Source organism: Sceloporus occidentalis, unplaced genomic scaffold (assembly GCF_023333645.1).
Source record: "Sceloporus occidentalis isolate IW3139 unplaced genomic scaffold, rSceOcc1.0.p SCAF_3, whole genome shotgun sequence".
Lineage (NCBI taxonomy): Eukaryota > Metazoa > Chordata > Lepidosauria > Squamata > Phrynosomatidae > Sceloporus > Sceloporus occidentalis.
In genome coordinates, this window is record NW_028316983.1 from 230,510,839 (window position 1) to 230,582,927 (window position 72,089).

Here is a 72,089-nt window from a genome sequence, read left to right on the forward strand (position 1 = left end):
TAGATTATTGCTCTGTTGCTGATTTGCTGTGTTGTTTAGAGAAGATCACTTAACTTCTTTAAAGACAACAAAATAAGTTGTTTCAAACCATTCAGTTCATTGGTCCCTATAGCAGAGCTGGCCCAAGACATATTTCAGTCTGAGGCAAAGGGCAAGATTGAGTGCATCTACACTGTAGAAATAATGCAGTCTGGCACCACTTTAACTGTACAACCATTTTATATAATCCTGGGATTTAGAGTTTTACAAGGTTTCTAGCCTTCTCTACCAATGAGTGCTTGTGCCTCACAAAACTCATCACCATGCCCACAAGTTTTGCATTTCCATGGCTATTTATTATATTATTATTATTCATACAGTGTGATTATAAAGATCCTTCCTGAGCAATAGTTTACTCCATGCATCTAAGGAAGCTGAACTTGAAGAAAACAAAAATAATAGCCACAGAAGATCTACATGAACTTGTTGGGAGAGACCAAAACATTAGCCTCACCATGGCACCCCAGGTAAGACACGGAGCTAGGATGAGCCCTGAATCTGGTTAGGGAGGTCAGCTATGACAGAGCTAGAAACACACACACAGAGCGTTGGCCAAAACGTTCCAGTCCCAGCCCCTGAGGCTCCTTGTCCAACCAAGAGCTCAGAGTGGTCAAGATGGACAACTTTATTCTGAAAACACTGAGAAGATTTTAGCTTAAGCAAGCATTTGTAAACTAAATGCCAGGCATGAAGCTAATGCTCTCCTTTCTCCTTGCACATCACCCTTCTTAGAAAAGGGTCTGCTTGACTGTTACACATGTAGCATTGGCTTGTTTTGTTCTAATCTCAGGGCCATGAAAGCTATTACCACTCTTAGTTAACTAACTCTTAGTATAAACTTACAGCAGTATTTGAAATACCTGCAACTTAGCAATGACTAACAAATGTAAGACCAAACATTTCTATGTCCTGTAGGAAACTGACTACCATAAAATGAAGCCTGCTTAAAATGTAGGATAAAAGACCTTAAAGACATATTTCATGCTAAGAAACTCATCCAAGGTGGCAAGGAAATTGAAATATTCAGACATTTCCCATATCTTGGATCAAACACAGATCAGAACGGAAACTGCAGTGAAGAAATTAGAAGAAGACTAAAAATGGGGAGGTCAGCTATGACAGAACTAGACAAAATCCTGAAGTGCAAAGTTATAAAACTGAACACTAAAGTCAGAATTGTCCAAACTATTGTATGCCCCATCACCATATATAGATATGAGAGCTGGACAATGAACAACCATACTTGAGACTGAATTTGTCACCTCCTCACCATACTCACAAAGCTCCTTCCAGGGCATCAGTTTGCTTCATTAATCTTAGGAAGTAAATCAAGACTACACAAGCTTATGCTATAACTTCTTTCACACAGTTAGTCTCAAAGGTGCTACAAGATCCCTTTGCATACTGATATTCCAGACTAACACAGATATGTCTTTGAATTAAACCACCTAGATTACTTTGGATTTAAAACAAATAACAAAAATAAATAAACGTACATTTCTCCTCACTCCCTTACTGCCAATAAAACCTTCCCTTTGTCCCTTCCTGTGGTCCCTTGATTCCTGTGATGTAGCAGGATTTTCATTTTTTCTATTCCAACTGCTTGTATTCTCAGCTAACTTTTGGGACTCCTACTCTTGTCTATTGATAGTCAAGTCAGTTCTTCCTCTCGTTGCAAACGCTAGGTCAGACTAGATTATACATTTAGCACATTTATTTAAAGAAATGTTCTCTGAGATACATCTGTTTGTATATAGTACATGACTTCCCTCACCTATGTGTCCTGCACTTAGAGTGCTTTATTTTGTGTTTTGCCAGTGGAGGGTAAACACAGGCTTAATTTGCAAGTCTGATTGCCAAGTCACATATGTCTAAAGAAATCTTCTTGCAGGAAAGAAAAATTAATTAATTTGGGGGAATATGCTTCTCCCTTAATTTCCAGCCTGATCCTTATGTGATAAATGAAAGCTCAACCTCCCCAAACCAGCTTTTTCTAATTTTTCTGTTCTGTCTCCCAATAATTTCCAATTTCCTCCCTTAAGCTTCCTTTCACCAAATCACACTCATTCTTCACCAAATGTAATATGCTTGGCCACTAATAACAATGTCCTTTATTCATCCTGTGCCACAGCAGTAAGAGTTTCACCTGCTTGCTTAGGTCCCACCAATTGGGATGGTGAGGCAGCACACCCAAATCCTTACTGTGGACTTTCATCTCCTTCATTAAATCCTATAGGATATTATACTGCAAACATTAGAACCCCTAATTTCTACTTACCATAGAGATGAGAACAATTTAGAACCATAATTAGGCAGGGAGTGACTATTAAATTGTTATCACATTTGCCTACATTAGAGGTCTCCTCAGTACAATGTTCATTCAGTTCAGGGATGAGTAAGCACAAATATATATTGTCATGATGAGCCTGAACAGCAAATTATCAAGATAATAAGAAAAATAATCACTATAAAAAGACTCCTTTGGTCTACAGCTTCCAGAAATTCACACAGATGCAGACGGATGTCCCTTTAATGCACAATGTCTGAACATGAGTAGTGTGTGACCATGTGCAATGGCTCCACATGTGTAACTGTTTCTTCAACCTTGAGCTGAACATGGCCATTCCACACCAGGCACAAATGTTCACCTGATTCTAGAGGGGAAGTTATGGCTCCATTTTTACCAACACAATGCCAGCTAATTGGAAATGAAGACATAAAAGGATCACGAGATAGAGATATCAAGCAAGCGAGAGAGAAAGAGGGAAGAAGAATTCAAATATGGCCTGATCAAAAGGTAATAGAGTTCACAAAGTCAAAATCTGTATACAGCATTTTTTCCCCAACACTAGCAAGTGTCTCAAAAGTGTCCCAGATCTATTCTGGTCAGAAATAGAGAATGTGTGTGTGTGTGTGTGTGTGTGTAACATTTTAGATAGATAGGTTCAACTTTTAAATTTTTAAAAGGAATGTATTTCTAAATAATAGAAAAACTCCAAAAACTGTTTCAGTTGGCCAATGATTATTATTACATTAACCGGGTAAAGGAGGATATTGGTGCAGTATACTTTCGCATGTAGTTAACTCTTCCTTGGGATTAAAGTCAAAATATAATAGGTCTACTTAAGAAATCAACATGGATGTTAGTGGCTCCTATTATTAATTTCAGCATCAGGTGGTTTGATAAGTACAAATTCATATGGGACTCTTTGTTTCTCTTAGTGCATGATTAGATAATGGTTGTTCATGATCTTTAGCAATAAATGGGTTTAAACTGAAAAAATAATAGGTTTATCTATGTTTTTCCAGATTCTGTTCCTACAACATTGGCCAATGTTCAACGCTTAAAAGAAAAGATGGTGGAGTGAGCCACCAATGTTCATGAGATAGAGATATCAAGCAAGCTACCAATGGTCACTTGGGACTTCAAAAATGAAGGTACCATGGCATGAATAGGAAATAGCTGTAACTAATAATTTTATAGCTTTGTTTTAACCAAATGACTAAAAGCTGCAGGTGAAATATAACTATGGCCATCACCAAATAAGAATGAGCATAAGCAGAGTAATAAGCTCCACATCTAAAATGGAATCATATTTTAAGTTAAGGATTGATCAGACTAGCTGTCTTACTAGATGACTGTTGTCATTCTTGCGCATAACAAATACACATTAGTGCTGTAGATTTATATATGAATGCATGCAGCTGTTTCCTTCTCTACCTAACTCAAAAGACAAGAGGAGAACTAAAATCATGGACTGGACTTTGCACCTTTATTATGGTAATTTTGTTAGTGTACCACTGCCCTACTGACTTAAAGGCCAGCTAACAATTAATCTTAAAAGTAATAAAAGTCCACTTTTCAATAAAAATGTAAAGTGAGTTTTTTTAAAAAACTTTTTAATGTAGCCATAATATATTAGCATTTTTTCAGTAAGTTCCTTATTTTTGCTGATAATGTATTTTCACTAGCTCTCAAATGGATTCCTTGATGATAATACAAGATAACTTCAAATTCAGCTCTTCTTTGTCATATAATAACATCTGCAAAAGAATGGAAACTAAGTTAGACTGAGACTGTTGGAGTTTTCTGGCTTAGTTTCCAGTAGATCTTCTATGGTCAGTTTCTTAATGATTAAGAGACAGCAATTGTCTTAGATCATTATGTTTTCTCAAGTAGTCTCAGGGTGCATCTACACTGTAAAAATAATGCAGTTACTTTAACTGTCACAGCTCCACCCTACCGAATCCTAGATTGGTAGTTTTGTGAGGTATCAGAACTCTTTGGCAGAGAAGTCCAAAGGTCTTATAATGCTACAAATCCCAGAATTCCATAGGATGGAGCTGCCACATTTAAAGTGATGTCAAAGTGTATTATTGCTATAGCGCAGATGCACCATCACTCCAAAAAAGGCTTGATCTTAAATTAAAATCTTATATATGTCAATATAGTGAAATCTTACACACATCTACTCTGAACTGTCTCACTGAATTCCATAGGGGTTGCTACTAGATAAGTATGTGTAGGACTGCATTAATTGCATGAATTTTAGTTAATCTAGTAAGATGGCCGTAGTTGCAGATATTATGAATACCAATAGTTGCTCAATTTCACTTGTATGGTGTTCATTCCTTCAGTGTTGGAACTAGATTTATTCATGCCCTGGAGAAGACCCATTGAAATCAGTGAAGCTGAAGCTAGTCACAACTAATTTGTAAATCTGTAAGCTTATCGCACAGCACTTGGAGGAATGGACACAGAATGGAACGGGGGGAGGGATGTGTGTTACCACATAGGAGAACACCACTGATGCTGCTGGGAGTCCTGAAGCCAGCCATTCTATGACAGCTGATTTTGAAGAACAGTTCCAAATCATCCTTCAAAATCGGCTGCCAGGAACGGCTGGGGAATGGCTTGGGGACTCCTGGTGGCATCGGTGGCATTCCCTTGTGTAGTAACACACGTCCCCCCCGGTTCCATACCACTCTTGTTCCTCCAAGTGCCATGTGATAAGATTATTGGATTGAAGCCAGTGCTACTAATATTAAATTACTGAAACAATGCATATCTGAAAGTAGAAAATTATCAGTTGAAAAATATAGTAGTGGATTTTCAAAATGAAACATTTGTGATTAGTACGTAGCAGAATCTTCTTTTTTTTTAAGATGGCAGTAGTGGTCTGACTAGCAAAATAGCAGTTGGTTGACAATCTAATCTTGGGGGAGTATTGAATAATTGCAACTATCTCACAACCTCCATACCTTCCTTTTAGAAGCACCCTTCGATTCACCTTGCTGCACAGGGAGTACCAACAGAAAGGGATGAAGTTTTGGAATGAGAGTGGGAAATGAGATAAAGCAAAATCGAAAAGGTTGCATGATCCTGTTTTAAAGTTAGATGGGAAGTAGATCTTGGATAAGAATCTGAGAGAGGTATAATTCTTTACGTAGCATCTCTTGTTCCCCCACTCCCACCTCTTTCACTTTGTGAGAGACACAAAGAGGGAGTGAGAGAGGCAGGGAAGGAAATATATTTGCATGTGAAACCCAAGCTTAATAACAAATGATTTAGAATTAGTTCCTTTTCCTAACAGTGAAGATACACCTACATTTCATATGACAGTTCAAGTGAGGGATAGCATCTTTACTCTAGTAGTTCAAGTTAGTGTTATAGCTACAACTATGTGATCTCCTAAGTGGTAGAGGAGGAATCGCATACATTTCATGTGCTGGTTTGTTGCAGGGTGTCAGGTCACTGCATTCAGATGTTTTTGAAAAGTAACTAAAAGTAAATACTTTAGTTAACTTTGCAAACAGGACAGAAAAGGCTAAGCTTTAAACAACTGTAACTGTAATGACAAAGCAGAATGTCAAAAATAATGACCGCAGATGAGTTACATAACTTTAAAGTGAGCAATGAAGATGTTGAAATAGTTAAAGATTTTTCTACCTTGGCTCAGTCATAAATGAAGATGGAGACTGTCAAGAAATCAGTATTATTGTTGTTGTTGTTATTATTATTATTATTATTATTATTATACTTTATTTATATAGCAGCTGTAGATTTGCACAGTGTTGTACATACAATCAATAAAATAGATAAAAATAAACCTGTCTATGGCATACATTCTACAGAATAATAACAAAATACATATAAAATGATACAGAATAATACATAATAGAAGACTACTTCTCTGGGTTTGTCCCACATCTCAAGCTGCAAAAGAAGCCATGGTTGCATACAGGCTGCATACTGTCCAGCATTGGATGAATGCGATAAGATCCACCTTAAGAAAGTTACATCCTGGGTCTATCCAGGCAGTGAAGCTAATGTGATAATCTCCTAAAATTTGCAAGTGTGGCCACTAGGAAAAAAATCCTCAAGTGTAAAGACATATCCTTAAGTACAGTATTAAAGTCAGTATCATCCAGGCAGTGGGCCATCCAATGGAGTTTGGTTTCAGGACTCCCCATGGATACCAAAATCTGGGGGTGCTCAAGTCTCATTAAATATAATGTCATTGTAAAATGTTTTCCCTGATACAAAATGGCAAAATTCTGGTTATTTTTTTAAATTTCTTTTTTAAAAAATATTTTCAAGTTGGGAACGGCTAAATCTGTGGCTGCAGAAACTATGGATACAGAGGGCTGAGTGCATTTCAGATTGCTAGATATGTTGGTGAAAGCTGGAGAGTGAAGAAAGCTGACAGCTCATTTAAAAGTGGTCCTGGAGAAGAGTTTTGCAGATACCATGGACTGCTAAAAAGACAAACGAATGTATATTAAAACAAATCAAGCCTAACATCTTGTGAGAAGCCACTATATCTAAATCGTTGTACTTTGGATGTATCATCAAGTGATGTAAAGTGGAAGGCAAGACTGCACTACCCATGGATTGATTAATTCAAAAAAGCCATGGCCTGGAGTTTACAAGATCTAAGCAGGGAGATGATGACTGGGATTCATGGAGGTCCTCTCATTCATAGGATTACTATTAGAGGAAGTCAGCTTGATGAAGAAGAAGAAGAAGAAGAAGAAGAAGAAGAAGAAGAAGAAGAACTATAATGGCAACTAATTACTTTATTGAGCTTTGAGGTTATAAATGCAATTAATTACTTTTTAAAAAGACTATTCTAAGCTCTGTATATCACATTTGTGCCCCACCTTTTTGCATGTACAAGAGAATTTGCTTCAATTTTTATTGATTCTGTATTGCAAGATGCCTTGGGAATTTATTTGAAGGGCAGGACATAAATTCCTATAATCAATTGGTTAATCAATCAGTCAGTCAATCTACTCTCCTTCTCAATGAACAGACTAGGAAACTGAAGGAAGGCATGGCATTAATCAAGACATATCTATAAATAGCCAAGCCCGAATTATCTAGATCAGAGAGACTGCAGCACTGAAACAACTACTGTGGTTAAAAAAAAAATAGTGCTGACCAAGTCTATTTTTAACTTCTTGATAAGTCATTCAGAATCTGATCCCTGCAAAGAGTGTTTCCATTTATTACCACCCACCCCCTGCCAGAAGCTAATCTAAATTAGAATCTCTTGAGATCAATAGCTCATATTTTTATAGGAGAACATTCTAACTGTACCATATAGATTAGATAAATGATCTTTCGCTGCACTTGAAGGTTTATAAGTTACAATGTAAAAAATGCATCAGAGCTGGCCGTAGGAGAAATAGCTATAAAATACATTTTGTTTCTATACGTGCTGTCTTTAAAACATGGCAGGTCTTTTAATTGTACATCCAATCTAAGACCATAGCTGCTTGTTTTGTTCTTACAGGATAAGCATGGTTGTTTACAATATCTCAGTGACATACGCTAGAGTCCTTGGCATGCCTATGAAATGAATGGACCAAAAGAAACCAGAGGAAACTCAAAGTGGAAACAATGCTTTTAAAATGCATCTATATAGGTCCAACAGACCAGTCTGACATAAGGAATCTTGCATCCAGTTTGGATGTAGGAGAACTTAAGGTGCATCTACACTGTCAAAATAATGCAGTTTGACACCATTTTAAGTACTGTAGCTCCATCCTATGGAATCCTGGGATTCATAGTTTTACAAGGTCTGTAGCCTTTTGTGCCAAGGAGTGCTGGTGCCTCAGGCTTATGCACCTCTGGCCTTGGTTTGTCCCAACTACAGTAGACCTACTGAATGAAATGATGAATGGTAAAGCAGCATACAGAGTCAGCTCTCCATATCCACAGATTCTTTATCCATGGATTCAAATTTTCAACAGTTTGAAAATATTCCAAAAATATATATAAATTCCAAAAAGCAAGCCTTGATTTTGCTCTTTTATTTAAAGGGTACCATTTTACTACCCCAATGTATACAGTGGGACTTGAGCACTCATCGATTTTATTATCCATGGGTTGTGTCCAAACCCCAGCAAATACCAAAGACCCATGGTAGGTCAAACCCATTGATTCAGTGGATCTACTTTAATAGAGACTAACAATACAATGCAAGCCCATGTTTTATTTGAACCAGTATTTATTTTTAAATTTGATATTCTGGAATTAATTTTCTTAAGAAAGGGTTGTTATTTTTTGTAGAACTTCAAAAGGTCACTTTTGGGGACTTAAAGTCCCAAAATTCCCCAAGCCATAGGGCCAATGGCATTTAAGTTTTCCAGCTTTGGCCATTTTCTATATAATGTATGCCAAACTTCCTTCCTTTGAAATTGTTTTCCACACATCCCGGCATCTTTTATACAATTTACATACTCAGCATCTGGAAATTAAATAGTATGTTCGAGAACAACTCCCTTGTGGTTAGGACCCAGTAATGTAAATTTATGCTGCAAATTTTTTTGGGGGGGAAATAATGTTTAAATAGCACTAAATTAAATAAAGGCTTTGAATGCTGATTTCATTATATGAGATTTCCAGATTGCTCCCAAGTCAGCCATAGCTATTCATAATAATTTATTCTAAAATGGTTACGATGACTATAGTCGAGTCCCTAAGCATTCAGATCATATCATGGAGATCAGTCAGTTACAAAAATTCTCAGCCTGGATGAAAGCCTACAATTTCAGAAGCTGGAAGGAAAGACAGCAGAGATATGTTCTTGAACTAACACAACCCTAACCACTTTCTGTTGTTTCTTCTATGGGTGCATCTACACTGTAGATATGATGTTGTTTGACACTATTTAACTGCCATGGCTCCATCCTACAGAATCTTGGGATTTGTAGTTTTCTGAGGCACCAGCACTCTTTGTCTGAGAAGGCTAAAGACCTTGCAAAACTAAAATCCCAGGATCCCATAGGATGGAGTTATAGCATCTAAAGTGGTGTCAAACTGCATTATTTCAAGAGTGTAGCTGTCAGAGCTGGCCTAAATATTAGGCATAGCAAGGCAGTTGCCTTATGAGCAGTGACTGCTGACTCCAATGTCAGTGGGGGAGTAACAAATCTAAACTTTCTAAACTTGAGGTTCATAATGCGCATGGCCAATCAAGTGATTTTGGCATGTGAGGTTTTTTTTAAAAAAAATCCCTTAAGTGCTTCTCTTCATCCTTGCCATTAAAATACAATTTGTTTTTTTAAAAACAACAACTATAATACACTATTATTATAAACACTAAATTACCAATTGACTGTCCTTTCATGATTGTTAAAATCAGCTCATGGCAAATAGTTAATTTTGGAATCTTTTTTTTTTAAGTGTACAATACGAGCAAATTATTTCCTTGAAACTGTAGGTCTAATTAGAATTTTGAATTAAAACACTGAAGTGGGAACTATTAGCGAAGGCTGTCATGTAGAGGATGGAGCAAGCTTGTTTTCTGCTGTGCCAGAGAATAGGACGCAGAGCAATGGATGCAAACTGAGGAAAAGAGATTATACTTTAACATTAGGAAGAACTTTCTGACAGTAAGAGCTGCTTAACAGTGTAAGTCACTCCCTTGGAGTGTGGTGGAGTCTCTTTCTTTGGAGGTTTTCAAGCAGAAGCTGGGTGGCCATCTGACAGGGTTGCTTTGATTGTGACTTCCTGCATGGCAGGAGGCTGGACTGGATGACCCATGAAGTCTCATCCAGCTCTATGATTACAACTGGCAACAGGTTTCCAGTGTATAGACACATGGGCCTTGGCACATGAAAGAATTATAGCTTTACTATTCCACTTTAACTGCCTTGGTTCCATTTTATGGAAACCAGGGACTGGCCATTTAGGGAGGGGATGGAGAATTCTCAACTAGAACACTTTATCGGCTCACCAGACCACAAACCCCAGGACTAGGAAGGAACTATGACAATTAAAATGGAATAACTGTGCCATAATTGTGTAATATGGATAGGCTCAAGGTGAAATGTATATACAGTGGTACCCCGGGATATGAATTCACCGCGTTACGAAATTTCCGGGGTACGAAAAAGTTAGATTTAAAAAAACTGTTCCGGGTTACGAAAGATTTTTCGGGTTACGAAAATCTTTTCGGCGCGTTTCGGCGCGAAATTCAAAGCGCGGCTAGCGGCTAGCGGCTTTCCAGCGGCTTTTCGGGTTGCGAAATGTATCGGGTTACGAACGGCGCCGCGGAACGAATTAAATTCGTAACCCGAGGTAGCACTGTATAGCATAACAGTAACATGGTTATTTCCCACAACCATGGAGGTGGGACAGCATTATTTATCAGACAGTTCTAAACAGGAAACGGAACTAGATAAATTTACTAGTTTTTGTCTGTCCTTTTTCCAATCTAAAGTTCAGTTTGTCTCAAACTTTATGATTCCCTCCCCTTAAATTTGGTTTATCATGAGCTTTGAGGTTTTTTTTTTAAATGCTTCATGAAAATATGTGTACATTTTCCTGTTCATTTCTCTTCGTACACACATTTGCACATACAGCTTTTTTGTCAGTATTCCCTAATGCAATGCCTTTTAGGAGAGCCATTTTTGCAATTATATGCTTTTTGGGGTGGCAAATACAATATCTTTATGGGAGAACTCCATTGCAATGTTTTGGAAGGGCAAATGGTAAAGTATGGCAGTTCTAGTTCCCACACACTGGTTAGAAAGTTTTTTAGAAATGTGTTAAATTTATATTAAAATGTGAATCAAAGACCTTTTGCCCTCATCCCTAATCTTGTCTAAGGGTGCATCTGCACTGTTGAAATAATGCACTTTGACACCACTCTAACTCCATCCTACAGTATCTTGAGATTTGTAGTTTTGAAAATACCCTGGAAGTATCCTGAAATATTCTGATTCTGGAGCTGCCCCAACATCTCCCCTATTACCCGTGGCCCCCCATTGTGATGCCAGGCAGCTGTTCATGCACATGTCCCACTGTGCCACTTGGCATTTCAGTAGCAAGTCACTTGCTCTGAGGTCTCAACAAGGTGCCCAGCATTGATCTCATGGCCCTGTTTTGCCCTCAGAGCGGGCAACTTGATGTTGTGGTGGTGCAGTGGCACCAGGTGGCACAGCAGGACACATTGTAAACAGCCACCCAGCATCACAACAGAGGGCTCCAGATCTTCTGGGAACATCCGGAGCAAATTGTGATTTTTTAAAAATTGTTTTAAGCGGGTATATGGTAGATTGGGTGCTGATGTGGCCAGACATCACCTGGACAGTTCTCAATAGAAGAAGGTATTGGGCCCTGCATCATCAGGACTACTTGCCATGAGAACAGGGAAGCCAAAGAAGGCCATTAGTATGGATGACATGCTACCAAGAAATATGAGGGATCTTGAGGTAGTGTTAGGTAAGACTCCTATCAAAATGAATAATCAGAAAGTGGCTTCATCTTTGAAGAAATACTAGATCTGAAGGTAAAGCAATCAGTTCCTTTAAAGAACTTTCCAAGTTCAACTTTACATATTAAAAAGAAAAATAAACATCAAATTTATTTGTAACATCAGAAAAATAGAAGGATTACTGTAGAAGTTGAGAAGGCATAATTTTGAACAGCAAGAAAAAGTCTTTGGAAACTTAGATGACTTTCCCCCCTGTTTAATGTAGAATTGATGCTTTAAAAATCCCCCATAGAAGAAATATTAGTATGGTGCAGGGACATGTAATTCTTTTAAAGTCTTGCCAGGCAGGCAATGGGAGTGATGAGATGCAATCACTTCTATTTTACTAGAGGCTTGTTGTTTCAAATGAAATTCTGCATCCAGTTGTGCTGGATAAAGATTCATAAAAGAAGAGAAATTACTGAAAGCTGCCATGGAGCATTTGGCCAATAGAGCACACCTTAAGGGGAAAGCTTTAAAAACATATAACATGGAAGAAACAAGAAAAAACACAGCAAGGATTCTAAAATAAGTTAACGGTTTCAGTGGATGATAAGCCAATTGCTCCATCAGAACTAGTAGGTATAACAGAGTCAGTATGGTTAGATCACTGGACTAGAGAGATCCAGGTTCTAGTTCCCACTAGACCATGGTGCTCAGTGACTTTGGTCTTATCCTACACAAGGTTGTTGTGAGAATAATGTGCACTGTCTTGAACTCCTTGGTGAAAGCTGAGATATAAAAGCAATCCCATCCAAATGAACTAACTGGGCACTTGCTAAGGCCAACACCATAACAGGGGACTCACTGCTGACTCCATATTCAGTTGGTGAAACTATTCCCAAAACAGAGAGGAATACATTGCACCTACTAGCCCTTTAGGTATTAAAGATGAGGAGCTTTTCAGGGGAATAAAAAAAGGTGGCAATCCTAATGTTGACATGGCTGAAACCACAGGTATTCAGACCCAGGGCTGTAAAATTTAAGGTGACTTAGCATGGCCAAGAGTCCTACCTTATACAGTCCTACCTTCTGTTTGAAGGCAACCAAAACTTTGAACAGCTCAGAACCAATTTAACGAGAAAGAACTATCAGAAGAAAAATAAGAAGTCCTTAAGTTGGCCATCCACTCTCAACACCTGCAAGGCAGACAGAAAGGACACAGGCCACATTTTCTCACTACTGTGAGGCTGTATATATGGTGAGTTCATTGAATTTCTGTTTAACTTATAGTATACTGTGCCCCTGTCTCCTTTGTTATTGTGTGCCTTTAAGTCATTTCTGACCCTAAGGTGTACATATCATGTGGTTTTCTTGGCAAGATTTGTTCAGAGGTGGTTTGCCATTGTTTGAGAGTATGTGACTGGCCCAAGGTCATCCAGTGGGTTTCAAGGCCGAGCTGAGTATCGAACCTTGATCTCCAGAGTTGTAGTTTAATGTTCAAAGCATTACACCACACAGACTCCATGCCCCTGCCCTCTGCAGCCAGCTAATGGTTGTCTAACAGAGCCATCCCTGATATTTATAATCTCCAATTCAGGCATGAATCAGGCCATACCATAAAGGACGACCCGATGTCATGCTTTTCCATGACATATCCTACACTTCAACTTTCTGTCCAGGAGGAATTTCAAAATGATCTCCATTTTGACAATGACTAAGAGCCTTATTGCATTATTAGGCAAACCTGGCTGGCAAGTGAAAAGACACGTATTTCTGTTTCTTCTTCCACATGACATTCGTTCTCTTCAGGTTGTAAAAGTGTGGGAGAGTATGGTAAAAGCGTAATTTTTGCCAAATAGATTTTTCCAGCTTAGCAAATGCTTTTACAACCTGAAGTGAACAATGTCATGTGGAAGGACAAAACAAAACAAAACAAAACAAAACACATGTCATTTCATCTGCCTGCTGGGTTTGTTTAATAATGCCATAAGGCTCCAAGAAGCATGGATTTATATTTACATTAGTGTTTTTAGATTTTATTTTGTAAAATTTTCCTTCATTATCCTACATTTTGCAGTGCTTTGTCCTCCTTTGCAGTTAAAACATCTGATCACCTTGATCCCATAATGGCCAGGGTTCATTTGGACTGCTGGTGCAGCGTTAAGCTTCATGGGGTGTGTGTGTGAATGCTGCTCCTTCTTCCACTCTGCATGATGGCAACCAAATAGCTCCCAAATACAGGTAGACCTCCGTTGTTGGCCACAGGCTGTGCCTGAGTGCCATCTTTAGTCAATCAATGGCTGGGTATTCCCAAGAGCCATTCAGCTGTCATTGGGCAACTTGGCAAAGGCATTGTGAAAAGGGGTGATAGATATCTCTTTGCACACAATCCTGAAAGTGTTTATGCTGGCATAATAAGTCACCTGCAGAATGCTTGGCCATGTCTTCTCATAGGAATGGCTATATTAACAGTGGCAGTGGTGTAGTGTATTTACTAACTTGACACATTTGTGTTCCTCCAGTGACTATTTAGGAGATGGTGCAAATCTGCAACTCTAATTTAAGGCTGCCTTAGCTCTGGCCATTAAGTTACCCCATAGCTCATGAAAACAACCACTCAGCATTGATTATCTCTTTGTCCTACAACAGTATCTCATTACACAAATTGTGCATGTGTATTTTGAGGGAGGAGGCAATTAAGGAAACATCTTGTTGTTTTCTCATTTTCAGTCATTACTGGGTCTGCTGAGTTTCTTTTTAAATGTTTTGGTCAATATTTTATTAACTATTGAAACTGACTTAGTGAAAAAGAGAAGTGGGGGAAGGAAAGGGATCCTGTGTTCCATTTGTCTGTACGTACTTGGAGACATTATCTAAATTTATATGCACTAGAGGATATTCATTTCAGGCGGAGAGCTTGAAAGCTCATGTATATTCCTACACAATACTGAGCGAAGACCAAACTCAGGGATAGTCTATGGCAAGTAGGAATCTCTAGATATTCACAAGCTCATTACAACTTCATTCACCTTATGTAGCAGGTGCAAACATTGGCACTAGAAGAGGCACAGTGGTACAAATCAGTGGTGTCATTAGGACTAACATCACATGGTGCAGTTACTCATGGTATCTCACCCCCACAACTTCCTCTCATACCACACCATATAGAATCTTTCATTATGTTTTTGTACTAATATTCCTCACAAAGGGTAATTCCTGTATATCACTGAAGATAATGGCAATAATTGTGATTAAAACAACTAGCAAAATTAAACTTATACTTTTAAGTTACAATATCATATGCACAGCCTAAATGTATTTATGGCCTGGAACAGATGGGCCTTTCATGACGCCCTCGTCATGTGCTAGGGTTGCCTTGGGGTGGCGTGCCCACAAGCCCCTCAACCCTAGCACGTGATGAGGGTGTAACAATGGCGGCACCCTGTATACATGGGTGCCGCCATTATTACGTAAGCTCCATGCGGCATCCGCACGGCGTCGTGCAGCGCTTACGTAATGAGTGCACGAGTGGCGTACTTGTTACGCCACTACTGTGGCATAAAAAGAACCCACTTTTCATGGGTTCTTTTTCTGCCAGCGGGAAGCCTCACAATTTGGTGGCTGAGGCTTCCCTCCGGCGGAAAAACAGGCGCCAGTAGGCCACCCTTTTTGGGTGGGTGCTCTGTACTGCGCCTACATGTACATAGTTTCATGTAGTTAAAGTGAACATTTGGTAAGATGTGATATTTTTAAATAAAATTTAAGAACCACACACACACACACACACACAATGAGGCCTCTCATTTCTTCTTCCACTGAGCCTTGCCTTATTCACACCATCTCTTCTGTTGAGCTCCAGCATTTTAAAGGGATGCAGGTGAACACCACAACCAGTTTCTGCCAAAAAGCAGATATTTGGGAAGCACTGGTATCACTCCTCTTGGAGGGAGTCATCTGGTGTGGTCTGAATCACTTAGACCCCCCTAGTAATGCTCTAGTACAGATAAAGTTTAGATCAGCCCTACTCTTGGGTAGACTGAGATAACTACTTCAGGTGACAGAGACTGGAGAGTAATAATGACAAACCCAAAGCTTTCCCCCCTGCCCTTCTTCTCTCTTATGGGATGGAGCAGCATCTCTCCTACACTCCTACACTAGCCTGTTCCCTCTAGTGTGGAAGAAGACCAAGTCCCGTTGCTTGTGCTGAAGTAAGATTCAATTACTGGTGACTGCTGGCTTCCACATCAGGTGTGTGGATATGAGTGTGTGACTCCACCATGAGTTGTAATGTGCACCTTAAAGGAACCATCCAATATTATGAACTTATTTGGGAGATAGAATCCAAGATCTTGGACAGTTCCTTTAAAACTCATACTAAAATTCAATGTAGATTTGCCATCACATTGACAGAGAAGCCATCAGCCACTGCTGCTTTCAGCTGCCAATTCTGTACATGAATTTGGATTGGGTGCCATCTTGTCCTTTGCCCCAGACAGCAAAATGTCTTGAGGCAGTGCCCTCCACCTTTCTGAATTTCCTGATTCTGTTGGTTCAAACAAGCTGTTGAGTGCTTCCGATTTTACCCAGGAGCCAGAAGTTCTAATTGTGGCCCTGCTGGCTTAGATTCCCCCTCAGATGAGAAAGCAAAGGGAAAGTATCTCACCAGAGGTATCCCATATGTGTCATTGTTTGGCTTGGTCCAATGTTATGTCTGGAATGTAAGAGATGAACAGGTTCCATGAAAGATATATTTGTCTTGTTTCTCTCCTTGTTCCTCAACCTTTTATTACCAACCTTTCAGCAAGACCAGTCCATCAAAGCCTATGCATCCAGCACTGGAGAGATAACCTTTCTGTGGTCACCTAAGATCTGACTCTTTCAACTCTAGTACCTAAGATCAATGTTGAAAAGCACTTCTGCATTTTCCCCATTAAAGACTGTATTAATAGAGATTCTGAGAAAATATTATTTTGTCTTTTAATTTAACTCATTTAAAATTGTACCCCCACATTCTAAGACTTTAAGGCAAGGGTGGGCAATAGGGGCCAGGGGCCAATTTCCCGCCATTTCCTCCCCCCCAATAACAAGCTGAAATACATCTGTTTTTCTCTACCGTCATTCTCACAATGGCAATAGGGATGTATTTTTTTTTTTAATGTCAAACAGTACTAGGAAGGCCTGCAATCTATTTAAAGGCTGAATTCGCCTCTTTTTAGGGTGAGGGAGAGGGGGAAAGGACCAGGAAGCAGAAGTATGTTTAGTCTGGAGAGTCAAGAGCTGCAAAAGCAGACTTGGGGGGCTCATATAATACTAAGGCCACACATTGCCCAACCAGATGACAAGCAACCCATGCTGCAATTTCCTCTTCTACACAACCTATAAAGGTAAAGGAGCCATCTTCAGTTTTCACTCTGGCAGCCAAGTAGGGGTGTGTAGGCATTTGATTTCCCTAGATGAACGGATGTGATTACCACCACCCAGAATAATGTGTGGGTTGAATCTTCCATTGGCTTTCATTTTTCTAAATGTTCTGATGCAACTCCTGCCTTCAAAAACATATGGAAAGATATATACTATGCATGTCTTGAGAGAAAATCCTTTTAGGAAAAAGGTGCATTTGATTAAAGATACATTTTAATCTCTAGAAGTACAGTGGACCCTTGTTATACGCTGGGGTTTGGTTCCAAGATCCCCCATGTATAACAAAATCCGTGTATGCTCAAGTCCCATTAAATATAATGACATAGCAAAATGATGTCCCTTCTAAAAAATGGAAAATCAAGGTTTGATATTTGAAAATTATACTTTTTTGAATGTTTTCAAACTGTGTATGCTTGAATCCGTGTATAAAAAATCCATGTATAAGAAGGGCCAACTGTACTGATTGGAAAACTGAAGCATGAGAATCTTCTTTCAGAGGAGAAGCTCAAAATTGTAGGAAACTGTTTCACAACAGTTTTGTGAAATAATGATTTAAATGTGAATTTTCATGTTAGTTGTTCTCATACAATAAACCTCCCAACAGATGAATGAACAAACAGAAAGGAGCATTATGTATTCTAGTTGTTTTCCCTACTGTTTTCCACCATCTGAAATGCAGCAGTTTCCAACAACAACAACAACAACAACAAATACAACTGTACATTCTGCCATATGTATGAAGCTTCCCTGTTTTCAGTTCAGTTTGGTTTGGGCTTAGCAGGCTCTCTTAATTCAGCATGCTTAATGTTAATCAGTGCAGCAAAGAGGCAGTTGATTAATACAAATTCATATAACCTCAGTCACTTGGATCCTGGCAGAAGACACAGTCTGGTTTCTGGTCTGCTTTGGATTCAATTTGAAGGGTGACTGTGTAGAAATTATATGTGTTGACTAGAAGTTCAGTAAGTTCATTCAAAATCTGTTGTTTGTCTGTGGTATCTGCCGTCAGAGATAAAGACAAAAACAAATAACCTATGCAGTGCACATTTGCATTTCTATGACCAATAGATTTGGTCTCTAAGCCCTTTGCAAAAAGTCTGTCTCTCATTTCCACCATAGTCACAGATATATTTGGTGCAAAAACAACAGCGGGCCTTCTTGGTGGCTGCTCCCAGGCATTGGTACTCCTCACAAGGGAGCCTGGGATGGCTCCCACCTTAATTTCCTTTTGCTGACAAGTGAAACCTTTTCTGTTCTGGCAGACTTTTAGGAATTGACTGCAAGGGCTTTTGTGTTGTTCTGCTGGCTTTTATCTTTTAATGTGGTTGTTTTAAATTATTTGAATTCTATGGATACTTTAACCACATTTATACAATAGCTTTTTATATCTGCTTACCTATGTATTTCTATGTGTTTCTAGCTGTATTTGTTTTAATTTTTGTAAGCCAACTTGAGTCCCAATATTGCAAATAAAGGCAGATATAAAATCATCTTCCCCTCTCTTCCCCCCCATCATCATCATCATCATCATCACCACCATCTTTAGCTTGTTGGAAAATAAAGAATTATTTTGTGAAATCCTGGTATTCTAACAATTCCAAGTCTCAGTTTAAAAAGCAAACATGACCAAGTTGGTCACAAGAAAAAAAAATCCAAAATCTGTATTAGATTAATAAACTTATTAGACCAATTAAATAATGTGTGCAAGCTTTTGTGATTTGTCAGAAAGGATACCATGAACAGTAGGTTCTGAGATTGAATAAGAAAACTGATTTGACATTGAAGTCATGATATCTTCATGCTTCCCCAAGATGGAAGGAAGGAGCAAGGGCCTGCAAACATTCAAATGAGGGTCTAGCATGTAATGTTAGTATTAACAGATAGTATTAGCTCTCCTGAAATAACTCCTATAAGTACTGGAAGCAAAAAAGGTTGAATGTTTAATTTAATTAAATTTTAATATTATTCACTACATCTAAAGAAGTAGACCAAGTCTATGAAAGTGTATGCTAAAATGTATTTCACAGTCTCAAAGGTGCTACAAGATCCCTCTGTATAATAATTTTACAGTCCTTATTAATTTTAAGCACTCTATCCCAACCTTTGATCCCCAGATGATATTGTACTCCATATTTCCTAGCCATCACGAACAATGGATAGAAGTGATGGAAGGATGGACAATATTCAGCCTGAGTGCCAGATTATATCCTTGGGACCTCCAATGTAGCCCATTACTACCTTGTGCCCCTTCACTCTTTAGGGACCAAGGAGGCTCTCTTCTCTTTCAGACCCAGGAGGGAGCTCCTCCACCCACCCAAATTGGGTATTCCATATTTCCAGATCTTGGCCTCTGTGGTCCCTGAGCTTCAAGGCATGGAATCCATTTTTGTGTGCCTTCAAAATCACAGGATTTTCTTGATAATGTTTCTTCAGAGAAGATTTGCTATTGCCTTCCTCTAAACCTGAGAGTGGGTTTCAAAGGCTGAGTAGAGATTCATACTCCTACCTCCCAGGGCCTAACTTTCAACCCACTACCTACTTTCAGTAAATAAGCCTGGAGTTGCAACCTGAAAATCTATACTGAAAGATTTTCTTTTATTTTCTTGTGTACCCTTTAAACAATGGGCACAATTAGTGGTATATATTATCAGAATGTACTGCCTTCACAAGAAATCACCAATCAAAATGTACTGACCTGTGACGATATGAGCAGATAGGACTGGCTGGTTCATTGTTAGAGACCAAATATGCAGACTGTGGACGGACTCCACTTTGTCCATGGCTAAAATTCTCTCTTTTACCACACTGTAGCTCAATTCCTTTGGTGTCCCTGTGGAAGAAGGAGTAACCATCATTTTCCAACAGAGAAGGCCTATAGCTGTGTGACAGAGAATGAGCTTTGGCTGCAAAACACAGGTGGAGAAAATGCATCCCATGGCCTCCCTGAAGCCCCCAGAGAACCCCAGATTCCCCAACCCACAATCATAGAATCAGACAAACTTAGAGCTGGACGGGACTGCAAGGACCATCTAACACACTCCTGAAAGACATCCATCCAACCTCTGTTTAAATACCTCAAAAGAAAAAGTGTCTATCCACTCTGAAGCAGTTTATTCTACTGTCAAACAGTTCCTACAGCAAATATGTACTTCTTAATTTCTGAATTCATTGGTTCTTGTTCTAATCTTTGGAGCAGCTGAAAACAAACTTACTCCAGCCCTTCCTATATTTATAGATGGCTATCTTGACACTTGTCAGTCTTCTCCGGACTCATAAGGTTTGCTTTCCAGACGTTTTCACCATCTTGGTTGCCTTCCACTGAACACATTCTAGCTTATCAATATCCTTCTTGCACAGAAGTGGCTACAGTATTCCATATGAGTTATAAAGTATATAGAGAATAGAGTGTTTTTATTGCTTCTCTTGACTGGAACACTAAATATTTTTTTAAAAAACTCCCACGGATTTGGAGGTGTCCTTTTTTGCCTGAAAAATAGCCAGTATGATTTAAAGCTTCCTGCAAATGAGGCAGTTTAGTTCTTCTAACCCCCTCAGAATCCACCAGACCCACAGTTCTTGCAAAACTTTTAAAAAACACAACTGAAATTGGCCAAAATGTGGGCTGGAAATGTGCTCAAGTACATTGCACATGGCAATGTGGATGGGATAACATCTCATACAGTACTTCAAAATTTATTGTGCAAAAAGCTTGGATAATGAGTAATAAAGAAATAAGATACTGTACATAATAAATGAAACTGATTCTACAGGAAAAGTTTTGCTCTATACGCACATCTTACCTTCCATCAGCACAAGTAAAATGTCTCGTAACACGGAGATGGTGGTTCCAAGAACAAATAAGGAAAATATAAATGTGCAGATAGGGTCTGCCATTTTGTATTCTGGCTAGAAAGAAGAGAACACTGTATTTGGTGAACAAACCTCTTTCTTCTACTAGTTGTGTTTGATAAACTAGTTCATGCTAACTTGACATCTCATCGTATCAAGAAAGAATTGCAAAATTCATGAGAGTTAATCAGTACAAGACCCACAGTCTAAGGCCTGTGCTTTTCGTCTTCCTCCATAATGGTGCCAGATTCATGAAATATTAGCTATTAAGGCAGACATGTGAGGTAATATGATGTAGTGGTCAGAGTATTGGACTACGGTTGGGGAATCCTTATCCATCCATGCAGCATACCCTCCAGTATTTCACAGATGAAAACTGGAACATTTGTGGCCAAGCAACATCAGTGTGTGGTCAAAATGGCAAATGTTATTATTGAAGAAGAACATACAAGCTACAAGAGGTTGCAGCAGTTTGCTGTTGCCTCAGCCTACTGGAAACAGCAAAATTATCCACTGTCCTCTCTCTTCCACCATCAAGTTAATTGTGCAAACTACATTTGAATTTTGAACTCAGTTTGCAGCAATTGAAGTAAGCTGAAGACAAAAGGGAAAAGTGGGAGAAGTAGAGAGGAAGTGGATTATTTGGGACTGTCCATGTCAAATCAGAACAGTTGGAGGCTATGATATAGCTTTCTTGGGACAATGTGCCATCTCAGCATAACATAGTACACACCATTGTTGTGAGGAGAAAAATATGGGAAGATCAGGTATAGTACCTTAAGGTCATTGTTAAAAAGGTGTGATATAACACAGGAAAAAAAGATATGTCAAAGATGAACTCTAGGCTCAGCAGATTTCATCAGGATGAAATAGAAATCAGGAATCAGAAGTTAAGATGAAAGAACAACCTGGAGAACAAATAACTGAGCAAGGCATTTCAGTGATAACCAAAGCCAGTCCAGGGCCTGATCATACTTCACTGATAAAAAGTTGTTATAAGCTATGGTTTTGTGGGTTGTCACATCAAGCACCAGTACACACACCTGGTAGTTCTTTGTTCCAGCCCCAGCAGATCCTGTCTTTAGGGTGAAAGTGTTCTTGGATTTACATACCTAGTAGGTGCAACTGAAAATTTCACTTCAAGTGTAAACCAAATTAACTATTCTAGATACATGCTGAGATGCTTGGATGGAAACAGGTCAAGGGAATATTGCCAGAAGCTGGGTAAAGCTTAACAATAGTTTTTGTGGGTTTTTTGGCTATCTTCAGAGATGAACCATGGACAAAGTGCTGGTTTTGACCTAAAAAGCTCTATATGGCTTGGGTCCAGGCTATTTGAAAGACCACATTTCCCCGTACAAGCCCCTGAGAATATTGAGGTCATAGAGAAAGGCCCTTCTCTTTGTTCCACTACCCTCTCAGGTGCATTTGGTGGGATCAAGAGAAAGGGCCTTTTGAGTGGCTGCTCCCAAGCTCTGGAACTGCTTCCCTAGGGAGGCCAGGATGGTTCCATCCCTGCTGTCTGACGTTTCTATGCCACCAGGTTTTCACATGACAGGGATGCTGTTTTGTTTTTTGTTTTAACAAATTTTAAACTTTAAATTTCAACAATGTAATGTTTTAAATTGTTTGAATTGTTTAACAATGAATTGTTTAACAATGTAATGTTTTAAATTGTTTGAATTGGCTTATGTGGGGGATCCGTTCTGGACCCCCCAGTGTAAACCAAAAAACGTGTATGCTTGAGCCCCATTCAAGTGAATGCACACAGCGGCGCAGCGGCAGTGCATGCACGTAATGGCTGTGTGCCCCATTCATTCGAATGAGACGCACCACCCCTTGCGCCCTGTGCACTCCTGTGCGGCCCTATGCAGGTTTGAGCATATGCACAAATCCATACATAGCGCGCCCGTGTATGATGTGGGCACACTGTATTTTGCATATTTATACTGTATTAACTTGGACTGTTTTAGATTTGTAAGCCACCTTGAGTCCCTGTACTGGGAGGAAGGCAGGATATAAATAAACATAAACATAAACATAATAATAATAATAATAATGCCAGCCACACATGCTGGCAAAAGGACAGGAAAAAACTCTTCTAGAACACAGCCACATAGCCCCCCAAACCCACAAAAAACTATGGATGCCAGCCATGAAAGCTTTCAACTTCACGAAGCTTAACAAGTTTCCCTTAACTTAGGCTTCTTAGGTATTTTTTTTAAAAGAATGTTAGTTCTACTCAGCATTTTCCTGGCTTTTATAACAGAGTAGCTATGGTTTGTCAAGGTGTCACTTTGTGAACTTCTGCTAACACTGGCTAACTGCAGTGGATCAAAATAATCAGGCTCAGAATCCAAGCATCAGGTAATCCACTCATCAATCTACTATAAACTCACAGAATTTATGGTTTCTGTTTTCCAAATATATAGCTTCTTTCTCAGTTGAAGACTGTGTAATTTGCCAGGGTGTGGGTGTATCCACACTATGCAATGGTAGCACTTTGTTACCACTTTAAATTCTGTGGTTCTGTCCTCTGGAATCCTGGAATTTGTAGTGCAGGGTGTGTGTGTTGAGAATTCTTTGCTAGGTCAGCCTCATAATATAGTTCAGAAAAATGCCCTAGAGAATTCTAAATGTCTCACCAAAGTACACATCCCAGGATTCTGTAAGATAGAGCTGTGATAGTTAAGGTTATATCAGACTTTACTATTGCTATAATTGTACAGCATGGATCCAGTCTATTGAAAGAGGAGGAGGAGGAGGATGAATTAGGATTCTCAGTGTGAAAACTTGAGTGTGTTGCCATAATAAAAACTGAAGAAGGCTTCCATATATTTAATGGTTGTGTAGAAGGGCTTTCGGCAGGTCTTTCTTGTTAGCTGGTCGCATGACAAACAACACCTGTGGAAAGTCTCTCTTCTATACAACCACTAAAGGTACAGAATCCCTGTCTAATTTTCACTCTGGCAACCTGATTATAGAATCATATTCAGAAAACAGCTGCCTCTCCACATCCATCTTATGCCAAACTTTGCCAGGCAAACAAGTAATTCAAGTGCTGTTTACCATAATATCCCTCGCCAAGCAGTGAAGGGAATAATCTATCCACCAGTCACAGTATTTATCTTTCTCCCCAAACTGGGATTCCAGGCATCTGGCAATCTCTGGCATGTCTCCACCTTGCAATAAATTTTAGGCCTCAGGGGAACCCTGCATAAAAATTGTTATAGCTACAGCTCAAAAAATGTTTATTTTTCCCCCCAACCCAATCCCTTTTGGTTTCCCCTAGCAACCTCTCATGAAACCCTGTCCCAAATATGCTCCCAAACATTTCTCAGTTCAGGCAAGCCTTAAGCCAGCACAAGATTGGAGAAAAAGAGAACAAGACAAACTGAGGAAAGGAAGAGTGATGAGAGGTACGCCACCCATCTTGCAAAATTAATGCTGAAATGAATCATCTGTTGTGCTCATTCAGCAGCCACTTTTATTTCTAGAAATGAGATTGCTGTCAGTGTCGAAATGGCACCATGCATCCTGAAGGCAGTAACACAAAGCACACGGCAAGTAATGGTTACTCTGTAATGAAAATAGCTCCATCTTTAATTGCTGTGAAGGTGAATAAATGCAATAAAACTGACCTTAAAGAAGATTATTAGTGCACTAATTAGCACACTAATGCTCTGAAACAGATCTCCGATAGCATGGACGAAAGCAGCTCTCACACTGGCATTGGAGGAGGCCAACATGCTTTCAGGATTTGATCTATGATTGCTGGACTGATCAACACTGCAAAGATTTCCATGTCCTCTGTGGTGCAGAGTTAGACTTAATCTGCAAGAATCATGTTAGTCAGATGAGTTATATTGTATGTAGCATCTTTGAGACTAACTGAAAGAAACAAGTTGGCAGCATGAGCTTTCATAGACTAAAGTCTACTTTCTCAGGTAGTCTAGGAAAGCTCATGCTGCCAACTTCTTTCTTTCAGTTTAGTCTCAAAGGTGCTACAAGATCTCCCTACATACCGATCCCACAGACTAACAAGGCTGTATGTTTGAATTCTACAAGCTATCTTGGTTTCTCTAGAAAATCATTTAACAGAAATGTTAAAATCGTGTTGTAATGATAAGCACTTTAAATCTGTGTTTCCTTGAAATGATTGATTGACTGATTGATTTTCATTTGTTCTTGAACTATTTTGTGTATACTTTTCACCTTTGATTTTGTACACCCCTTTGGTTATGTTTTATAGGTCAGCAAATTCATAAGACACACACTGCACTTTGAGCTGGATCTTGAATCGTACTTGAAAGCACATCAGTTGAAATCATTGGGACGTAAGTTACTCAAGTAACTTAAGTTCCATTGATTTCAATTATCTACCCCAGGTGAGGGGCATCACAAGGCCTTTCAGGTATTGTTGAGTTGCAGCTCCCTTCATTTCTCACCTTTGGCTCTGCTGGCTACAGCCATTGGGAGTTGCAATTCATTAACATCTCAAGGGCCACACAATTCCTAACCTGGTCTACTCTAGTGCCCCTCAGCCAGTATGTCCAGTGGCCCTACTGTTTAGGAGATGGCCAGAAAGTCCCTCCCCCGAAAAGTGACTTTCTAAGTTTTTGACAAATTATTAATAAAGAACGTTGTTCATATTTTATTGATAATGGTGCATTAAAATTATAACTTACATTATGTTGGCTATTACAGCACACCCAGATGTGATCAGCATGACGGTGGCTTCAATTTCATAGTGTGGGTGCAGGAGCCTCAAGATGGCTAAATATGTCAACACACCAGTCACCACCCAAATGATGATCAGGGAGAGGAAAGCTCCAAGAATTTCTATTGATTCAAATAACTGTTAAGAGTAACTTCCCTGAAATATATAGCTGAATGAATGAAAAACAGTTACAGCTCAGTTATGTGGACCTAAATGGACATAGGGAACAGCAATGGACTTTATACTGCTCCAGGCAACCCTGGGTTTCTGGGAAATAAGTAGGGATCTTCCATATTCTAGTTCCTTTCGAGAAGCCTTACAGTTGAAGAGGCAGAATGTATTTACATATTTACATAATTTGCCTAGTTCTCAGTGAACAATGTCTTATTGTTGTCTTCAACAGATGACCCCATCATAAAGTTTTTTTTAGAAAGATTTGTTCAGAGGGGGGTTGCCTTTACCTTCCTCTGAGTCTGAGAGTGTCTGACTTGCCCAAGGTCACCCAGTGGGTTTTTGTGCCCAAATGGGGATTCTAACCCTGGTCTCCAGGGTTGTACAATAGTCTAACACTCTACACCATGCTAGCTTTCCACAATGTATCATTGGGTGGTTAAGTAACTTTTAAATGAGGGAGAATTATGTGGACTGCAACTGCCAGCAATCCATGCCATTGCCTATGGTGGCTAGGGCTAATGGGAGCTGCAATCCAACAATAACTGTAGGGTGCAAGATTCACACCCCTGCTTTAGAAATACTTCGTCATATGTACTTTAGCCATTTTTTTCTTGACAGAGTTCACCATAAAAATAAGATGTTGACTAAGCATCTATATTGATCTCTGTCTCACATTCATTGATAAAACAAGGGACTTTCTCAATTTTGCATTCCCATAACCCATAACATTTGGTACCTGTTCTGTGCCATCCATATGTTAATCTTTTACTGGGAGATTTTGACGACAGCCAGAGAGAAAAGATGCTGATCAGGAAACTCATCAAATCAACCAAAACGTGAGCTGCATCTGTGATCACAGCTAGGCTCCCTGCGATGTGGCCACCTGGATCAAAGCAACCATGATCATTACTAGAAGTCATTAAAAAAATCACACAAAGGATATGATGTTGTGGTAGATTTTTCCAGTACTTGGAGCTAGATACTTTCTTCAGAGATAGCAACTGCATGTCAAGCTAGACTGTATCTACACTGCAGAAATAATCCAATTTGACACCAGTTTAACTGCCATGACTCAATGCTATGAAATTCTGGGAATTGTAATCAGTTATGGCACCAGAGCTCTCTGACAGAGAAGGCTAAATGTCTCACAAAACGACAGTTCCCAGAATCCCATAGTATTGAGCCATAGCAGTTAAAGTGGTGTCAGACTGGATTATTTCTGCAGTGCAGATGCAACCCTAGAGGTTAAGGAGAATGCAAATTGTCATAATTCACTTACAAGAAGATTGCCTCAGAGATATTTGGCTCAGCAATCAGACTTGCCCATTAAGTCCATGTTTACCCTCCAATCATCGGTCACAAAACAAGCAAGACCCATGAGTGAAGATCACATGTGACAACAAAGACACCTTTCAACACTTGGAAAAGTACAATATTTCTGCAAAAAATGTGATAAATGGATTATTAAGTCTGATCTTGAGCTGACCCTGACAGAACCCATTTCTATAACTGAGCTTGAGAAACTACTTTTTTGGGACTGTTAACTTGGAAGTATGATCCCCAAAAAGTAATTTTTTAAAGCTCAGGTCTCTAGGATCATTGTGATGGCTCTTGGCTTTCCAACATATGACATTTTCACTTGGACTTTTAATTATTATATATGAGAAAATGGTATCTTTTCAAGCTTTGCCTTAAGCTCTTGTTTTAAGGCTTCATCTCTGTCAGGAATTGGCTGTGCTCATGCTTTTTCCCATTCTTGCTTTGTTTGCTGCCCCTCTTTGGAATGCAGTTCCCAGTATTCTCCAGTCATGCTAGCTGAGTCCAAACAATTTACTTTTCCATGTTCTAACTACATTTCATGCTCAGAACCCCCTTCTTCTATTACTCTGGTGGCAGCAGCAGCAGCAGCAGACACAGTAACACAGGATATGCCCTCCCCCTTCCACAGGGATAATGAAAGAAATTCTGTGGCATGCAAGAGGAGCAGTGGCAGAGGGTGCTTCTCAGTTCAGCAGTGCAGTGAATCCACTCTGGGTTTTAGGCTCCAATTTAAAAGAATAAGAGAAGGTGCTAAACCTACTGGGGAATAGGATTCAGCAGCATGGGTAGAACTTTTAGAATTTGGACTATACCCTGAAAAGGAATACTTGGAGAACATGGAAAACCAATATAGGATACCAATATGGAAATATACCAATATGAGCAGGAAAATGCAAGGCCTAATGGAAGCAGAATAGATAAGATAAGACACACCACTACACAGAAGATGCATGGCACTGTTCAATAGCCTCTCCAAGGTAATAGAAAGTTTCTGAACTTTTGGTAATTGATTGACATTACAGAAAGCCAGCAGTGGTTTGAGTTTTGGATTATGGCTCTAGAGACCAGGGTTTAAAACCCACTGGATGACCTTGGGCAAGTCACATGCTCTCATCCTCAGGGTAAGGAAATGGCAAACCTCATCTGAACAAATTTTGCCAAGAAAACCCCATGATAGGGTCACCTTAGGGTTGCCATAAATTGGAAATGACTTGAAGGCACACAACAATGTTGACATACATACCTCTGCCAAGAGGTACTCTCCGCTCTTTTAGGATTATCATGCATCAAGTAGCTATTATGGGGTAGAAGTACATGACCTGCCTATTACGCATGTTCCAAAATCAGTGACACTGTACCTACATAAAGACAGGATGCTTTGTGATTATCATTGTTGTTGTTGTTGTTGTTGTGTGCCTTCAAGTCATTTCCACCTTACGACAACCTTAAGGTGAATCTGTCATAGGGTTTTCTTTGCAAGATTTGCTCAGAAGAGGTTTACCATTGCTTTCTACATATATGCTTGGATGTTTGTTCTTTTCCTTTGTATCAGTCTTCTGGTCACTAGACCACTGACACCTACAGATTGCAGCAAATAAAACTATAGATTCTCCTCCCTTCAGTGTGGATGTCTGGCTTATTCACATCTGGCTAAAGAACTCCCATCTTTGTGGATACCAGATTCACAGTCCTACTGATAATGGAAGGCAACCACCATGGGAGCAGAGTTCACATAGGGATCAGTCAGTCTATCAGTTTCAAATCTATCAGTTTCATCTTCTCCTAGATATTTGCAAATTTTGATACATTTTTATGGAAAACGACCTGGTGTTTTCACCACCACCTGGGGTGGTTACATGTCCTCCTCATTCAAATTTTGCAAATGTTGTCAAATTCTGACCAAACATTATCATCTGTATTCACATCATCAGTGCCCCTGGTGGCTTCTGTGTCACTGAGGCAATGAATCCACTCTGGGCTTTTGACAGAACTCTAAAGGAGCTCTACAAAGTACCAAACTCTGTCCCCCAAAATAGGTTCAGCCCTTTGGAATCTCCTTGGACATTGCCTTTAAAGTTGAGTTGAAAACCCAGAATGGATTTGCTACTGCAGTGACATGGAAGCCACCAGCTCCCATTGGACATTCTAGTGCATTGTATCCCTTGCATTTGCCCTCAAGAATGAATGGGAAGGAAAGCATTTTCTCTCATTATTTGGAAGACAAATCTTTCTTGTATAACCGCAGCTCTCTTCATTACTTTGTAATGATGTTCCCACCAAATGGCTTCTGCGATTGGGCCTTATTGATGGTGGCTGTTTATTGCTTTGTACATAGAGCAATAAGAGCTGTCAGTCATTCAGTGGTCAATCATCCAGCAAACATTGTCTAAGCTCGTTTAAAAAAATTAAAATATGGTTCATTAATTGCAATATTTCCCACAGACTGCTGTCTCTGTATCAGCAGTTAATGACTCCTTTATCAGAGCTTAAAACTCAGCAGCAAAACAACCCTCCTATTTGCTGTTCAGGTTTTCACTGGGAAACTGAAATGCTTTATAAAGAATAGTAGGGGGGGAAAGGCTTCTGTTAACAAATCATCTGTCAGCTCAGATATATCTACAGCTGATGAATTTGCCAGACCTAAGGCTGCTATTTATACAATTTTGTTAATCTTGTACAGCTTTCACAAATGATGGCTCAGAGTTAAGAAGCAGGAGCTGAGATTCAGATGACAGAGTCAGTTCTGACCAGAGCTTGGCAAAGTAACTTTTTGAGATTGCAACTGCCAGAATTTCCCAGCCGTATTTTTTATCCATGTATTCAAATACCCATGGCTTGAAAATATTTTTAAAAAATATAAATTCAAAAAGCAAAGCTTAATTTAGTCTTTTTATATAAGGGAAAGCATTTTAATATCCATTGTATCGAATGGAACTTGAACATCCACAGATTTTGGTATCCATGAGGGGTCCTGGAATCAAACCCCAGTGGATGGCAAGAGTCCACTGTATAAGAATTCTAGATGTCATCTATTTCCAATATTTCATAGGAGATTATCACACTGGCAAAAAAGACGGGAGCATAGCGGTATTGCATGATAACACAATCAATATTGCATGATAACACGATGATTGTCACACAGTGTCATGCGACCTTGTGATTATCCCGTAATTATGCTGGAATAAAGAGAAATTCTAGCACCACTGAATTATTCTAGCATTCACAGAAAATCCCTCTGGATAAAAAGCAGCACTAGAATTCCTCTTTATTCATGGGATAATTGCAGGATAATCACAGTGTTGGGTAATAATCATCATAGCATTATTGCGCAATATTGCTGTGCTCTTGTCTTTTTTGCCGGTGTGATAATCTCCATTGTCTGCTATGCTAGAAATGTGGGGACTGAAAGAAAATTTCATTTTGAGGAAAGGCAGAATGGGGTGGTGGCAATTACCCTCATCATGCCCTCTGTGGTTCCACCCTGGCACCACTCCCTATCATGCCTCCATTCATACCATTGGAGGGGTGAGGTCTGCCACTGGAAATCTGCTGGGTGCATGTAGGATCTCTCTGAAATTTGGAAAGCCGATTGTACAAAATTCTAATCTGCACAGGAATCCTAGGTGTGTACAGCAAGCTCCCTCCCTGCTGCAGAACCAGATATACAAGATTTGCATGAGGTGTGATCAATGAGCAATAGACTCATTGATCACACAGTAGGGAGAAACAAATGATATAGGCTTTATTATGAAAACTTATATCTCAGAATAGAACAGAATGAGGGACGGCTGCTGGAGTTGATGTCAGTAGGGAATGAATCCATTCGGGAGCTATCCGAGGTGCTGTTTTGGGGATAAGGTTCAGTACATCAGATAACTCCTTTTAAACTCAGAGTAAATCTTGGAATGGATTCATTGCCCCACTGACATAGATGTTTATCACACTATACTCTTATAGTGCTACTATTCCACTTTGACTGCTCTAGCTGCCTCCTGTTGCATTCTGGTATTGGCAGTTTTAAGGAGGGGTATTTAGAATTCTCAGGCAGTTCTCTGCCTGAGAATTCTAAATACCCCTCCTTAAAACTGCAAATCCCAGAATGCAACAGGAGGCAGCTAGAGCAGTCAAAGTGGAATAGTAGCACTATAAGAGTATAGTGTGATAAACATCATGGAAACCATCGCCTGCCACTGCTCAGGATGATAAGCTTGTGCACACTGGAGGGTCATCTAGAAGAGGACTGACTAGGAAAGGCCATCCCTAAGTGTATCAGTCTACCTGCATGAATACCCTTCCATAACATCTGAATTAAGGACTACAACTACATCTTGACCAAATGCAGGGCTATGACTAACTGTCAAAAAATTCTTTCCTGTATCATTTTTAACAACTTTGCCAGATGAAGAAGCCACTTGAGTTTTGAAAGCTTGCAACATGTATAATATGCATTTTGGTTGGCCCAATAAAGGTATTGTTGTCTTGCGGGTTTTGGATGATACCATATCAATCTACATCGCAAAGAGATGAAGTCAAGAAGGATAAATCAGATGAAAAATTGCCACTGAGTTATGGCAATTAAAGTGCTTTACTTCTGCCATGTAGATGAGACCTCAGATAGAAACGAGATGTTAAGATTTCTTCAGTTATGTGATGACATACTAACAGATTACACACAGAGATATGATATACTTGCACAGGCATATTTACAGACACAGACCCTCACCTATGATTTCAGCAATCATGAAGATAAGGCAGATTACTGTTGCTACATAGAGTTTCAGCTTGGCTTGATGCTGCTCTCTCTTTCTGCACTCGTAGGCCTTTGCGTAGTTGTGACAATGATGCCCTGAATGGTCCCCTGCATTTACTGGTTCTTGATGGAGGCTCTCTTGGTCTGAATTATTCTGTATTAAGTCACTGCTATATGTAAGGGAAAGAAGAAAAAGCTTCAATTGACTGCACCACCCTCACAAATACTGTTGGTGAGGAAATGTGAGACAGCCTTCTTGGCGGCTGCTTCCAGACTGGGGTTGAATCTGCAGTGCAAATTCAGCCTCAGTTGGCTCCCTCTTTAGGCTGCATTAGTCCAGTTTGACACCACTTTAACTGCCATGGCTTATTACTATGGAATTCTGGGGTTTGAAATTTTATGAGCTATTTAGCCTTCTCTTTCAGAAAGCTCTGGTGCTGTAACCAAGTACAAATCCCAAGATTCCACAGGAAGGAGTCATGGCAGTTAAAGCAGTGTCAAACTGCATTAATTCTGCAGTATGGCAGCAGCCTTACTTTCCTACTGCTGACAGGGACAGACTTTTAAAAAAAGAATTTAGATAGCCTTGTGGCTTTTAGCTGAATTTTGCGGAAGGACTTTGTTTTAATGCCATACTTTTCATATTTTCTTTATTGATTACCTTTTGAAGCTTTTAAACTGTTTTTAATTGTGTGTCATTTTAATATGATCATTTATTGATTTGATTTTATACTGTTTGTTACTGTTGTGATTGATATGAGCTATATTTGTTTTAATCTCTGGATCTCTTAAGGAAAAAAAGGTGGGATAAAGGTTAAATAAAATGAATACATACATACATACATACGTACATACATTAAAAACAAACAAACCCTATGTGTATGTAAGCTGTACTGTATTGTCTCTACACTAGCCTTCTTTTCCAGTACTGTGCGGAAGGACAACTGGATGTGATCAGAGATACCAGATTGCACATACCAGAAATACCATATGACTTGCTTAGTTTAAGAGGAGATAGTTGTCATAAAACATCTGAAATGCTGTGACAGAAAATGGAACAGGCATATCCTTTGCTGCCCCAGGGGATCAGACAATAACATAGGAGTGAAAATTCTATGGAAATAGATTTAGGTAAATTTTGGGAGTAATTTCCTAACCACAAGAACTGTGCTTTCCCTCACTAAATGTATTTTAGCATAGCCGGAGCCACTATAATTGTGACATGCCAGCACTGAGAGGGATTTGGACTAAACAATATCCATAATCTTTTCCAACTCTGTCATTCTGTTTAATTGATAAATACACAGAAATGAGGACTATTGCTATATGGCTTCATATCTTGCTAGTGTGTTTCTTTGCACAAGCATATTTTGCCTTAGCAACAATGTAACATAATCTAAAAAGCACAAATCTGAGTTTTTCAGAAATAGCTCAATTCAGCTTTAATTTATGTGGAGATGCCCAGATTGACTTGGGTCTGAATCCAAATCTTGATTTTGAAATCAAGATTTTTGTTCCTGCCACTATCACTGGATACCTGTTTAACATTTGCAGGATTAATATCTTCTTCTGACAAATTTCACATGGATAGATACATGTGTTTTAATGTGTCTTACATTTTCTGAAATCTGCAAGATTTCTGAAGGATAGTGGTAGTGCTTTATGTAGAAGGAGAGTATTCCATTCAGGGAGAGTTGGAGAGAATATGTTCTCTCTGTTTTTTGAGGGTGGATAGTTTTAGTATGCAAGTGGTATACTTCACAGAGCTATGCCAGGACAAGAAACATGCAACATTTCAGAAGGACTGGTGCAGGGGCTATGGAGTTAGAATGAATGGAAAGTAGTTTCAGGATTATTATTTTTGACTTGTTTGTTTTTGTCTTCTGCTGATTTGGCACCAAAATTTCAGTAAATGCAGTAGGGCAGTGGAGGATGGATGGAGGATACAGCAGCTAAGGCAGAAGAACTTGAATATGCAATATTTACCAAGTAAGCAAGTCCCAAAAATTCCACAAAAATTATATCAACATTCCTGTTCCTGGCAGAGAGAAGTGTTATTGTTGTTATTTATTCAACCATCAAGTTGAATTTGAATTATGGCAATCTCCAGAATCCCTGGTCATCATGCACTCTATTCAAGTCTTGCAAATTCAGGGTTGTGTCTTCTTTGTTTGAATCAATCCACCTCTAGGGCAGTTTGCCTCTTTTTCTAGTGCCTCCTACTTTTCCCAGCATTATTGTCTTTTCCAGTGAGTCACATCATCTCGTGACATGTCAAAAGCACCACAGTCTCAGTTTACTAAACTTTGGCCTGTTACAGACGGGCGTAAAGTACGTCTTCAGGACGTACTAGGGTTAGGAAAGGGCGTCCATTCTGGATGCCCTAACCCTAGTACGTCCTGGGGACATACAAAATGTCAGCGCCCTATACACATGGGCGCTGCCATGGGGACGTCTCCACTGCGCTGCCTCCAAACGGGGCGGTGCTGAAGTGACGTCCCGGTGCTGCGCGAGGGCGCCTGGGGCGCCCTTTCCGTGTAGCTGGAAGGAGCTCCATTTTGGAGCTCCTTCCAGCTTTGCATCACTGGCACAGCCTTCAGATGGCTGCACCAGTGACGCAAAGCAGAAAGGGGACAAGCGGCCCCTCTCTCAGCGTCCCCGCCGCCGTCGGGTGTCCTTGGGGCATGAAGCCCCAAGGACACCCCTTTCCAGGCCTTTTGTCACTTCCCCGCGGCCTGGAAAGCGGCGGATCGGGGCCTTAGAGGCTGCTGCTGTGGCAGCTGAGGCCCCGATCCGGTGGGGAAAGGGGCAGGAAGAGGCAGCCCCAAAAGGGCGGTCTGTAACGTGCCTTTGCCTCTAATGAGAGTTCAGGATTAAAATATGTTAAGACCTATTCTTCTCAGGTAGAGAACTTCCAGCTAGTGAACCTTGGAGCAGCTCAGAGATATGTTCCTTCAACATCTCTTCTTCAAAACATTGGGATTGGGGAACCCTGGTAAAACATTCTCTGTGATGAGAAAATGGAACTGTCAATCACAAAATTACACACTTTCTCAGCCTGGGGTTTTTCTCATTTATAACTGAGGATAAATTTTATGAGTTTCTAGATATGCACTGTCTTTCACTCTGAATCTCTCTGAATCTAAATTGCTAAGCAATATTCAAGGGTGCAAAGATTTAGATTCAATCCACTTTGATCCACATGTTTCCCAAATCTCTCTACATCAACTCTGTCCTGTTCTCTGGATGTGACCAAAAATGTGGAAGATTGGGATGTTTGTTTAGGTCTATTTGGTTAATTTTATGGCCTGTTTATCACCCCAAGTTTTATGAACTGCTCTGTAGTGGAACCTTGAATCAATTACCTGCCAATAATGCTCTCTAAAATCCCTATACAATTAATTTGGGTTTACATGCTGCAATAAATTTCCTAAGGATATAACTGCAGGTATCTTTTGTTTCCAGGTCAATGAGCCACTGATATAACAGTGTGATTCAAATGGAAGTACATTAAATATATCGGTCTGAACAGAGACATGTATCAAGTTCTTTTTTATGTGACCGTGATAAGCACAGAAGATGATTATACCTATAAATCTGATGATAAATGTGTGTGGTGTATACACAGACAAATCAATGGAATAGATTTATAAAAGATATCTTGTGCTGTCTCTCTTTCTCAGTTCATATTGTTGCCTAAGGTGAAGCTCAATCTGATCATAACATATTTCATTTTGCACACTGTGGATTCATTTCTGCCCTTGCTAAACAGACCCAGAGGTGTACTGTTGTTGTTTTGTAAACAGTTCACATTCCTGCAGAAGCTAGCTCTTTCTTTCATAAATTGGTGCATCTCTTCCCTCTCCCAAAGATGAGAGCCTCCATATGCGGGCAGTGCTTACTATAAGGAAATATATTATTATTATTATTATTATTATTATTATTATTATTATTACTAGTGTTGTTAGGATTATTATTATATTATACCCCACCCTATAGAAAAGATCTTTGGGTGCCTTACTAGATAGCTTTAAAACTCGTTAAACGTTTTTTTAAAATAAAATAATTAAATATATAAACAACGGTAACTTAAAAACTGATTTAAAAAATCTAAGAGTTTTGAAAACTATATGCAACTATTTTTGGGATGAATGAATGAGGCCCAAATGATTTCATGAAGAGCCAAGTTTTAACTTGGCACCTTCAGAAATGTTAAATATATAGTCATTTCAGAATTAAAACAAATGTTTGGCTTTTGCCAGTGGTGTAGTGGTAAATTTTGAAAAACAAGCTATTATAATGAAAACCCACCCCTCAGGACAATTTTAAAAATGTAGGTAGCTGTGTTGATCTATATCAACAAACCAGCTTTGATTTCCTTGGTGTTTTAATAGTGCAAGTTATACCATAACAATTTGCACTGGAACAGGGATAACTTACAACACTATATCCTTGCTATTTAACCTCCAGCTACTATGAGATTTAAAACCAAATTCACAAGAAATGGAGAAGTCTTTCAGGGGTGAGAGCTAGTATTACCCCAACCAATGAAGAACTGAGAATCAGCATGGTATAGTGAATGTGTATGTTGGACAATGTCTCTGTAGACCAGTGTTTGAGTCCATGGAAACCTACTGGGTGACCTTGGATGAGTCACACACTCTCAGCCCCAGAAAGCCCTGTGAAAGGTTCACATTAGGATTGACATAAGTCAGAAATGACTTGAAAGCACACAGCAGATGCATACATCAATCAAGGATTCCATGTGGTCCATCGCTGTGAATCCTGGTACCACCACCCTACTGTCTCTTGTTTTAAGATGTCAGAAAGTTCTTCAATAAGAGGCAACAGCTTGGCAAGCAAACAGTTTGAATTTTACTCCTCTTGCCCTATTAATTCTGCTGGCATATCCTAGTACTAGCTACAATATGTATATGTTGCTTGCCCCTGTATTGGCTAACTTTTACAGTGCTCAATATCTCTATTTTGGACTTACTATGTTATCAGTTCCCTCAGTTTCATGTGTGTGGAGGTTTGTAAAGTTAAATGGGATTGAGTGGGCATTGACCCTTTGTGGGCAAATTACTGATCCCTTCCAAATCTGTGATTATCCATACCATCAGAAAAACATGTGCTCCTTCTATGGCCCCATTCCCACTGGGCAAAAAAAGCGGCTTATATTGCTGCAATTCTGATTCGGATTTTTTTTCTGAGTTGTATTCAAATCTGCTCCCTCGTTCCCATTACGAAAGGGGGCAAACAGACTTGGGTTTTTTTGACCCATGTTCTCGTTCCCATTGAAATTATCTCAGTTATAATTTGAACCAGACTTTTTTGCTCCCCGTTCCCATTTCCCTTTCAGAACCTCTTCTTTTAAAAGCAGCTGTCAATCAAGCGCCTAAGCGCTTGATGTCACAGCCAGTCAGTCACTTAGATGCTTTTCCCCTCTGGGAAAGGAGAGGGAACCTCTATTCCCCCCAGTCCCTTTGTCTCCCGGGCTCTCCTGTGTCTTCCCAGACTCCCTCTGGAAAAGGGAAAAGGGAGTCCCTTTGCCTCCTCCATTGCTCCCTGGGCTGTCTGGGGGGCAATCAAGCAGGCACATATAAAAAAAGAAAAAATAATAGTTAAAAATGGTGTTCAATGGGTCTCCTCACATGTCAATCTATGCATGTGGAGCAGGGTGGAGGTTGCAGGGGGGCATAATGTGTTTACCGTATTTGGATGTCAATGTAGCAATTTGCTATGTTTGGACACCTGACAGAGCGCCTAAGCGATCAAAAGCTTTTTAAAAAAAATTAATTTGTCTATACATGCGATCGCCTTACCCTGCTTCCCACTCCACCACGGGAAAGGCTATGCGAACGGGGGAAATGGTGCCAGTAATGCAGGAAAGAGAACAAGTGGGTGACACCCCCAGGCCAGCCCCTTGAGCACTGCTCCTCCCATCCCCAAGTTCCCAAATCAGAGTCCCTTTCGTTCCCATTTGTTTGCTCCGAATCAGACATGGGAGGTCCAGGAAAAACCTCTAAAAATGTGCAGTCAAATTAATCCAGTTTATCCATCACTGATTCAGGTTTTCCAAGGAAAAATCGATTACACGGGGATCAGATCTGAATTTCAATGGGAACGAAATCGGTGCAATGAGGATTGATTGAATGCACGCTCAAATGGGAACGATGCCCCATAATCTGCATCTGGATCCGCTTTATAAGCCAGTGGCGATGGGGCCTATATTTTCATATGGTCTTAGCAGGAAGGCATTTGCCTTAGAAGTTGGTCATGGGATAGAAATTAGGCTCTTGTTTTGATAATTGGCTATAAAAATATTGTCAAGGCTGATGTTGATGATTTTATTTATTATTTGAAAAAAGTCAGATTTTGCCAGTCAGTCTCATAATCACAGAAAAGTGTTCCACATGTCAACCAAAGTCTCAGTGTAAAGTTTTGTCAAAATTAATTCATCAAGGTGCATTCTAGAGCAGTGATTCCCAACTTTTGGTCCTCTGGCTGTTTTGGACATCTGTTCCCAGAATTCTTGACTGTTGGTCAAGCTGGCTAGAGCTTCCAAGGGTTGAGATCCAAAACATCTGGAGGACCAAAGGCTGGGAACCACCGTTCTAGAGCAAACTCAAACTTTCTTTCAGGAAGTATTTTACTAGTTGATGGATCAGATCCAGAAAGTTACTACAGTCTTTGTTTCATTCCCATTAGATCAAGTTGTATGATGCTGTGAGCAAGCATGTGGATTTGTATAGCATGGCAGATGGTCACAGACTCTTTCTCTCTGTCTGTCTGTCTGTCTGTCTGTCTGTCTGTCTCTCTCTCTCTCTCTCTCTCTCTCTGTGTATTCTCCATTTGTTAGTTGAATTGCAAAATTGTATATCCACTAAACTAGGATTAGAAATTACATAAACACACTTTAAAGTTATAATCTATGTTTTACCTATCTCACATAAGTGAGACTGTTGGGAACCAGTTGATTGTGCAGTTTGCAGACCCCAGGATTGAACCAAAAACCAGCCAAGAATGAAAAATATTTCACAAACAGTAATCACAAAATCTTTGCAACTTTTTTGTTCAATTATTCTACCAAAGGTAAAGCAACAGCATGAAATGGTTGCAGCATTGTTACCTGATAAGTGTTAAGGAGTACCACTTGGTGTCCCTGTCATTCACAAGGCAAGTCCTTTCAAAACTCTTCTGGGTTGCCATGTTTATTCCAAATGATGACAGTTTCACTCTTTGGATGCTCATGAGGAACTAAAATTGCTCCTGCAATTAAAGAGAAGTTGCTTCCCAGGTTCCCAAAGTAAAATTAGTCACTCGTTTCCCCAAAAGACCCAGCAATGCCAGGGCAACTGCAAAGGGCATTTCAAACTCACACAAGGGATGAATCTGTTTTTCTGCAAGGTTTCTGAGGCTTCATGGTGTCGGTCAGCCCCCATGTGACACAATGGGAGACTTTTCTCATGCAACATGAGGCAAAATTCTCTTGTGTGAGATTTGCTGATTCATGTTCCCAGGCACACACTCTCTCTCACACACAACAGGTGATTACAGAACAGCCCCCATTTCTTTGGAACAAATAAACTACTGTTCACCTCTCAGCAGCTGTAGCACAGCCTGGACTCTGTGACCTTAAAGGACACAAAGCCCACTTAAACACTGTACAAAGACATACTTGTTATTTGATTTTAGGCCACAATACACTGAATCACACAAATCCTTTGGAGAGCTGAAACCATTTTCAGGTTTGGTTCTAGTGGATCATCTTGACAACTAAAGATCACAAGTGCTAAGCAAACATTGTACTGTACTGATCTATTCCTGGACAAACACATATTGTCTCAGGCTTGATTATCACCGAGAATATAGGAACTGTGTTTTCTGGATGAGATCAATGGTCTAATCCAGTGGTTCCCAAACTCCAGGTGTTTAGGACTTCATTTCCCATCTAGCTTGGCCAACAGGCAGGAATTGTGGGAGCTGAAGTCTGGAACACCTGGAGGATCAAAGTTTGGGAACCATGGATCTAATCCAGCATTTCACAGTGAAACTGGAATCCATGTGACCAAGCAGCATCAGAATGTGGTTAAAATGGCAAAAGTTATTAAAGATAAAGAAAAGATAATCTTGGAGAAGCTGCAACAGTTTAATTTTGCCTGAGGCTATTGGGTAGGGCAAGATTCTGCCCCCTCCTTTCCTCTCCCTCTTGTTAGCATCCTGATGCATGTTCACACTATTGGCTGTTTCTGTTCGGAGGAAATTGCCTCTCCCCGAATGATTCAGGGATACTATAGGGGAGCTGACGATTTCCTGACATTGAGAAAGCGTGCCAGGCTTTCATACATGCACACAATGTTTGAGAGGCTATATAGCTGCATCTTACCAGCACTTAAGCACTGGTCTGAAAATCTTCATTTTCATATCTCAAATAGTAAAATGCCCTGCAACCTTTTAAACTTGAGAGCAGTAAAAAAATTGGTTGTGCACCATCATCTTTTGGCATCAACTTTTGTTGTTTGTTGTTGCATGCCTTAAGTCATTTCTGACTTATGGAAACCCTATCATGAGATTTTCTTTGCAAAATTTGTTCAGAGGAGGTTTGCCATTGCCTTCCCCTGAGGCTAAGAGACTATGACTTGGCCAAGGTCACCCAGTGGGTTTCATGACCAAGCTAGGAAGTGAACCCTGGTTTCCACAGTTGTAGTCCAACACACAAAGCACTAGGAGTATGGCAACTTACATGGTACCAAATAAGAGGTAAATGCATCAGTATCCAAAAATGGATACAATTGGTTCTCCCACACTATGAAACAGTCTAACATTCAGGAAAACTCTAGTCATTCATGAAAGGAAATCCCTGCTTTTAAATGCTGTTGCTAAAACAGAACTGAAGAGGCATTCACACTCACTTTTTTGTCTCAAAGAGATCCGGATTGCCACTCTGATGCAATACTGGATTGATGTTCCCATTACATTTTGGGTTACTGAATATCTCTGAGGCATTTTAACCCTGTTGCTATTCATACTTGCTATCATTGGCCTGATACAGACAGGCCAAAATAAAGCTGCTTCGAGTCACTTTGGAGGTATGCTGTTTAAATGATACATGCACCCTAAGAGTCCAGAAGCTGCACCAAAGCCATGCTCCAGTCCTAAGGACTGGGGTGCAGCTTCCAGACTCTTAGGACTCATGCATCATTGAAACACCATACCATGACTCGAAGCAGCTTTATTTTGGCCTGCCTGTATAGGGCCATTGTTATTTTTTAAAATGTCGATCAAATGATGCCCACCTGTGTCATCCCTCTCACGCCCTTTTTTGTGTGTGTGTGTGTGTGTGTGTGTGTGTGTGTGTGTGTGTATGAAAAAAAAGCACTTCACAGAGATGCGAGACCCAGGCAAACTGGTGAGAGGAGGTGGGAGAAAAATCCTCCCTCTCCACACACCGCCAGGTGCCTCTAAGGGAAAGTTGAACTTATGGCTTAGTGGTTTGAATGTTGGACTATGATTCCCCACTTGGCCATGGAACCCTACTGGGTGATCCATTGGACAAGTCACATTCTCTCAGCCTCAGAGGATGGCCATAGCAAACCTCTTCTGAAGAAACATTACCAAGAAAACACCATGGCGTAAGCCCGTGAGTCAAAAATGAAGTGAAGGCGCACAACAACAACAACTGGTCACTCTGCCACTGGGTGACTTTGGATGAGTCACACTCTCTCAGCCTCAGAGGATGGCCATGGCAAATCCCTCTGAAGAAACCTTGCCAAGAAAACTGGCTGTAGGGTTGCCATAAGTTGGAAATGAAGGCAAACAACAGAGAGAGAGAGAGAGCAGTGGCAAAACCCCCAACATAATTCCTAGATTAAGAAGCTGAGTCCTCCCTCCAGTCCATCTGCCTTGGTCCAGGCCTCAGAGGGAGAGAAGAACTGCCGGACCTGATCCCCTTCCCCACCACCATTCCCTTCTCCTTTTGTGTCATGTCTTTTTAGATTGTAAGCTTAAGGGCAGGGAACCATCTTAATAATAATAATAATAATAATAATAATAATAATAATAATAATTGTAAGCCGCTCTGAGAGCCTTTAGGGCTGAAGGGCAGGATATAAATACTGTAAATAAATAAATAATAAACAAACTGGGGGACATTTTGGAATTCCTCCTGGCTGAAATGAAGGGCATGTCCTGGAAAAAGGAGGATGCCTTCTCATCCTGTTTCTGACTTATGGTGACCCTACCCTGGTGGCACAGTGGTTAAATGCCTGTAATGAATCTATTTACTCACAAGGTTGTGAGTTCAATACCAGCCAGGGGCTCAGGGGTGACTCAGCCTTGCATCCTTCTGTAGGTCACTAAAATGAGTACCCTACTTGTTAGGGGCAATTGGATTACACATTATAAACCACTTAGGGAGTTCTTAAGTGCACTGATAAGCAGTATAGAAATGTACTTGTGGTTGCTGTTGCTATTGTTATCATAGGCCCAGTGATGGTGAACCTTTTACAGACTGAATGCCCAAACTGCAACTCTTTGTTCAGAAAGGGATTGCTTTGTTTGCCTCTGAAGGTCACCCAGTAGGTTGAAGTGGAGGACAGGTCCTGGGAAAGGAGGACCTATCTTCCCCCACCTCATGCCACTCAGTCTTTCTTCCCCATGGCTTTCTACTGCCCAGTCTCTCCTCTCCCCACCACCTTGCCAGCCAATCTTTGTCCATCCCCCTGTGATGCTTAATCCCATGCCTGGTCACCCTGGGTTGAGGGAAGTGGCAACAAAATCTGTCCCAGGTAGGAGGGATGTGTATGTTCTGCCCCTGCATATGAAACCTTTCTCTCGGAGCACTCCGAATCGATTCAATAGTGCATTCACATTTGCGACAATTCAGATCTTTCAGTGAAAATGTGGACAAAAACCCAGTATCGAATAAGTGGGGGTTTGGGTAGCCCCCTTGCAAAATGCATCGAGTGGATTTGGGGTGAATGTGAATGCCAAGGAAATAACCTGGTTTTACACCAGGTTATTTTTGTAGTGTGAATGCCCCCTCCCCCAATTTCCATTTTTTACAGAGAATGGTCTCCCAGCTTGAATAAAACAAACCTCGGTTTTTCTCTTTTTGATTTTGCATTGTGACTACAGTACATTTGATTTTATTTGTTTTCAGTTTTATGATCCTATCTAGAAATCAGCAGAGGAATTCGGGTCTGTAACTGTGTTGCTAACAAATATCTCCTGGATGTGATTCTTTTTCTTTGGGGAATGGAAGCTTGTTAAAAAGAACACATATCTTCTGGCAGCAAAGAAAGACAAAGGTGATTTTTAGTTGGTAAGTTATGGCTGGAGAGAGACCTTGTTTTATTTCCAGCTTCTAAAAAAGAGTTGGAAAACTACTGATGATGTTGTGGTTTTTTCCTGTTCCAGAATTCAGGAGATATTCTACACTTCTGCTACTTTTGTGTAGCATTTCTGTCTTTTTGGAGGTGGAAGAAGAAAAGAAAACAATGAAACTTGTAACTTCTTTAAAACTAGTAAGCTTTGTTTGGCTTAAGACTTCATGTACTCTGGTCCATTTCACCCAAAAGTTCAAGCCAAATAAAACTAATTGGTGCTTAAGGTATCTAGACTTTTGGGGGGTTTTCTTTCTGGAATAGACTAGCACAGCATCACTTTTCCCATTCTGTTATTTTTTCCTGTGCAGTGGGGTTCAACTTGTTAAAAGCAATGGAAAAACAAACAAGCAGCCAGGCCTTCACCAGTGTAAATTCACAGCAGTTGTGCAAATATTTATTTCATGGGATATTACCATCCTCATCATTCTAATTCAGAGTCCAGGAGGAGAGAGTAGCTTGGTAAAAATGAAAGAGAAAAAGGACAACACTTGAAAATTTCACAGCAACCAGGCACATCACTCAAGTAGATGTGCAAACCATGTTCATTTTAGATCTCTCTGTACAGGTGATGCTGTTTGCTTTCCTAAGAAGAATCTCCATTCTCTTTAAAACATCTTCTTTATCCTAGTGGTAAGAGGCCAATTAGTTACTGCCAATAATTAGGGCTTAGATGGTTGTAGGCTTGATAAGGCATATAGTGCTCTCTACTCCTGAGGTACTACCCTGCCCTCTAACTGTCTTGATTTGGTAGGGACAGTCCCATTTAATTCTCTGTTGTCTCACATTTTCAGCTGCTTTTAAAATGTCCCAGTTCCTCTCTTCTCCTCCCCCTTTCCCCCTTTGTCTTCAGCTTACTTTAGGAGTTTATTGTGTGCTTAAAAAACCTGACCTACCCCTTCCTTTTTCAAGTCTATTAGAGGATAAAGTTGGGTATTATTGCAGGGAAAATGCCGCCGATGCCACCACCTGAATGCACCCCACCTAAAACCCGGCTAGATTCTGTGCTCAGCTGGCCGATTTGCAAAGTTGGGTGACGGCACTGGCGGCATTTTCCCTGTCTCCAGGAGGGTTGATTCTCCTACTAATTGGGATCCTCTGAACCTTGTTTTAGCCCCAATTTGTATTTTTTTTGAAAAGTAGAAGTGACCTTCTGAGCACATCTGATTTCATCACAAAGTGTTAGAGTTAGCATCGTTTCCACGCATATACTCACCAGCATTGCCAATTTCTTGGGAATTCCTCGGAATCTGGGGAATTTAATTAATTTATTTCCTGGGATTTTGACTGTATAATAATAATAAATATTGAGGAATTCCGGGGATTTTGGATTTTGGTAAAACATTCTGGGGAATATCTTCGAGGCTTATTGGCAACACTGATACTAATGCCTGTGCAAAGAGGTCTTGTATCACCTTTGAGACTAACTGAAAGAAAGAAATTGACAGCATGAACTTTCGTAAACTTAAGTCTACTTCCTCAGTTGCATTTGGAAGTAGACTTAAGTTTACAAAAATTCATGCTGCCACCTTCTTTCTTTCAGTTAGTCTCAAAGGTGCTACAATATCTCTTTTCATACTCATTTTACTGATTAACATGGCTATGTCTTTAAATTCTATCAATAATGGTTAGTTTGCATTAGAGTGACTTCCTATTTGTTTGCTTTTCCATATCCATGCTCTTCCTGCATCGCATGGCCTACAGTCTTTTCTGTCTTTCTTATACATAAGCTCCTGTGTTTGATAATGCACAAGTCAGTTAATCTTCTTTTATATGTTTTGCAAGGAAGACTAAGGGTCCATTGACACTATAGAAATAATGCTGTTTGATGCTATTTTAACTGTCTCGGCTCCAATCTACAGAACCCTGGGATTTGTAGTTTTGTGACACACCAACATGCTTGACAGAGAAGGTTAAAGACCTTGTAAAACAACAAATCCCAGGATTCCATAGGGTGGAACTACAGCATCTAAAGTCATGTCAAACTACATTATTTCTATAGTATAAATGCACCATAAGCTAATTTCTTTGTCTACTAGACTGTGTATGCGGGTGGGCATGGGACTGGTTGTTCCTCAGCCTCTGCTTTCCAATTGATTACTCTGCTTGAGATATCTATTACTATCTGTCACATTTCCTAACACAAACAGCAGGTGTGGTCTCTGGGAGGGTGGCTGAAGGTAGCTGAAAATCAGACAGGTGAAGCCCCTTGGTCTTTCACAGTTGTCTAATCCTATTTTTACAGAGTGTATTGTCATATCCACCAAAGACTGAAGTTGGGGGTAGGCGGGATAAAATAATTATCTGCAATTGTTTCAGTCATCAGTTCAAAAAAACACATGCACACCTTACACTCACAATAGCTTCCCCTGTTAAGACTGTTAACCGTTTTGCTATAGGACATGAAAATAAAACAAAACCCGACATCATATGTGGAATTTAGAAACCAACGGGCATTTTCCTTACATGATGAATCCAAAGGCTTAAGCAGATTTCTTGTATAAGCACTAAATATTCACTTGGGAGCAAAGGAAAACAACTCTTTAAGCTAATGTGCCACAAATTATCCCCAGGATATTTAGCAAGCTAAGCCTTTCACATGGAGTTTCTATTAAAACATAGGGACACCAGGAAATAAATCCAAAGGAAAAGATTAAACAGTGAGTCACTATCATGGTAAAAGAATTCTTTTCTAAATCTGTTTTAGAAATGTGTATTCTGTCAGTTTAAGACATGTAAAAAATAAATTGAAGGCTAAAGCGAGACATTGGTAAACCAAAGTGAATATAGTTTTTTGTGGATTTTTCGGGCTATGTGGCCATGTTCTAGAAGAGTTTATTCCTGATGTTTCACCAGCATCTGTGGCTGGCATCTTCAGAGAATGCTTGCCTGGAAAGGACTTGGGTATATATATATTATGTGACCTGGAAAGGCAGGAGTGATTTGCATGTGTATTGTTTTGTTGCTAATGGCAGGCCTCAGGGTGGGAGGGTCTGCAAAAGAGGATGAGTGTCTGCTTGATGGTTCTCATTGTCTGCTGGGAGAGTTCTCATTGGCATTTGGTGAGTCTTCATCTTGCTATCTTTCAGGACTGGTAGCCAAACCTTGTTTACTTTAAGGGTGGTGAACCTTTTAGAGGCCGAGTGCCCAAATTGCAATCCAAAACCCACTTATTTATTGCTAAGTGCCATGTCCTTCTGGCTTTCTAGTAACAAACTCTGGCAAACTCTGTGCTGGGGTGACGGCACATGTGCCCACAGAGGGAGCTCTGAGTGCCACCTCTGGCACGCATGCCATAGGTTTGCCATCACTGGCTCTTTTCTGTTGAAATTGTCCAGTTGTTCTCACCTTCCTTTCTTCCTGCCTTTCCCCCACCTCCTACTTCCAACTCTTTATTATTTTGAACATTGCATGCACACATACCTCCTACCCTCCTTTTCTTTTCTCCAGCTTGCTTCACTTTGTCCCTGTGGTGTGCTTTCTTCCTTTCCAGTTGTAACTTCACCTCCAACTCCCTCCTCCTCTCCTCCTTTGCTTCACTTCATGCTGCTGCTTACCTACCCTCTAAAGCAGTGGTTCCCAAACTTTCTTTAGCCTACCACCCCTTTCCTCTTGAACAACAACTCTAGTAACTCCAATGCTTATTTATTGATATCTGGAGCCTTATTGCCTTACAAACAAACCCAGCAGGCAAATGGGGAGAAGCACTTTTATCTTTCTTTAGTATCTGTATGATGTGGAAGCACTTTCGTTCTCTACCAGTTGTAAAAACACGGGAGAAGGTGTTAAAAACATTCCTTTAGCCAAACAGATTTTTTTCAGCTTGTCAAAATGTACACTTTTATAACACTTTTACAACCCTCTCCCACACTTTTATGACTGGAGGAGAATGAAACTGCTTTGACATCATGCGTAGACAGAAAAAGAAAAGTACTTCTCTCCGTTTGCTTTCCAGGTTTGTTTTTAATGTGATAAGGCTGTAGGTCTACTGTTTGTGCAGCAGCCAGCTGGCCAGAAGTGTATACCTCAACCATGCTCAGCTTTCTACTGCTTCTTCCTCCTTTTCAGCATCTCATGGATGAATACATCAGTGGCAGTGGTCCAGGCCAGCTCCTGCGGTCTTTGCCTCAAGGCTGGCACAGGCGGGAGGCTGCTTAGTCATTGCTCAACTGACTGTTTGGTTGCTACTTCCAAGGTGATCCGGTACAAAGGGAGAAGCTTCTCTGTGGCGACAAAGGACTGTTAATCCTTTGCCAGAGCAGAGATTGTTAAGACAGTGTTCGTGTACATCCTATTGATTCACTGGGTTTAGTCTAGTTGCAACAGGCAATTGGGTTTAGCCCATATGTCACACACAGAGTTCACAACAGCTGGTAAAATCAATTTTCCCTTTTCTGAGGACTGAAGCTAAGAGGGAGTATGACAACCTAAAGAGTGTCTGAGGACATCATCACTGCTGCTAAAAAAAATAAATAAATCTGGACTTCAACCCTGGGAATCCTGACTCCATTATAGTACTGACCTTACAGTCACTACAATATACTAACTTCGCTACCAATCTGGAATTTTTTTATTATCAATCTGAACATTGTGCAGCCTAAACAAAATCCACACTACAAATGTGTCTCTCCAAAATTATCTTTGGGAAGGCTATTCTTCTCTATCATTTCCCTTCCTTCTTTCTTCTGAAGCTCATGCACCAATTGGTCATTTATGAGAGATGACCCACTATGGCTGGGCATACTTGCACAACTTTTTTCTCTGGTACTATGATAAGCCATTCCAAAGAGGAGCCACACAGAGGTCTTTTCTATTACTCGATTTATGTGAAGTAATCTAAATTAAAATCTACTTGAATTAATACCTAATTTTTATCATAGGACACCCTGACTGTATCATACAAATCAGTCATTCATTGTGTACTGTAGGTAAGCAAAGGTAAAACCACTGTACAGAAATGATGTTCATTCCCCTCTCTGTTGGAATCACATGCACAACTTTCATGTAAAAAGCAATAATTAATGTGTCTGAGCTTGTCACTTTATAGTGCATTAACTATTCCCATGTGCATTTATTTGGAAGCAAGTTCAAAGAGGTTATTTTGGAATAAGTGGATATAAGATTGCAGCATTTACCCTTTTATGCATTCTGTATCCATCACACTGTAACCAGTTATGACACAGTTATAGAGAGCAGCACAGTGCATCAGTATTCACAATCTGAACACATCTATCTATCCATCTGTTTAGTGTGGGAATTAATATTATGTCCTTCGCCAGGTTCCAAGGGGCTTGCTGAAAATTAAAACAACAGTTTAAAATAGATTAAAAGGGGCAAAAACATTACAATGCTACAGTTCAAAAGAGTATCATAAAAGCACTGAGGAAAAATAACAGCAAGTAAAAAGCAGCATAAAAACAGAAATCAATTCACATAGATAAAGTTTCAACAGTCAGGGAAAATACTATGCCCTTTGCATTTGAAGTCTGGCCTGATAAAGGTTAATTTCTATTCTGTCCATATCCTTGTTATTAGAATATATGTTGCTGTGGAGGGAAGGAAGGCAGAAGAACACACCAGACAATCAATTGGAAGAAAAAGGGGCCACAACTTTATTAAATATAACAGCAACAGGTAAGAAGTGTAAAGGGTTGGCCTGTAAGCATAAGGTCTGGATCTGTCATCCACCAACCCATGTTGGTCGATGAACCGAATTGCCTGGGCATGACTAGGCCTCGGGATGACAGAGGGGGAACCGGCATGAGGTGCCCTATCTCCTCATGAACCAGTTATGCGCATTTGCGCATCTTTGCCCCTTGTCACCAGGGGATGCTGAATCGATGCCGCCCCCACATTGGCGACATCACTATACCCTCAGCATCCCTGGGTCCCAGGGGACTCCTGATCCTATGCTCCGCAGCACAGGAAACCACGCCCAACAGATCCAAGACCTATGTTGTCGTGCGCCGGCTGGCGTGGCCCTATGAAGGCCAGACAGCCAATCACAGGCCAGGAGGTGAGAGGCAGCCCACCTCCTGGCCAATACCAGTGCTGCAGCCCCTGCAGCCCTCCAATCATGGGCCACTTCCGCTCCCAGGCTCTCCATGAGAGACCGGAAGTGGCTCAAAGCCAAGCACAGCGCCCCACTTATCCGCCCCAGAGGACTCTGGGGGATGGAGTCCCTGGGCGGCCAGGTGCGCCTCCTCCAGTTCATGCCGCCACCGAGCTCCACGGCGCAAGCCATCACGCTGCCCTCCTTCCAGGCAGCAACTGGATCAGCCCGGTAAGCCGGGCAGTCCCATTTTTCTGTCTTCCTAGAGCAGCTGTTAAGACTGGACAACAAATGCACTGTTTATATCATAGGTGGCCAAAGTGAAACCCATGGGCTGCATGTTGCTCAAGGCCATTTTGTGGCATCTCCCATGAGGTCCAAAATTGCTCAAAATTACTTCCCAGTGCCCTCTATGTGGTATGGGGACATTTTCTCCAGGTTTTGGGAGATCCAGGGCATATTAGGCCCAGACACATGTAGGTTGTTTCCTGTTTCAAAAAGGGCTTCTCCTAGGCCTAAAATGGCATGGGGGGAAATGCCCCCTAGATGATTTTGGAGGCATTTTATGGCAAAGGGTTTTTCTTTTGTGGGCAGGTTTATAACAGGCACTGCAACTGCTCAGAGCTTCTTGAGAGCCAGCGCACTGTAGTGGTTTGAGTGTTGGACTGTGGAGATTATCGCACTCCTTTTCCCCCCGAGCTGGGCACGGTCTTAAACTGCTTAAAAACGGATGTTATCACAAACCTCCACACCCAACTCAGAGGCATTGCATACCCAATCTGGACTTCGCAAAGAACAGGAAAGTCCCATTCTTTGTGAAGTCTGGGAGAAGTCCTGATTGGGTACACGATGCCTCTGAGCTGGGCATGGAGGTAGGCGATGACATCCATTTTTAAACAGTTTCAGCCCATTCCCAGCTCGGGAGAAAAAGGTGTGTGATAATCTGCTATGACTCTGGAGATCAGGGTTTGATTTCCCACTCATCCATGAAACCCACCGTGTGACCTTAGTCAGTCACATGTTTCCAACCCCAGAACAAGGCAAAGACAAACCCCTTCTGAACAAATCTTGCCAAGAAAAACCCATTTGGGTCACCATAAGTCAGAAATGACTTGAGGGTACACAACAACAACAATAAAAATATCAACGACAACAAAAAAAATTGATTTGTCTGGTATGACTTCTTTTTCTGAAACCCATATTGACTTTTTGTGATTATGGAATTGCTTTCTAGATGTTCACAGACTCTCTGTTTAATGATCTCCTCTAGAATCTTTCCTGGTATTGATGTCAGACTAACTGGATGATAATTGTTGGGATCCTCTTTTCCCCCCTTTTTTGAAGATGGGGACAACTTTTGCCCTCCTCCAGTCTGCTAGGACTTCTCCTGTTCTCCAGGAGTTCTCAAATATTATGGCCAATGGCTCCAATATTACATTAGCCAGCTCTTTTAATACACTTGGATGTAGTTCATCTGGTCCTGGAGATTTATATTTGTTTAGATTAACCAGGTATTCCTGTACTATCTCTTTACTTATTCTGTGTTGAAATTCCCCTTTTCTGTCCTCAGCTCCATTATCCTCAGGTTGAGCACCTTTTTCCTTTTCTGAGAAGACTGAGGCAAAGAAAGTGTTGAGTAATTCTGCCTTTTCTCTGTCTTCTGTTAGCATTTTGCCATCTTCTCCATGTAGTGGCCCTACCATTTCCTTCTTCTTCCTTTTGCTGCGGACATATCCAAAAAAGACCTTTTTGTTGTTCTTAACCTCTCTAACAAGCCTGAGTTCATTAGCTTTTCTGACTTTACCCCTACGCAGGCTAGCTATTTGGTTGAATTCCCCTTTGGTGATTTCCCAATTTTTCCATTTCTTATACATGTTCCATTTAAAAGTTAGCTCAGTTGAAAGTTCCTTAGTCATCCATCCTGGTTTCTTGAGACATATCCCATTTTTCTTCCTCACTGGAACTGTTTGAAATTGTGCTTTCAGTATCTCCCTTTTAAGAAACTCCCATCCATCCTGAACTCCCTTCTCTTTTAGTATTCCTGACCATGGGATCACCCCCAGTATTTCTCTAAGTTTACTAACATCAGCTCTCCTAATGTCTAGAATGTGCGTCTGACTCTGCCTGGCTTCTCCTTTCCATTGTATAACAAACTCCAGGAGAACATGGCCACTTCCACCTAAGGATCCCACCACTTGCACCCCATTAACTAGGTCATCCTTGCTGGTTAGGATCAGATCCAAAATAGCTGATCCCCTTGTTGCCTCTTCCACCTTTTGGACAATGAAGCTGTCTCCAAGACCTTGAGGATTTGGCTGAGTTTGACTTCCAGCAAATATCAGGATAGCTGAAGTCACCCATCACTACTACATCTCTCTTTTCTGAATGTGTGGTCATCTGTTCCAGAAAGGCATCATCCAATTCCTCCGTCTGACTTGGGGGTCTCTAGTAGACAATATCATCCTTGTTGTTTCCCTCCCCTTTAATTTTTATCCAGATGCTCTCCACCTGGCTTCCATGATTGATGTCCTGGATCTCTTCACTGGTGTAAATATCTCTGACATATAGTACTATTCCTCCTCCTTTCCTGTTTGGCCTATTTCTTTTGAAAAGGTTATACCTCTGTATTCCTACATCCCATTCATGAGACTCATCCCACCAGGTTTCAGTGATGCCTATCATATCATATTTGCTTTGTTGTACTTTGTTCGTGATTTGTGCTACTTTTCTTTACATAGGTTATTTTTTTAAAGGACTAGTCTCTTTTGATTAACCTCTAAACAAAGCACTGCAAATAAAAGAAGTGTCTCTCTATAAAGTTAAAGGTGGTTTGTAAGATGGATCTCTTTGCAGTTGGTATGTGTGGGTGGGTGTCTCTGAGCTGGGTTGCTAAGCTTCCCTTTGACTGCAGTACATATCCAGTGGTTGCATCTGTGTATCCATCAGACCAGAAACTTAATTCCAGCTCATAACATTTGTGTGCTTAATCACTATGCTACCCTGGGGATGAGATGTTGAATGGGAAATTGCCTCTAACTGTTGGACAGAAATTTTCTCCCTAATTTATTGCCACAATATAAAGCCAAAATGCTGGGTATTGTCTGTGTATGGTGTGTGTTTGAGGAGGTTCAATTAGGAGATTTCCAATTTTGTTAATGCAAAAATTATTGTCCTCCTGTGGTATTCTGACCAGTTCCTTAGGGTTTCTCCTGCCTTGTGTAAACTTCTGAAAGAAAACAATGATAAAGGGAAGCACTCTGTGTTGCATCTTCCCTCCGTAGATCTCTAATTATTCTCTGTAATCATAGCTGCATTTATTTTGTTTTCCCACTATCTGACTAAGCGCATCTGAATCAGAGGCTATGAGAATCATGCCTGCCACCCACACCAACAGTACATACCTGAATTTTTCCCTTGATAAAAAAAAAATATTGACTCATCCAGTCTTTGCTGATAATATTGAAACAGCATCTGCTTCACACTGCTTACAAAGTTACAATTATTTTCAAGTGAGACCTCGCAAAAATAATTTCTCATTTTAAAATTCCCATTGTTAGTGTTCGCTTCTTATTAGGAAACTAAAACCTTCTTTGTGTGATTACCTTAAGTACAGGTGCTTATTAATGATATAGTCTCTCCACCAAGCGTCAGACACTGTAGGTCTATATCATACCCCATAACATTTCACAGATGAAAACTGGGATATGTGTGACCAAGCAACATCACAAGGTGGTCAAGACAGACAAAAACTATTCATAAGAATAAATAAGCTAACAGAGAATACATGACGTTTCTCCCCTTCTGTTGTGAAAATGCTTCTTTCTGATGCCTGAGGGTTTCAAGGCAATAAAAAAACCCTCCAGTTTACTCTGCTACTTTGGGGAAAATCAAGTTTTTATAATATGTGGGTTGACCTCCAAATTTGAATTGCACTGGAATCTGTGGGGAGATGGGGAGCAGGTTGGCGGGTCATCATCTGGGTCACCTAATCCTTCACAACATTGAAGAGCAGCTCCTTTTTTTGTATAGGCATCTGGAAAAGGCAACATTCCCCTTGTTTGGTTTGGTTTGGATTTGGTGCACATATGCACATATTCACAGGTTGGCATTTCACCTCCTCTCTAGCAGCTTCACTTTATAGAAGGAAATTAGAAAGAAGGGAAAACAAAGGCTATTTGAGTATGTGAATATGTAAATATGAACATGTGTTGTGGGAATAACCCCCCCCCCCCCCAAATCCACAGTTGCTGCAGTCGTGTGACCAGACATAAATTTGTGCACACAGTAGAAATGCCCTCTTGCACTGATGTGTGGCTATGTAATTTGGGGGGGGGGGGGGGGGTCCTGTGTGGCTTTCCAAATTGATTTCAATTTGGACTAAACTAGGTGTATATGGCAGTAAAGGAATCAAACCAGGAATACTATGCAGTGGAACTGGAATACAACCTTCATGTAGATTCAAATTAATTCCCTTGTGACACATGACTTTCAAGACCATATATGCTTAGCCTGCTGTGCCAGTGCTGTTGATGGACAATATTAATCAAAGATACGGTTACCAAGGAACTGGACAGGACTTTTACTCCTGGCCTTCCAGCCAATGGGAAATTCATGTTTCTTCTTGCCTTGCCCCTAGCCCCTGACAGATACAATTGGTGGCAGCAGACCCACTTAGGGGATGCATTTGTACTTCATGCTTAGACCCCTTGAAATGAGCTATGCACCTGATGCCAAGGCATCGATTCTCCCTCTTTATGATGCTTATGTTTAAAGCAGAGTTGGATTGTACAGCCATTCAAACAGATTGCCTTCAGGGTACAAGGCCACTATATAAGCAGATTTGTTAGCCACAAGTTTCCTGTTTAAACTTAACAATCTATTGTTAGCTAGTTAATCTTGGAATGGACCTGGAGAAGTGTTTGAGCCAGGAATGAAATCGAAGCAATGCTTTGACCTTATTTATTTAATTGTCTAGTTGGAAAAGAGCATTTTAAAATGATAGAAATGTTTGCTAAAATTGCCTCCCTTAGCAGATTTCTCATCTCCATCATTATTCTGGGGTGGAAGGGCAATCAAAACATTTTGCTTCTTCAATGGCTTTTGATTGTTCCCATTTAATGCATAATCTATTGGTGCTGACGCATATGGATTTATATTCTATTGTACTTTTTGAAGACTTCTTTCATTATGTATTTATAGTGTGTTACTCTTATTGTAGGCCCTTGTGGTCAAAATGCAGAATATGAAGATAAATGTTGAATAAATAAATAAAATGCTATTGCCAGAAAGAACCTTCTGCCGATTCTCTTCTCTCCTTTCCCATCTCCCTTTTCATCCTATTTATATCACTAATCCAAGGAAACTTTTTAGTTCTGCTTGCCTGGGGAAAAGATTTGCTGGTTCTTTTAATAACTGAGCATGTTTTCCCAAGAGACATAGAAATGGCCCAATTTATGCTGTGCTGGAATAAGGAGATGGACAAAGAAGACTGAAAATGTCCAGATAATGAGAGAAAGAGAGAGTGCTGAATACACAAGGAATGCTACAAAAATAACATGCAATTGGGCAATTGCTTCTTCCCATAAGCTTTCAAATACTATAAACCTATCTAAACGTATTTCAAGTAGGCTCATCTTCAAGTCTGAAGGGGCTCAGGACAAAGTACCATTGCATAGGTTCCCTCCATTGCAAAGGTAGTGACCTGAGTAATGTTGGTCTGCTGGGTTTAGGAGCTATTTTAATTTCCTACAATGCCTTGGAATAGCACTGTATCAAAGGTGCTTTACAGACTGCCCAAAAGGGTGGTCTGCCGCCGCCCGTGTTTGCTGCATGAAGGAGCCGCAGCGGACAAACCGTGTGGCTCCTCTGCACTGCAAAAAGAACCCGCAAAAAGCGGGTTCTTCTTGCCGCGCCGTTGTGATGTCGCAAGGTGCCAATGGCGCCCTTGCGGCATCACAAGGGCGCAGAGACGTGCGGACACTAGGCATCTGTCATGTCAAAATGGCGGCACCCATCTGTATAGGGCGCCACCATTTTGATGCCCTCGTTATGTGCGAGGGGCAAGGTGCATCAGGAAGTGCCGCCCCTTGCACATAACAACGGCAACCCATAGGGCCCGTCTGGAACGCGCCAAAGTATGCAAAAGGATCTTCTAGCACCTTTGAGACTAAGGGGCAAAACAAACTGCCCCGAAACGGTGGAATGGAGGCTCCCCTTTTAACTCTGGAGGGATGCCTCAGCAGCCAAACTGCATGGTGTCCTGCTGGAGTAAAAAGAACCTGTGAAAAGCACGTTCTTTTTATGGCACCCGGCTGACGTCACGGGTGTGCCATTGGCAAACTCATTATGTAAGCAATGCACAGTGACCTCTGTATGCTGTGCGTTCCTTACATCATCATGGCGTCACCTATGTGGACAGGATGCTGCCATGATGCCGCCACCCATACGGACTAGGGTTCCGGGGCGTGCAGTTGCTGCCCTAGTATCACTGATACCCTAGTATCAGTGGCGGCATGCTGCTTCGGGCCTGTCTGTCCCAGGCCTGACTGTGCAAAAAAGGTTGCAGAATCAGTTTTCATATAAAAATTATGCTACAACTTCTTTCATACAGTTAGTCTCAAAGGTGCTACAAGATCCCTTTGCTTACTGATATTCCAGACTAACATGGCTCTGTCTCTGAATTCTACATCAAGGTATTTTGGGATATTTAAATGGTGAGAGGCTGTCATACTACAGCCACATCATGAGAAGGCATGACTCATTAGAAAAGACAATAATGTTAAGAAAGATGGAGGGAAGCAGAAAGAAAGGAAGACCCCACACTAGATGCATAGACTCTGTTAGGAAAATCACAGATCTAAATCTGCAGGAGTTGAGCAAAGCAGTCGAGTACAGGAGGTCTTAGAGTTGTCTTATGCACAAGATCACTGTGAGCTGAAGCTGATCAGAGGGCATCTAACAGCAACAGAAACAGCAACAACAATCTGTTAAAAAAAGTTTTCCTTAAAACAGTTTTGTAGCAGTTGAAAGCGTGACAGAATATCAAGTTTTACTAATAATAATAATAATAATAATAATAATAATAAATCTTTATTTTTATACCACTTTTCCTTGGAGATCAAAGCGGTTCACAGGCGAATACAGATGTAAACACATCATATTACAGCATAATATACAATAAAAACTTAGAGGTATGACCCACTGATTTCAATAGGACATGTCAAGGAAAGTTCTCATACAGCATGAAGTAGGAGAGAATGAAAACATGCTTTCTAACACAGCTTCTGGTTGCCCTGCAACAAAGTCTGCATTTTTGTGAGTGATATTACCCATTTTTCCCCATTCAGTCTCGATCTCGTCCCATGCCTGGATGGGGCAAAAATGGCTGTGCGATAAATTCCTGAATTTCAATGGTGCTACAAGATCCCTTTACACACTGACACATCTTCTAAGTTAAAGGTGGGTTTTATTAGACATTAGGGCATTCTCCCACAGTCTGAACTATGCCAGTTATAATTCCCATTATCCCTGCAAGCACACCAATTGGTCATGTTTGATCAACAAGATGGAGTTGCACATCTGAAATACACCAGATTGGAGAAGGCTGCATTAGGTATATCAAGGTTAAAATGAATGTTATTTTAATCTTGGTTCCACATGCACTTTCAGGTATTAACTTGCTTGAGGATGAAAAGGAGTTAAGAAAAGGAGTGCCTTTCAATAACTGTGCCATAATTTAAAGTGAGTTTAATCATCTTTAACCTCCTCTTCCTGACAATTACAGATGAGACTGGTTGTTTGTCATTCTAAAGGCAAAAGAGTGGGCGGGGGGGGGGGGGGATAACCTTGTTTTGGATGCATCGATTTGCATTCAGCATGCTTCACATTCAGACTGTGTGTTTAGAACACATACCATAGTGTGGTTCACACAAAAAACAGAACCAGAGCACCCTGTGAACTGTTAGCATAATGAGCTACTCTCTACCAGCAAGCTGAAGATGTCTGCTGGGATGAATGAAATACAGATATTTTTAGCTTTGAAGTACACTTTCACTCCAACATCAGCCTACTGCTTCATGCTTCTTTTACAAACACACACACCAATGAGGCAAACATTTTCCCCTTGAATTTTGCTGATTTTTTTTCTTTTTTCATTCCTACTTCTATAAACCCTTATTTCAAAGGGGGATGGGTAACCTGTGGTCCTAAACCTGCACATTTGCAGCTTCATTTCACCACAGCTTGAGCAAGCCATTTTCTTTGGACTACAGCCACCCAAAGTTCTCTGGACAGCATGGTCACTGGCATTGCTTGTTGAAGGATTCTATGAGATGTAGTCCAAAAAAGCCACTGTTCCAGTCTCTGGATTCCACAAAGCTGTTGGATTAGTTTCCAAAGCCTTCTGTAAGGAAGCAGAACAGAGCTCTTCCAGGAATCACATGTCTTTCTCTCTGAATGCTAATATGGGGGGAGAAGGGAAGGGAAAGGAGAAGTCCCACCTACTTTTGCTCTGGCTCCACCTATCATCAGCATGAAGCACCCATCAACTTATCCCAAAAAGTATGTGGCTCTCAATGAAAGACCTGTTCCTATAAATGGAGGTTTTTGTCGATCTTGTTGTTAATTGCCTTCGTGTCGACCTTGACTCATGATGACCCCATGAATGAGACATCTCCAAGACTGCTCTGCTCAGGTTCTGCAGACTCAGGCCTGTGACCTCCCTGATTGAGTCCATCCATCTGGCATGTGGTCTTCTTCTATTTCTGCTGTCTTCTACCATTCCCAGCATTATTGTCTTTTCTAATGAGTCATGCATTCCCATGCTGTGGCCAAAGTACAACAGCCTCAGTTTTGTCATCTTGGCTTCCAGGGAGATTTTGGGCTTGATCTGTTCTAGGACCCATTTGCTTGTCTTTTTGGTGGTCCACGGTATCTTCAGCTTTTCTCCAGTACCACATCTTAAATGAGTTGATTTCCTTTCTATCTGCTTTCTTCACTGTCCAGCTCTCACATGGGAAATACCATGGCTTCCATTTTCTGATTTATAATGCTATGCCATGGCTGCATTCTATAGAATTCTTGAATTGAGAATTTTAGGAACAGGTATTTAGAACTGTTGAGAGGACAGCATGGTGTAGTGTTTTAAGCATTGGACTGTGTCTCTGGAGATCAGAGTTCAATTTCCTGCTCAGCCATGGAAACCTACTGGGTGACCAAGTCACATGCTCTCATCCCCAGGAAATCCTGTGGTAGGTTTGTTTAGGGTCACCATAAGTTGGCAATAACTTGAAGGCACATGGCAATAACAACCTTTTAGAATTCTTATCAGAGACCTCTAGGGTCTCCTCCAAACAACCAGCCCTGAGATTCCATACGGTGCAGTCATGGCAGTTAAAATGGAAACATAATGTTAGAACTTGGAGTGTGAAAGAGCCCCTGGTCTAAAGCATGGAACAGAGTTTGGACATATTTTTAGAGTCACACTCTGGTTCTGCACCAGAATAAATAAACACATGGGCCTAATTTTTATGTATCTTGATTTTTAGCCATTTCCCCCCTGACCTGCAGTTTCTTTTTCAATGAAAACCTGCTCTGAAGAATCTCCCAGTCCTCCTAGTTAGGGGGACACAAGGGGAGCTATAGAAGAGTGTAAGGATAATATTGTTCTTTCTTGACTTCATGGAAGCTGCTCCAGTGGGTGCAATGGCAACATGAGACACTATGTATTCCATGTAATCAGGGAAGGGCAAAAATAACATCTCTGAAAAGTGGCAGACAGAATAAACCCAGAACTAACAGGGGTGAGGAGTACTTAACAAGATTTTCAAAGAAGAGAGCTACATCAGCCATTTCCTTTTTCTGCATTCTCAGCAAGTTAAGACTAGCAAGATGACACCTGAGAAATGTGTAACTCTGAAATGTCAAACATGATTCCTTCACAAGAGGCTGAAGAAGATTCAAGAACATTTTAGCTGTCAGACAGACAGAATCTTTCTTTCCTTCTTCATAATGATCTGTAGTTGCAGGAATTTTTCCTAAGAATGACTGGCTTACTAGGTCTGTTCTTCTGTTTGGATGGCTCATTGCCAGTTATCTCCACAACTCTTTAGCCAATTAAAGGACTTCTCACAGGCATCAGGCTGGGTTGAATAACCAGTAACCTTCCAGATGCTGTTAGACCACTACTCCCATAAGTTCTAACTCACATAATCAACATATCCAGCTCCCTAAGTCTCTCCTCATAGGGCAAGGTTTCCAAACCTTTTACCATTTTGGTTGCCCTCCTTTGAACAAGCTCCAGCTTGTCAACATCCTTCTTGAATTGTGATGTCCAGGAGGAGTAACCTGTTATGACTTCCACGATTAGGCAATAGCCTAGCTGAGAAGGCAGAGACAAAGATGTGAAAAGGAGCCATCTGAAGCTGAGGAAACCATCAGGATTCTGAACAGGACTGAAGATGGGATTTGGCTTCAGAACCAAAGCTAGTAATCTCACAGCTGAAACTGCACTGGACTGGAGCAATGGCCAGTATTTTATGCTCTGGCAAAGGATGTCAATCTGAAAACTCTGTCTCCATGCCTTATGTGCTATAAGAAAATGTTGCAGTGTATCTGCCTTCTTAAAAGAAGCACAACTAACCCTTTACTTCAAACAGGGAATCACATACACAGTCTGTTGTTCTTTCTTATTTCTTGTTAGAATCATAGAATCATAGAATTGTAGAGTTGGAAGAGACCACAAGGGTCATCCAGTCCAACCCCCTACCATGCAGGAAATCTCAATCAAAGCATCCCTGACAGATGTCCATCAAGCCTCTGTTATAAGACCTCCCAGGAAGGAGACTCCACTAAACTCTGAGGAAGTGTGTTCCACTGTCAAACAGCCCTTACTGTCAGGAAGTTCCTCCTAATGTTGTTTTGTGCCTTCAAGTCATTTCCAATTTATGGTGAACCTAAGGAGACTGTTATCACAGGACTTTCTTGGCAAAGCCAGAGAGACCAGTGAGCACCAAGGTCAAAGGAAACATATTATGTCAAGCAATGCACAATCTGTGAGGGGTGTACTTCACAAAGTACATAATAAATTGGCTAAGAAGGTATCTAACAACAATAATTAAGAGAATATATAGCGAGATAACAATGGCTGAAAGATTAGGGAGCAGCAAGGTCAAAGGAAAATGACAGTGTGCAGGTGGTGGAGAGCATATAGATATAATATCTATTCACATCTTTTGTCTAATATATCATCAATGAAGGGCAGAGAGAGAGAAAAATATTGTTCCACAGGGCATCAGTTTATGAGAGGAAGAAATAAAATATGACAAAGACATGGATTTTGTCCTTGTTCTAGGAGCAATACCCTGCCAGTTCTGATACAGTTATTTAAAATGAAGGTCGCTTTGAAGACACAGCATTTAGCTTTCACGTTTGGCAGGTTAAATTTTATATTTACACTTCACAAAGTGGCAATGCTTGTTCCCTGAAAGACAGTCAATTAGGAAAGGACTGGGTGTCCTTGTTGTTTGAGAGCTCCCAGAACATCTCCCGGCTTCCTTTGATAATGGTGGTGGTGATGATGGAAGAAACAGTCTTTTCCTTTCCATTCTAAATTTCTGTTACACAAAGCACAGGGAAAGAAGGCATACAGAGCGGAACAATGCAGCACCTGTCAAGAGTTGGAACAACTGTTACTGACAAACTGGGAAGGAGAGGTGGGTTGGGAAAGGAAGAAAAGCAAAGCTATTTAACATTAAAAAAAAATGGGCAGGAACTAAATGATATTTGCCTTTCCCTGAAATGTTTTCATTGTGGTTCAGTTTAAAAGTCTACCAGGTGGAACTAAAATTGAGTTGCTTGGTTTTTGACTTGGTGGATCAAATGGTGCTTTCAGGTGCTGCTTCTCACATATAAGAGAACAGAAGCAGCAGTCCCTGGTGGCTTCCATGAGATAGCTAAAAAACTCTGGATTTTACTCTGATCATGAACAGAGCTATCCAAGGTATTGAAAGTATTTTGGGAGAGGGTTCAGCACTTTGGATAACTCCTCTGAAATTGGTTGCGGCTTCCACATCAGTGGGGCAGTGCCTTTTAAAAGGAACTAGACAAAGTTCGTAACCATATCCCCAACAGATATGTACCACCTTCAACAGCTCCTTCACATGTCAAAATAAAACCCTGAACAGATTTGCTGTCCCAGCAACGTTACCAGCCACCAGTGGACAAAAACAATTCACTGGCTTTTCTTGCTTGTCAAGCAGGGCCTCATCCACTTTTGCTTTGCATAGTCGTAAAAATAAACCAAATGTTACAAAATTCAAAGTAAGTCAACACTCAAACTTTCCATCATGTTCCACCATCGCCTAAGTGCTCTGGGAACACAGCTATTGCCAGTCACTTTCTCCACTTGCTGGACATGCCTAACTAATGGCAGCACTTTTAGACGGAAGGCTACTCAACTCCAAGTGGCACAATCCAGGTATTATTTTTTATATCCCAAAGTGAAACTTGCAGGGTTCATTCTGGACATTGCACTTTGGGAAATATAACATGGTGGCCAATTCAGATCAATCAGAACCAAGCTGGCAATGAGTTACTGTTAGTGGCTTTGGGGTATGTGAGTGTGAGTCCTATTGTGAGTGTTCATTATTTATTTCATCAAATACTGTTCACTGATGCTACCCTTGTTTTGCTGGAGTCTTGTCAATTATGCATTTCAGTGATTTCCTTCTTTCCTAAGCCTTAGCATTTTGTCTAGCATTTTCTTTGACAAAATTTGAATCTTTTGATGGTTACAGAACAACAACCTTAGAGCTTTTTCTGAACTTGTAACCTTTGTGCATACCCTACCATCCTCTACAGGAAAAAGAGGAGCCATTGAGCAGCCAAAATACAAAAAATATCAGACCAGAAGCTGATGGTTATCATAGCAGCAGGTTGATGGATCCATTGCAGGTTTTAGCCTAAACTTTAAAGGGTCTGGCCAAGTTGCTGAACTGGTTTTGGGGATAGGTGTCAATATCTTGGACACCACCTTTACAGTATGAGTTAAATTTTGGCATGGATTCACTGCTCCAGTGCCATGGAAGCTGCATCCAACTGATGTCTGTTGGCATCAGAGGCCTTCTCCCTGCCTCAGAACCATAGCAAACTCTACAGCAACATGGTTAAATGAACACCAGTGTCAGATATCAGAATAACAAAAAGATCAGGCAAGCGGATTTGCATACCAAATTTCTTCTTTGGAAGAATATTCTTCAAGAGAATCTACTATACATCATGAATTATTTTGTAAAGAATAGGCTTGCTTTTAATGGTTAGTTTGATTTTTGCCCTATGCTTTTTTTTTAAACCTATCATATTGGAAATTACATTTTTGGACTACCACTGCTTGAATTCCCTACCTAGCTTGGCCATACTGGCTGGGAGATTCTGTGGGTTGTAGTCCACAGGTATTATAACTACAGGTAGCAAAAGTGTTAAGACTGTAATCCCAAGAGGAGTGAAATAGCAATAGAAGCAGAGATTCTGACAGAGAGATACACAGAAAGAGAGAAAGCTGCATGCTAACAATGAGCTCTGGAAAACAACCTTGAGGTATACAATTCCTCATTCTAACATTCTGATCTGCAGGGGTACATCTGTTTGCGAATGCATGCTCCCTGTCTCTACTGCTGCTCTACTTATATATTCATAAATAAATGGAGGATTAACATAACATTGTGAATCCCTATAGCTTTCTCCTACAAAGAATAAGCCAACTTGATCTCTCAGAATATTGAAGACAGAGCTTGGGTAAATTCCTTTTTGGACTATAATCCCCAGAATTCCCATTGATTATGTTGACTGGGGATCCTGGGAACTGTAGTCCAAAAGTAACTTTTGCCAGCTCTGCTCTAAAACAATTCTCATATAGATGACATTACAGTACCCGAGCCCAGCTGGCATGGTTCATTTTAGGCAAGGTCAGACTTTTCTAGGTAAGGTCATACTTTTTAAACCAGTGTGGTGTAGTGGTTTGAGTGTTGGACTGTAAGTCTGGAGATCAGGGTTCCCTGCTCAGTCAAGAAACCCACTGGGTGACTTTGGGCATGTCACAAACCTCCTTTGAATAAATCTTGATGAGAAATAGGGTTGCCTTAGGGTTGCCATAAGTCAGAAACGACTTGAAGGCACACAACAACAACAGCAGCAACAACAATGGAATTCCTGATCACTGCTGCACCCGCCTCAATTGGCACTAAGTATGGGACAATTCCCAGAATGTACACTTGATCCCTTTGGGTTACTGTAATGCAGGGGTAGGCAACCTTTTTGAGCCGGGGGCCGGGTTGCTGTCCCTCAGACAACTGGGGGGCCGAAGCCAAAAAATAAATAATTAAATAATTTTTTAAAAATTTAAATAAATAAATAAACCGGGACAAATGCAGGACAAAATTTTCAAATGGTGGACACTTTTTTTTTAAAAGTGGAGGACACGCGAAAAAATTTGCTGATTTAAAAAAAAAATGTTAACATAAATGCATGTTTCTGAGGCTTCTATAGACAATTGCCCCTGCGCGCGAGAGGCCAAAGGCCCCGGCGGCAATCGGCGGTAGGACTGGGCTGGGGCCGGTCCCAAGGCCTCGCCGGGCCGCATCCGGCCTGCGGGCCGCAGGTTGCCTACCCCTGCTGTAATGCATTCTACATCGAACTGCCTTTGGAAATTGTTTGGAAACTTTAGTGGGTGCAAAATACTGTTGACCAGACTGCTTACTGGGATTGGTTATATGGAACATTGCTGAAACAGCTTCACTTGCTCCTGGCCTGTTTCTAAGAAAATTCAAATTCAAAGTGCTGCTCATGGCCTATAAAGCCATATACAGCTTAGGTTCAGGCTCTCTGAAAGACTATGCCTCCCTACACAAGCCCATGTTTGTATGTACCTTCAGATTGCCTGTCATCTTATGATGACCTCATGAATTTCACAGGGTTTTCCTAGGCAAGAAATCCACAGAGGTGCTTACCAATTCCTTCCTCTGAAATATAGCCTACAGTACTTGGTATTTGTTAGCCTGCCTGAACCTTAAGGTCTTTAGGGGGAGGCTTTCTCTGTTCCATCACTATGCCAAGTTTGATCGGTGAGGATATCAGAGAGAGACTCTGCAGCGCTTGTTCTTACACTGTTGTACTTTCTCCCATGGGAAACTAGGTGGTCCTTGCTTTGATCTCTTTTCATGGGCAAGCAAAGACCTTTTTATTTAAACAGGTCTTTGATCTTTCAATAGGTACAATGTAATTTACAATAAATACCAGGTGCTGTAGGCTATATATAGCAGAGGAAGGTGCTGGCCAACCACCTCTGAGTATTCCTTGCTTAAGAAAACCCTAGGAAATTCATAGGGTCACCATAGGTCACAGGCAACATGAAGGCACCCACACCCACACATACTTTTCCTTTAACTTTAATATGCATTAAAAACTGTTTTAAATATTTTAATACACCATTCTTTTTTAATCACCCTGTATTATTGTCTAGGAAATGTTTTTTTCAACATTTGTACCATGTATTATTTTAAGTGTGCTTTTTTAAAAAAATATCCTGCTCTGTAAGATGCTGCAGTTCCCATGTTAGGAGAATGATGGAATATAAATTAAATACATGTATTTGTTTGATCATTTCTTTAATTTATATCCCACCTGTTTCCCAGTATGGGCCCAAGGTGGCTAACAATATGATTTAAAACATGAGTCAATTAACACAATGGCTAACAAAAGTTAAAAAAACAACAAGCAAACAATCATGTTAAAAACATTATTTTAAAACAGTTCTAAAAGGCTATCAAAATTATCATTTTAAATAGCAATAGCAAGTAGATTTCTGTACTGCTTACCAATGTACTAAGTGGTTTACAAAATGTAAGCTAATTGCTCCCAACAAGCCGAGTGCTCATTTTAGTGACCTATGGAAGGATGTCAGCCTCAGTCGACCTGGAGCCCCTGGCTGGTATTGAACTCACAATCTTGTGGTTTGTGAGTGAGTGGCTGCAGTACAGGCATTTAATGCATCCCCATTAAAAGACCTTTCACAAATCTGAAATCTATACCAGGAAAGATTCTAGAGCGGATCATTAAACAGAGAGTCTGTGAACATCTCGAAGGTGATTCCATAATCACAAAAAGTTAACATGGGTTTCAGAGAAACAAGTCATGCCAAACAAATCTTCTCTCTCTCTCTCTCTCTCTTTGATGAAATTACCATCTTGGTAGATGAAGGGAATGCTGTGGATATAGTATATCTTGATTTCAGTAAGGCTTTTGACAAGGTTCTCCATGACATTCTTGCAAATAAGCTTGTAAAATGTGGGCTAGACAAGGTAACTGTTACATGGATTTGTAACTGGTTGACTGGCCAAACCCAAAGGGTGCTCAACAATGGCTCCTTTTCATCCTGCAGAGAAGTGACCAGTGGGGTCACAAAGGGGTCTGTCCTCGGCCCAGTGCTATTCAACATCTTTATCAATGACTTGGATGACAGAATTGGGGGCATACTTATCAAATTTGGAGATGAAACTATATTAGGAGGAACAGCTAATGCCCCAGAGGACAGGATCAAAATTAAAAATGACCTGAATAGACTAGAAAGCTGGGCCAAAGCTAACAAAATGAAATTCAACACGGAGAAATGTAAGGTACTGCACTTAGGGCAGAAAAATGAAATGCACAGATGTAGGATGGGGGACACCTGGCTGAATGAGACTACATGTGAAAGGGATCTGGGAGTCCAAGTAGACCACAAATTGAACATGAGTCAACAGTGCGATGAGGCAGCTAAAAAGGCCAACGCAAATTTAGGCTGCATCAATAAAAGTATAGTGTCTAGATCAAGGGAAGTAATAGTGCCACTCGATTCTGCTTTGGTCAGGCCCCACATGGAATACTATGTCCAATTCTGGGCACTACAATTCAAAAAGGATGTTGAAAAACTGGAGTGTGCCCAAAGGAGGATGACTAAAATGGTGAAGGGTCTGGAAACCATGCCCTATGAAGAATGACTTAGGGAGCTGGGGATGTTTAGTCTGGAGAAGAGAAGGTTAAGAGGTGATATGATAGCCCTGTTTAAATATTTGAAGGGATGTCATATTGAAGAGGGAGCAAGCTTGTTTTCTGCTGCTCCAGAGATTAGAACATGGAACAAAGGATGCAAGCTCCAGGAAAAGAGATTCTACCTCAACATTAGGAGGACCTTCCTGACAGAAAGGGCTATCCAACAGTGGAATGCACTCCCTCGGAGTGTATTGGAATCTCCTTTTTTGGAAGTCTTTAAGCAGAAGCTGGATGGCCATCTGTCGGGGATGCTTTGATTGTGATTTCCTGCATGGCAGGGGGGTTGGACTGGATGATCCTTGTGTTCTCTTCCAACGCTACGATTCTATGATTCTATCAGACATTTAATACACAACAGTTTGGGTAAACAGAAACATCTTCTCCTATTGACAGAAAGAGAATAGAGGGAACCAGTCTAGTGTCCTGTGAGAGAGAATTCCAGAGTCTAGGAGCAGCCACAGAGAAAGCTCTCTCCTGTATCCCCACCCAATATGCCTATGATGGTGCTGGGACAAAGAGAAAGCCCTCCTCAGAGGAGCTTAAAACTTAAAACAGGCTTATATTGGGAGATAGGATCATTCAGATGTATAAATAAATAAACCTGATCTGATCATTTATCTCCAGTAGCCTATTTTCCTGCCCACAACATCTCTGTCTTGAAGGAACAGATGTAAAGATGAAACCTTTAGGGTTCTCTTGTGCTTCCCCTAGCTAGAGTAATTAGCACATTCTCCTCTTCCTCCTAGTAAATTGCCTTCTAAAACTGGTCCCAGACTGCTGTTTCATCAACAATCAGGTGCCTGGCTTCCCCAGATAGCTGGAGTGTGAGAACTACAAACAATTCAGCAGCGACAACATCAGCGGCTATAGCTGTATAGACTCCAGGCCCTGACATCCTTTCCACCTCTTCCATGACTGTGATGACACAACTGGTTGGATCAGCAGATGTTAAGCCTCCTGCTAGGCTTGTAAAATGGCTTAAAGCAGGAGTCGTGTCTCTATAGGACGTGCCAGGGCTTTGAGCGAACATGCCGTTCCCTTTCAGTGGAGTTGCAAAAGATGTCCTGAGCGCCAGCGTGTGCTAAGTGAAACCATCTTTTCAAATGCAGCACAAAGAAACCCACATCCCAGTTTTACAAGGAAGAAAGACAACAGCAACACTGCAATGAGAGACAGCATTATATTAAAAACAACAACCCACAGTTCTGGAAACATGTCTGAGTGGGTGCGAAAAATCTAGGTACACCAGCAGCAATTAAATCTGTAGGAAGAAGAGGTCACTGGAGTAGTCCATATTCACTCTCCATTACCCCACAGATGGCATACAGAAAATATATTTAAAAATCCAATGCATGTGGCCTAATTAATCTTTGGATTTGTTGTGAGCTGTGTGGGTTTTTTTTTAATGGAGCATGCCTGCCATCTAGAGGTTCTAGAAAAAAATTCAAATTTGTGGTGATTGCCTATATACTAGGGTTTTTTACAATATAAAAATAGGAACTGCGACAAAAAATTACAGGTCAGATGGTCCCATGCTGTTCTGTAGTGTGCTTCCAGACAGTCATCCATGCTTCCCCCCACCCCCAGGAATATGGCATCCTGTTCCCTGCCTCTCCAAATAATCAGCCAAGATACTATAGCCAGTGAGTATGCCTTGTCCTCAACTGGGCTGCATTTGTTGTCCTTTCCTGATTTAAGATTCTTTCACAAATAACTTTTATTTATTCAATTTGTTTATTAAAATATGTACATCCCGCTCTGGCTGAGATCTTTATTGCAGAATGTAGTGGAGTAGTTCCACCAGAGGAATTATGCTACATCTCTCCGTTCATCCCCTACCCAGATTCATAATTTAGTTGCTCCCGTCCCACCCTATTTCCATCCAGTGGCTGGTGGAAAATAGAGAAGAATGGGGAAATGTCTGCCTGTGTTCTCATAGCCTGACAAAGGACCAATAACCAGCTACAAAGATGTGCCAGGATTCTCTGGAGATCTCAATAGATGATGCAAACATTTTGCATCTGGCTATGTCCTCATAGCCAGACACAGATCAATGATGATGTATATATCATTTTTGTTTGATATTTTCTTCTGCTGATTAATATAGCCTTCCTTGTGAACGTATAACCACGAGTGTACAACTATCCCTAATAATCATGCACACCCACATACACAATTACTTATTGTCTTCAGCATATCAGAATCCTGGAACGTTACCCTGGAGTAACCAGAAAATATCCATGGATAGACAGCCTCCATAAATCATATGCCATTTGCTTCTTTAAAAGCTTCCAAGATAAGTGATCACTAAGCACATTCAAACTCCAGGGAGAGTCATGATGTCAAACTGCATTATGTCTACAATGAAGGTGCACCCCGAGTCTTCTTTTTTCTAAGCTAAACGTGCTCTGTTCCCTAAGCCATTTCTCATAGACTTTGGTTTCCAGACCTCCCAGACTTCATCTGAACACTTTCCAACTCGTCAATATCCCTCTTGAGTTGTGGTGCCCAGAACTGGATATATTAGTTCAAGTGAGGTCTGATCAAATAGAATAGAGTGGCACTACTACTGCCCTTGATCTGAACACTGTTGATGGAGCCTAGAATTTAATTGGCTTTTTTGACCACTACAGCACTGTGCTGACTCATGTTTAACTTGTGGTCTACTAATTTTGCTATCAGGTCAGATGTCTTGCTTGCTAAGTAAGAAGTTCTTGGTAAGTCACCTCTGACTTTGCAGTGAGGGACATTGAACAAAACAATTAAAACTATGACTATATATCATCCATTCATTTGTAGTGAACAAAAGTGTTGCTATTCTCCATTGATAATTATTTTAAGAAAGTGATGGCCATTCCACCGTATGCTACAGATGGCTGTTTCTTTCTCATTCTTATACAGATAGAACTCAGAGACATTGCTGTGTTAGTCTGGAATATCAGTATGAAAATGAATCTAGTGGCACCTTTGAGACTAACTGTATGAAAGTAGGGGTAGCATAATCTTTTGTAGATTTGATCTAGATTTGAAAAAGTAAATCAAGTCTATGAAAGCTTATTCTACAACTTCTTTTACACAGTGAATCTCAAAAGTGCTACTAGATCTTTTTGCATTCTTACACAGCACAGGCTTACACATTTTTTTTTATATTATAGCTATAGATAGGGAATCAGGTTCCCAGAAATGTTTATAGGTATACCTGTAGTTTACACTTCCCGATAACATGCACTGTGTAGCTATTACAGGTTTCCTGCCGCATAATGTGTGATAGAGAAGAAGAGAAGAAGGTGATCACAGCCAATCTTTTAACTTTATAGACCCTGGACTATCTTATAGCTAAGGTCATTGCAATGATTAAACACACAATTACTCAATAGAGATAGTGTAATTAAGATTGTTTTCCAGAGGATTAAGATGCAAAATGATTTGCATAAGTAATCAATTAGCTTTAACGTTAATCAATCACAAGCTAGAACTCACCTTATTCGTGACCTGAAAGCGATGGGGAGAGACATCAATTTTCTGATGCATAAAGAGAACCAAAAAGAAAATATAGATCATGAGGCGGCTTACATTCCACTATTTCTCAAAGAAGTTCAGATGCTTTCCCACTCACTACAACCTTGTGAGTTAGCAGGATACAAGAAAAACTAACTGGCCCAAGTGAGCAGCTGAGTAAATCTGAATTTGAACACTGTTTTGTGTTTTGATTAATTTTGAAACAAAGAAATGAAAAAATCAACAATTGAATGGCTTGTTTACCATTTAAAATAAGTTGCTTTTAAAAAAAACAAATAAGCAAAATATATGCTCAAGAAGGTGCAGAAAGTTGCATATTTTGGCTTTTAAGGGAAAAAGTATAAAAGCAGGGTTACAGTTGAATATTAAGAAGAAGAAAAATAATGACCACAGATTTTTATTGTTGTTGTTGTGTGCCTCCAAGTCATTTTCTATGTATGGCGACTCTAAGGGTTTTCTTGGCAAGTTTCTTCAGAAGAGGTTTGCCATTGACATCCTCTGAGGCTGAGAGAGAGTGACTTGCCCAAAGTCACCCAGTGGTTTTTTATGCTTGAGTGGTTTACATAACTTTAAAGTTGGTAGCGAAGACATTGAAATAGTTGAAGATTTAATATGCCTTGGCTCAGGTAATCTTCTCATTGAAAATGTCCCATTCCTGTCCACTTTAGCTCACTCACCCCAAATATTACAGTGTTTATTTGTTCGATCTCTTGTTTTGCAATGCCTAAGCTTTCCTAATTCATGCTTCTCACATTCCTTGCTGCTATTATAAATATTGTTCACTTGGGATCTTTTCTCAGCAGCTCAAAATCCTTTTGGCTTGAGTCTTGTTGAACCATTACTCATACTTGTCCTCTTCTCTCCCCAATAGCTGAGTGCCTTTCAACCTGGGAGTCTCATCTTCTGCCACTATTTCTTCTTTCATTTTGGAGTGCCTCATTGTAAGGCTTATGTGGTGAAAGGTTGTTGTAAATACTCGTCTGAATGATAGCTACTTAAAACAGCTGCAGATTGAATCACATGCCTTTTAAACTGAGTTTTAAAAGTTTTTAATTGATTGATTGGATTGATCTGTTAAATATTGCATGCATAATATATACAGGTGAATTTTGCCTACTTTCTTTTAATTCCAAAATAAGCAAAAGCAGATCTTGGAGATGACAAATTACAAGTAATGTAGTTACTTGCAACTACTTATTTCAAGTGTGGGTGTAATAAAGGTACATCTCAAAAGTCACATAAGTAAGACTGAAGTCTCTTCTTTGATGTAATGACTAATGGTTTGTAGTTACTATGAACAGTTACCTTTGAAGGGCATTCAGGAGGCATTTTGATTGAACTTTTTCAGGGATGGTTATCAATCTCAGATTTTTTCACCTCTCAAAAATGTAATAACTGCATCTGCAGTGTTGCAATAATCCAGTTGGGCACCACTTTAATTGCCATGGCTCAACGCTGTGGCATTCTGGGAATTGTGGTTTTATGAGCCATTTAGCCTTCTCTGTCAGAAAGTTCTGCTGCCAAAACAAACTACAACCCCCAGAATTCCATAGCATGCCATGGCAGTTAAAGTGGTGTCAAACTGGATTATTGCTGCAGTGCTTATGCAGCCATAGAAAGTTAAATTAAGAAACAAAATAAGAAAAAAATGTAATAGATTACTTCCTCCATGCTGACAGCAAGTAATTGCATCAGGTTCCTTTTCAAGCAGTTTAACAATGACCAGCAAAGAATTACTTCTGAAAGAATTACTTTTGTAAGCTGCAAGCAAAAAGCAAGTGTGACCAAGATTTAGCGATCTCAGCAGCAAAGAGGACACATTATTTAATAGAAGCCTCCTGTTCCGGTGCAAATTATAGCCAAGAGCTAATTGCAGGACCTGACTGCCTGAGAGTCTATTGATTAAAAATATATTTCCTTTCCTAGTTAGCAGTAAGAAATATAACCATAACAACCAATTCTCATACCAGTGGAAGATCTCGCTTCCTTTTTGTCTGTTGACAGTTACTCTTATTTAATAAGAAATGGCCAGGATCGATCACACACATACATCTAGTCCTAATTG

The 72,089-nt window shown here is 40.5% G+C and overlaps 1 protein-coding gene across 1 annotated transcript; it reads right to left on the minus strand.

The window, feature by feature from the left end:
• Positions 1–17,993: 17,993 nt before the first annotated feature.
• Positions 17,994–39,196, minus strand: SLC30A8 (solute carrier family 30 member 8). Its single transcript, XM_089518389.1, has 9 exons — positions 39,117–39,196; positions 31,958–32,154; positions 26,651–26,797; positions 25,709–25,862; positions 24,662–24,854; positions 20,972–21,077; positions 19,867–20,001; positions 19,707–19,709; positions 17,994–18,170 (listed from the first exon to the last, which is right to left on the minus strand). Exons 1-9 carry the CDS (start codon positions 39,194–39,196, stop codon positions 18,028–18,030), a joined length of 1,158 nt encoding a protein of 385 aa, XP_089374515.1. The 3' UTR covers positions 17,994–18,027.
• Between the last annotated feature and the right edge of the window lie 32,893 nt (positions 39,197–72,089).

Excerpts from the sequence above, each read along its gene's own strand:
- SLC30A8 (XM_089518389.1), bottom strand. The coding sequence starts at position 39,196 with ATGGCAACCCAGAAGAGTTTTGAAAGGACTTGCCTTGTGAATGACAGG. Across the intron at positions 32,155-39,116 it reads TACTCCTTAACACTTATCAG|CAGTGACTTAATACAGAATA; the intron begins GTAACAATGCTG and ends CCTTACATATAG. Across the intron at positions 24,855-25,708 it reads GCTGTAATAGCCAACATAAT|ATTAAGTCTAACTCTGCACC; the intron begins GTAAGTTATAAT and ends TGATTCTTGCAG.